This window comes from Eretmochelys imbricata, chromosome 6 (genome assembly GCF_965152235.1).
Source record: "Eretmochelys imbricata isolate rEreImb1 chromosome 6, rEreImb1.hap1, whole genome shotgun sequence".
Classification (NCBI taxonomy): Eukaryota; Metazoa; Chordata; order Testudines; family Cheloniidae; genus Eretmochelys; species Eretmochelys imbricata.
This window is the reverse complement of record NC_135577.1, coordinates 813,049-875,781: the sequence shown is the minus strand read 5'-3', so window position 1 is coordinate 875,781 and position 62,733 is coordinate 813,049. Positions and strand designations below refer to the sequence as shown.

Genomic DNA, 62,733 nt, shown 5'->3' with positions numbered 1-62,733 from the left:
GTTCAATTCCCCGGGGTGCGTCCGTCTGCCTGGGTCCGTCTCACTTACCATCTCCTCTCCGCGGGCGGGCGCAGCTGTTGGGAGGTCTGTGCTGGAGGGGAAGCTGGGCAGGCTGGGGAGTGCTCCAATCCCCCTGGGGTTATATAGAGCTCCCGGGGGGTGCCGGGGGGGGTGACGTGCCAAGGGCTAACTATAGCAGCATCTTCAAGTTTGGCTCGGAGGAGCCCAGGGCTTGAAATAGATCCCGGCCGGGACGCTCCTTTCTTGGAGAAAGGAGACAGGAGAGGTGGGATCCCTCCAGTCTGCTTGGCCCCCAGGCTGCCCCACATGAACCCCCCCACAGGGTCCCCCCCAACCCCATGTATTGCCCCAACATAGAGCCTGGCTCAGTCGATCCAGGTTCTGCCCCATTCACCTCCTCTGCTGCCCCTCGTGTGTCACCCCAATACCGGGCCCCATCTGATCCACGTCAGCCCCACTATGGGTCCCCCCTCTTTTGCATCATCTGCTGCCCCCCATGTGTCACATCTTTATGAGTCCCCCTCTCTTGTCCCATCTGCTTCTCCCCCATGTGTCACCCCAATATGGATCCCCCAAAAGATCCAGATCTCATGCTCCTGTCCCATCTCCCCCTCCCCCCTATATGGACCTCCCAGCTCTGGGCCTTCATGTGTGGCACCCCAATATGGGCCCTCCTACAAGGTTCAGATCCCCCCATTCCCCTCTGAGGGACTTCTCTGCCGCCCCCAACCCCCATGTGTGGGCCACCCCTCTGTGGGTCCCCCCTATAATATTCAGCTATTGCTCCAACTCATCACACACGCACCCTGTCTCCTCCCTCCATGTGTCTCCCCAGTAGAGGTCCCCACTGAAAGGATCAGTTCCCCCACCCTCCATGTGTCACCCCTATACAGGTCCCCCCACAAGATCCAAGTCCCCTGTTCCTGAACCCTGAGTCTCTCCCGTTGCTCTCATTTGTGTCACCCCAATAAGGGTCCCCACTATGGGGTCACCCCATCCCACCCCAATGCTTGGCCTCTGTGCCCCAGGGCAGGGACTGTGTGGGACTATCCTGTGCGTGCCGTATCCCTCTGTCTGTCCCCCTCCCCGTTCGTGGCTATCGGGGCATCCCTGAGAAAGTTTCCTTCTCAAGACAGGCGGCACCAGCTGTCTCCTCAGAGCCACCGAGAAGTTGGCAGCCTTTATGCCACTCAGTCCAGCCCTGGGGTGGCCCTCCCCACCCCCAGGGCACACCGATCCCTGGTTAGGGGCCAGCCTCATGCCCCGCACCCAACACACACTCAGATCTACCACCTGCCCCCATGTGCCAAGGGCTGGCACAGGGGAGGGGGAAATCCGAGCTGGATAAGCCACGGGGTCGATCCTGAGGACAAACCAGGCGAGATGGGTTGAGGGGCAAGTTAACGGGGAGGGGAATCTTGTGCATAAGCTCCTCCCACAACCCAGAGCTCCAAAGGACTCTGCAAACAGGCTCCAAATGATGCAATGGCCATCCTTAGGGCCCAGAGTGAACACGCATGCAGGTGAGGGCTGGGGGCGGGGGGCACAGCCCTGTGTTATGGTTATAAACAGGAACCAGCGTCAGCTTTTTCGGGCTCCCTGTCCTACCCCACTCCCCTCCCAGAGAACCCAGGAGACCTGACTCCCAGCCCTCGCGTGTGAAGGGGGGATGGGAAGAGGCTGGGGGGGGGAGGAAAAGGGGGGGGTCCTTCAGATCTTGATCCACAGAAAGGAGAGAAGTGTCCAGGGGGAGGAGGGGCCGGCCCAGCCCCCCCAGCGCAGGGTAACCCCATCCCCAGGGGCTCCTGCAGGCCCTGCTGAGCCAACCCTGCCCCCCTACTCCGCATGGGCAGCACCTGCCAGGAAAGCCTGGGACCTCACCCCTCCCCCAAGCTAGGCAGAGAACCCAGGAGTCCGGGCTCCCAGCCCACCAGCCCCCACTCCCCTCCCAGAGCTGGGGAGAGAACCCAGGCGTCCGGGCTCCCAGCCCCCACTCCCCTCCCAGAGCTGGGGAGAGAACCCAGGAGTCCTGGCCCCCCCAAACCCACCAGCCCCCACTCCCCTCCCAGAGCTGGGGAGAGAACCCAGGAGTCCTGGCCCCCCCAAACCCACCAGCCCCCACTCCCCTCCCAGAGCTGGGGAGAGAACCCAGGAGTCCTGGCTCTCCCCCCCACCCAGCTGGACACCCCTTGACCAAACTCCCAGAATCCTTTTCAACGCGGCCAACCCCCAACCCCCGTCCCATTGGCTGCTGCTGTGCCCCTCCCCGCCTCCCTGCCCATTGGCTGCCGCTTAAGCCAGCCCTCCTCTCCTATTGGCTGAGACAACCGCCAATCAACCGCCCAACTGTCACCAACGGCTCCTCCCCCTTGGCGGAGGGCGCCCCATTCTGAGCTTCCGGGAAGCTGCCCGCTCTTGCGTGTCCATTTGTCGAGGAGCCTGCCACTCCCGCCCTAAGTCCGCGCTCATTGGCCCGAGGAGTCACCGGTCCGTTTCCCGCTCCGATGTTTTATTGGCCGACAGACAAGGCTCTCGGGCCGCCCGTGAAGCTGCAGGTGTTCCCGACACTGATTGGTTGAGCTGCGACCCCTTCTTGACGCTAATTGGCTGACCTAACGCCGGTCCTCCTGGGATTGGCTGGAAGGTCGCGTTAGATCCGCCCCTTCCTCTCACAGGCCCGCCTCTCCTGTCTCTGTATTGATTGGTTTAACCCCACCTTCCGATTGGGCGGCTGGGGCGATACCTCTGCTCCGATTGGCCACATCCCCACTGGTCCCGCCCCATCGCCCTAGCCCTTCTCTCTCACCCGCCCTTCCTCTTTGATCGCCATCTCCCCGATTGGCCGGAACCCCGACCTTCCTTGCCCTGACTGGCCCAGCCCGCAGCCGCTCCCGCCCACGCGGACCCGCCCGCCAGCCACCCTCCTCCCCTCCAATTGGCTGGCCCGGTTGCCCTCCCGGCCTGGGATTGGCCGCCCTCCCACGTGGCACTGCTGGGCTGCGCGCGCAGCCTGGGGGGGGGCGCCCTGGCTTCTGGTTGTTGGATGCTCAGGCTAAGGCAGGGACCCCGCCAGGCTCCTGCCTCCGCCTCCCTCCCCTGCCACTCTAGGCCAGGCTTCGGTGGGGGCAACTAGGCCGCCCCCCCCCCAAGGGCCGGGGGGGGGAGGAGCCAGCTGTCGCCATGGAGATGGGGGCCGGCGACGCCCCGTCGCCCCCGCCCCGGTACAACGCCCCCCGCTCGGCGCTCTACGCCGCCAAGATGAGCGCCATGGCGACGCCACCCGCCCCGGCCCCCAGAGCCCCGGCCACCTCGGCCTCGGCCGGGCCCGGGGGCTGCGGGGCGGCGGCTGCGAGGGCAGCGGGCGGCCCAGCGGCGGCGGCGACTCCGGGCACCGTGGGGGCAACTGGCAGCAGGGCGGCGTCTCCGGGCAACCTGCCGGCGTCTCCGGGCAACCTGCCGGCGTCTCCGGGCAACCTGCCGGCGTCTCCGACAGCTGCCGGCTGCGGGGCGGCACCTCTAGGCAACGGGACGGCGTCGCCGGGCAGCGCGGCAGCGGCGACGAGCAGCGGGGTGGCGTGTCCGGTGCTGACGGACAGCGTCGCCGATGCGGCGACGTCTCCCGTGGCAACAGCACCCGTAGCCAGCATGGCGGCTGCCCCGGGGATGGTTTCCGTGGCAACGACGCAGCTGGCCGGGGTCGACGTGGTGGCGGGTCCCACGGAAGCCGTCACCGCGGCGGCGGCCTCTCCCACGCCGTCTCCCGCCATGGAAACTGCACCCCCGTGCACCCCGGTTAAGCCCCTCCCGGCGCCCTTCCCCTCGCCGGCCGTGATGGTGGTGGCGCCGGAGACCAGCTCCCCCACTGCGACGGAGGGGCCCACAGCCCTGGGTTCCACCGCCTCCCAGGACACGGGGTCGCAGTCCAGCCTGGGTCCCGGAATCCCACCTCCCAGGCCCCCGCCGGCTCCAGACACCCTGAGTTACCTGGATTCGGTCAGCCTCATGTCGGGCACCTTGGAGTCCCTGAGTGGCCCCGGCTTCCTGGACGACGTCAGCTCCCTGGGCTCGGACTCGGAGATCAATGGCTTGGCCTACCGGAGAACAGACAAATACGGCTTCTTGGGGGGCAACCAGTACTCGGGGATGCCGTGAGTATCCGAGCCACCCTCCCTCATGTTTGCTCTTTATAGGGGGTGCTGGCTCTGGTCTGGCGCCAGGGCAGGGGGCTGGCTGGCTCACAGGGGTGGGAAATGGGGACCCAGGACCTTTCCCCTCTAGGGGCGCCATCTCTGAGCTGGTCCCAGGGCACTGAACGGGGCTGGGGTGGGGAATGGACCCGGGGCCTTTCCCCTCTAGGGGGCACCAGCTCCCATCTGTTCTCAGTGTCGGACAGCCATTCCCCGCTGCCCCCCCCCCCCCCCGTCACTGTCCCCAGCAGGAAGCAAGTGTGGTGGGTCTTAGCCCAGATTTGTGCAGGGCCCGCAGGTGCTGCCCAGCCCAGCCCAGCCCTGGCAGCCTCAGCAGAGAGGCCGAGAGCTGTGGAGTGCCTGGAGCAGGGATCTTCCCTGCTCTCCCAACCCAGAGCCTCCCCGCCCAGCCCCATGCTGCCTCCCAGGAATATCGCCTTGGGGGAGCCATGCCTGGAGCCCGCTTAGTCCTGTTTTTTGTCCCTGGGAGCCTCTGTCCCTCCATCCCCCTCCCAGGCCGAAACAAAACTCCTAGCAAACTTGAGATCACTTCCCCGTCCGGCCCCCTGTCTCCCCTTGCCCCCCACAAACTAGCCCTGGTCGGAGTTGGGGGGCAGGGGCCGAGACCTGGCCTGCTTGTCACATGGGTGGCTTGACTGAAGCAGGTGTCTTTCCACGATGGGTGGGGTCTATCCCATCCCTGGGGCTCAGGGCCTCCCCCCGCCATGCAGCTGAGGCCCTGGGGGCTGTGTGCAGGCTCAGGGACCGGGGGCGGGGAATGCCTGAGTGGAGGAACCACGGGGTTGGAAGCTAGGCCCAGGGGCTGATCTGGAGGCAGGGGAAACTGGGTTGGGGAGACCAAGGGGAGGGGAGAAGGCAAGACCAGATTGGCTGGGCCGAGGGGCTGATCCTGATGGGGAAGGGAGCAGGGGAAGACCAGGATGAGGGGTCAGATCAGATGGGGTGGGGAGACTGGGCCTGGCAGGGAAGGATTGAGCTGGGGCTGAGGGGGAAGAGGTGGGGATATTGGGCACAGGTATGGATGTGGGGGAAGACTTGGGTGTGGTGTGGGGCTTGGGTGGGGAGGGGCTGATGCTTGTGGGAGAGGGGGAGACTGGGCCGTGGGGGGAGAGACTGGGCCGTGGGATGGCGGGGCTGTGGGGAGAGAGACTAGGCCGTGCGGGGAGAGACTAGGCTGTGGAAGGGCTGGGCCGTGGGGGGAGACAGACCCTCCAGACACAGCTCTCCAGTGTGGGGAGATGGTGTAGAAGGGGCATCTCCCAGCTTCTCCCTCCCCCCTACGCTCGTGCAAACACCCCCACTTCCCTTCCTGAGTTTCTCAATGAGGCAGCCCCAAGCCACCACTTCCTGTTTCCCCTCCCTGCTCTTCCTGTTTCTCCGCCCTCCCCCTGCCCATCCACTCCCTACCCTGGTCCTGTGGAGGCTGAGCTCAATCTGGACCCCCTCCCCCTGGCATATACCCCAAGGCCACCTCCATGGACCGTTCTGCCCTTGGCCTGTCTGCTGAGGCTGCTGGGGGCCTCATCATCACCCATGGCAGGGCGGGGAGTGGGGGGTGGGGAATGGAGAGGCTGGGGACGCATTGGCTGAGACCCAACAGACTCATCACATGGCAGGGCATCCATTTGGGATGGCTTCCCCGTTTTTGATCTAGGGGGGAAAGGCTCCGTGTCCCTTTCCCCGTCCCCTTCCCCTTCCCCCTGAGCCAGCCAGTTCCCCAGCCTGGGGCAGGGTCGGAGCTGGCGCGCCCCAGAGAGGGAAGGCCCTGTCTCCCCCTTCAGTTGGGCCTTCCCACAGCTCCGGGAAGGGGAGAGAACAGGCAGGGGGGCTGCTCGGGAATCGGCAGCGCGAGGCGTTTTGAAGTAGGAACTGAGAGCTCGTCTGCTGGTGCTGGGAGGCTGCTGCGGTGGGGCTGGAGGGATGCAAAATCATTTCAGACCCACGTGTTTCCTTCTTCCTCCTGGGGGAATGGAACCGGGCTGGTCTGTTTCACTTTGGACCTTGTTAATTTCACTTCTGGGTCAAACCCACCCATGGCATCCCTGGGATGGAGCTTTGGTAGAGCTGGGGGTGGGGGCAGGGCTGAGCTAGCAGGGGGCTGCGGGTCAGGAGTGAGGGGCACTGGCAGGGCTGGGTGGGGGGCAGGGCTGGGCTGGCAGGGGGCTGCGGGTCAGGAGTGAGGGGTACCGGCAGAGCTGAGGGGGGAGCTGAGGTCCCTATTATAATTACAAACATCCTAGATGGCTTGATAGGGCCCCAGTTCGCATTGCAGTCTGGGAGCCGACGTACCCCAGTGGGGGTGGTCTGCTTCCTGCCCCCCCATTCCCTCCTGTGCCCTCCTCTGGGTGGGGCAGCTCCCAGCGCCAGCAGCCCTGCTCCCCCCCCCCCCATGGCACTGCTGTGGGGAAGTCCTCCCCTTGCTGTACCTGGCCGGTGGGGTGTGGCTGCTCCGTGTCTCTGATTCCCTCCCTCCCCGCAGTGAGAGTGCCATCCCGGTGGACGTGGCGCGGCAGCGGGAGCTCAAATGGCTCGATATGTTTTCCCACTGGGATAAATGGCTGTCACGGCGATTCCAGAAGGTGAGTAGCTTCTGCAGCCCCGGCCGCTCCCGGCAGGGGGCGCTGTGGGGAGAGGGCGGGGCGCCGGCTGTGGGGGAGCTCCCAGCTCCTCCAACCCAGGCTGCTCCCGGCAGGGGGCGCTGTGGGGAGGGGGCGGGGCGCTGGCTGTGGGAGGAGCTCCTGGCTCCTCCAGTCCCGGCCGCTCCCAGCAGGGGGCGCTGTGGGGAGGGGGCGGGGCGCCGGCTGTGGGGGAGCTCCCAGCTACTCCAGGACTGGCTGCTCCCAGCAGGGGGCGCTGTGGGGAGGGGGCGGGGCGCTGGCTGTGGGAGGAGCTCCTGGCTCCTCCAGTCCCGGCCGCTCCCAGCAGGGGGCGCTGTGAGGGGGCGGGGCGCCGGCTGTGGGGGAGCTCCCAGCTACTCCAGGACTGGCTGCTCCCAGCAGGGGGCGCTGTGGGGAGGGGGCGGGGTGCTGGCTGTGGGGGAGCTCCCAGCTCCTCCAACCCAGGCTGCTCCCAGCAGGGGGCGCTGTGAGGGGGCGGGGCGCTGGCTGTGGGAGGAGCTCCTGGCTCCTCCAGTCCCGGCCGCTCCCAGCAGGGGGCGCTGTGCTGTGCTAACATGGCGGCTCCTGTTTGGGCAGGTGAAGCTGCGCTGTCGGAAGGGAATCCCCTCTTCTCTCCGTGCCAAAGCCTGGCAGTTGCTGTCGAACAGCAAGGAGCTCCTGGATCAGAACCCCAACAAATTTGAGGTGCGCGGCCTCCCCTTGGGGGGTGGTTCTGGGGGGCGGGGAGAGACATGAAGGTGACGGGCAGCTGGGGCAGAGTCTCACCCCCTGTCCCCGTGACTCCTAGGAGCTGGAGCGCCAGCCCGGGGACCCCAAGTGGCTGGATGTGATTGAAAAGGATCTGCACCGGCAGTTCCCCTTCCATGAGATGTTTGCCGCCAGGGGAGGCCATGGGTGAGTGACCGGGGTGGGGAGCCTCCACTGGACCAGAACCTCCTAGTCCCTTTCCTGAGCTGGATCAGAGCCGGCACCCCCTAGAGGGGACAGGCCCCGTGTCCCATTCCCCATCCCCTGAGCCAGCCAGTCCCTGCCCTGGGGCTGGAGCCGGCGCCCCCTAGAGGGCAAGGCCCCGTGTCCCATTCCCAATCCCCTGAGCCAGCCAATCCCTGTCCTGGTATTGAAGCCGGCACCCCCTAGAGGGCAAAAGCCCCGTATTTCATTCCCCATCCCCTGAGCCAGCCAAATGTCCTGGGGTTGAAACCGGCACCCCCAAGAGGGCAAGGCCCCGTGTCCCATTCCCCATCCCCTGAGTCAGCGAGTCCCCGCCCTGGGGCTGGAGCCGGCACCCCCTAGAGGGCAAGGCCCCTCCGTGTGTCTAACCCCCGTCCCTTTCCTGCCCACAGGCAGCAGGATTTATACCGCATCCTAAAAGCCTACACCATTTACCGGCCCGATGAAGGGTACTGCCAGGCCCAGGCCCCCGTGGCTGCTGTCCTGCTGATGCACATGCCCGCTGAGGTAAGAGCAGCCCGCTAGCCCCCCCAAAAGGAAGGGGGGAAGTCCCAGCGTTATGCCTCCCCCGATCTCTTGCTTCTTACATGTCTGGCTGGTTTTACCTCCGGGCACTGCTTGGATTTGGGGCTGGGAGTCAGGACTCCTGGGTTCTATCCCAGCTGTGAACAGGGAGTGGGGGCTGGTGGATTAGAGGAGGGGAGCCTGGGAGCCAGGACTCCTGGGTTCTGTCCCAGCTCTGGGGGCGAGTGGGTCTAGTGGTTAGAGCTGCGGGGCTGAGGTTCTATCCCCTTCTCTGGGCAATACCCCTCCCATCTGACATAGTGTCCATGCAGTTTGTCTGTCTGTCCAGGTCTCTTTTGCATGACTGTGTTTTATGTGTCTGTGTTTTCCGGCTCCTGTTTCTTCCTCTGTCTCTCCAGCCTGAAGCATTGCCTGTTGCTCTGTCCATCCCAGTCTGGTCAGTCTGTCCGTGGCGTGCATCATCTTTCCCTGGTTACACATGTTGGGGTTTCCCCCCCAACCTTCCCCTTCCACCGTTTCTGTGTTTTCTGACTGGCTGTGGGTGTGCCCGGGACTCTCTTAGGGTGTGTCTGCACCGCACCGCAAAAACCTCTGTGTGTGTTTTAACCCCCGGTAGCTAACTGGAGTTAAAATAGCAGTAACACCTTAGCGGCTATTCCAATCCAAGTTAGCTGATGTGGATTAGGAACATGCCTTTGTGTGTGTGTGTAGACGTATCCTAGGTGCGTGCCTGGGTCTCCTCTCTTGGGGAGTCTCTGAGACCTGGTCTACAGCTAGAACTTGAAGTGACCTATCTGTGCCACTCCGGGCTGGGAGAATCTCGCTCTGAGCACCGCAGTGAGGTCGACCTACGCCCCAGGGTAGACGTGGCTCGGTCAACAGAAGGAGCTGGATTAACCACATGGAGGGGAAGAAACCCGTTCTGTCGACGTAGCGCAGACATGCCTTGGGGTTGGATCCTTTCTCTCTAGTGTCTGTTGCGTCTCTTGGTGTCTAGGTGTCTGTCTGTCTGATGTGTCTCACTTCTCTCCATCCCCGCAGCAAGCCTTCTGGTGCCTCGTGCAGATCTGTGAGAAGTACCTGCCAGGTTATTACAGCGCCGGACTGGTGAGTAGCACCCCCCACTGGTGGAGCAGGGCAGGGCGGTCTCGGGGCTGGGGTCCCCCTCCCCCTCTCTGGGAGGGGGATTCTGCCAAGTGATCATTGGTGGAGAGGGGTGTGTTGGTTTTGGGGGATGGGGACAGGGGGGAGTGTATGGGGAAGGAGGGGGGTTGATGGCAGGAGATGGGGAGCTCTGTGGGGGAGAGCAGTGAGGAATGGGGGTGAAGGGGGAGTGTTGGGAGATTGGGGGGGGACAAAGGAGGGTGTTTGGGGATGGGATGGGGCAGGTGGGGAATGGCAGAGTTGGGGAAGGGGCTGATGTGTTCCCGTCCCCTGGCAGGAAGCCATCCAGCTGGATGGAGAGATCTTCTTTGCCCTGCTGCGCCGGGCATCCCCCATGGCCTATCGGCACCTGAAGAAATACAAGATCGACCCCATCCTCTACATGACGGAGTGGTTCATGTGCATCTTCTCCCGCACCCTGCCCTGGAGTTCTGTGCTGCGTGTCTGGGATATGTTCTTCTGCGAGGGTGAGATGTCTGCCAGTTCTGTATCTCCGTCCAGCCCTCTGAATGAGTGTCACTGTCCAACACAATCCATCAGCCCAATTTAGTCCAACCCAGCCAATCAAACCAAACAAAACTTCCAACTCAGTCCATCATCCTATCCCAATCCTCCCTCCATCCATCCATCCGACCTACCCAGCCCATTCTCCATCCATGTATCTGTCCAGCCAACCCAACCCATTCCACATCCATCCATCCGACCAACCCAACCATCCATTATCCCATCCCAACCCAGCCTTCCTTCATCCGTCTGACCAACCCAACCCATTCTCCATCCATTCGTCTGACCAACCCAACCATCCATCGTCTCATCCCAACCAGCCAGCCAGCCATCCATCCGACCAACCAACCCAACCATCCATTATCCCATCCCAACCAGTCATCCATCCAGCTAACCAACCCAACCCATTCTCCATCCATCCGTCTGACCAACCCAACCAGCCATCCATCGATCCATCCGTCTGACCAGCCCAACCCATCTCCCATCTATGCATCTGACCAACAGTACCATCCATCCATGTGACCAACCCATCCCGTGTCCATCCAGCCATCCCATCCATCTGATTAGGCCAACCGATCTCCCATCCCAGCCAACCATCCATTCCCCTGACCAGCCCAACCCATTTCCTATTCATCCAACTCTTCCCTCCAACCCACTGTCCATCCATTTGACCACCCAGCCCACTCTCATCCATACATCTGACCTATCCACCCCAACCAGCCAACCACCCATTGATCCATCTGACCCAGCCATCCCGTCCAACCAACCACTCAACCCAGTCCAAATCAACCATCCATCCCTCAACCACTCCATACAACCCAATCCAACCCAACTCAACCCTGTCCCTCCAAACCAACCATCCGTCTGATCAGCCCAACCCATATCAACCATGCGTCCAACCCAACTCACGGCATCGACCCAATCTGTTAACTCATCTTCCATCAACTCAACCATCCCATCCAATTCAACCCAGTCCAACCCAACACAGTCATCCTATCCAACCCAACCCAATCCATCAACTCAGAGGTCTCATCCAACCCAACCATCCATCCAACTGACCCACCTCTGCTCTCCTTCCTATGTGTGCATGGCTGACACCCAGCACCAGGTCCCTGAAACCCCATGACTCACACCAGTCTCTCTACCCTTTTCCCCACCCCAGGGGTGAAGATCGTCTTCCGGGTGGGCCTGGTCCTTCTCCGGAATGCTCTGGGCTCGGTGGACAAGCTGCGCAGCTGCCAGGGCATGTATGAGACCATGGAGAAGCTGCGCAACCTGCCAGCTCAGAGCATGCAAGAGGACTTCCTCATCAACGAGGTGAGCCCCATCCAGACGTGCTGAGTAAGGGCCTGGCTGGTTCAGGGTGTGGGAGGGAGACCACCATGGCTCAGCAGGGGGCGCTGTCCCCTGCAGTTGGTGTTGGCCCCAGTGTGGCACTAGGGCAGGGGTGGGCAAACTTTTTGGCCCAAGAGCCACATTGGGGAATATAAGTTGTATGGTGGGCCATGACTGCTCACTAAATTGGGGTTGGGGTGCAGGAGCGGGTGAGGGCTCCGGTTGGGGGTGCGGGCTCTGGACTGGGACTGAGGGGTTTGGAGAGCGGGAGGGGGATCAGGGCTGGGGCAGGGGTGTGGGAAGGGGTGCAGGCTCCGGCTGGGGGTGGGGCTGGGGATGAGAGGTTTGGGCTGCAGGAGGGTGCTCCGGGCTGGGATCGAGGGGTTTGGAGAGCGGGAGGGGGATCAGGGCTGGGGCAGGGGGTTGGGGCACGGGGAGAGGCTCAGGGGTGCAGGCTCCGAGCGGCGCTTACCTCAAGCGGCTCCCAGAAGCAGCGGCATGTCCCTTCTGTGGCTCCTACGTGGAGGCGCGGCCAGGCAGTTCTGCACGCTGCCCTATCCACAGGCACCGCCCCTGCAGCTCCCACTGGAGCGCCGGAGGTGGCCATTGGAGTGGATAGAAGCCGGAGCGGAGCCAGGCCGGAGCGGGGCAAGCTCCAGACCCCGCTCCCCAGAGGGAGCTTGCGGGCCAGCTTAAAACGGCGGGTGGGCCGTAGTTTGCCCACCCCTGCACTAGGGGGTGCTGTGCTACAGGGGCTGGGGTGGGTTACCCAGTAGGGGGCACTCTGGGTCGGTGCAGAGCCAGGCTAGTACTCCAGAGGGCACTGTGCCGCCGGGAGCCTGAGCGGCGTCTCCCGCCCACAGGTGGTGAACCTGCCTGTGACGGAAGCGCTGATTGAGCGTGAGAACACCACGCAGCTCAGGAAGTGGCGTGAGAACCGCGGGGAGCTGCAGTATAAACCCTCGCGCCGCCTCCATGGCTCCCGCGCCATCCACGAAGAGTGTCGCCGCATGAACCCCGCGCTGACCCCCAGCACCAGCCTGCTCAGCCTCACCGGCTTCAAACAGCGGGCGACCCGCGGCGCTAGCACGGGGGGCAACTTCTCCCCCGCCCACCCCACGGGCAGCCTGGCCGCCTCCGCTGACCCCGCTCCAGCCGCTACCCCAGGCCAGGTGGTGTCGGAAGGGCTCCACCCCGCTCTGCCCTCCCCCACGGGGAACAACGCGCCGCTGGGGGGCCCCAAGAAGGGGGGAACGAAGGAGAAGAAGAAGGAGAAGGAGCGGGAGAAGCAGGAGAAGGAGCGCGAGCGGCTGCAGAAGGAGCGGGAGAAGCAGGAGAAGAAGGAGAAGGAGAAGCTGGAGCGGAAGCAGCAGAAGGAGCGCGCCAAGGAGGAAGCCAAGCAGAAGAAAGAGAGGAAGGTCTCCATGCGCCGGAAGGAGCCCAAAGCCCCACCCCGCGCTGAGGATGGGGGGCAAGATGGGGATCCCCCGGCGGGCTCTGTGCTGCAGGACACTTACTTCTGAGCTGAAGGGGGGGGAATGACAGCGGGGGGCCCTGCTGCCTCCGACCCACCACAGATTCAGCCAAGGACCAAGGGGTGGGGAGACTCAGATGGGGGTGGGGTCGCTGACTGGGAGGAAGCTGGAATCTAAAGGACAAAAGGGTGTCGGGGTGGGCCAGAGAGTGTTGAGCTCTGAGCTACCCATCGGGGGCGCCCCACAATCTTCCTCTTGCCAGGAGGGGACCTGCTTAATGACTTTGAAAGCCAAACGACTACTGTGCTCTCCCCACCCTCCCCCTCTTTTCTGTGTCCTCCTCTCCCGTCGGTGGAACAAACAGGTACACCCCTCCCCCCAAGCGCTTTCCCAGAGGTGTGGGGCATGTCCCCCTCAAGTCTTAACAAGAATATAATTGTATTAATAATCGTCTGGCCCGTTTACTGTATATAGGAGAATCCTCTTTAAACTATTTAACCACTCCAGCCCTACGCTCCCCCTGTTCCCTTCCTCAGGAGAGGTTGGTTTTAAGAGCCACCCTCTTGCCCCCTTGCTAGCAGGAGCACTCACTCCTCTTTGTGCTGTTCACCCCCAAACGCAGTTCTTGTTGATGGACGCAGGTATCAATAAAGTTCTTCTACTTTGACAGTCACTGGCAAGATGGATGAACTTTATTGACAGCCCAATGTATGCGGACAGGGCATAAGTTCCCAACACCATATTTTGTTACTGATCAATAGCCCAGTGTTCCCCAACGGCATCAGTAAAGCTCATCCGCCTCTCAAGAAGGCATCGATAAAGTTACATGACAGGTGAGAAACTTTATCGATAGCCCAGTGCTTGCGGACAAGAGAACAAGAAAGTTCTTCCATCTCCCAGCACAGGATTTTTGTGGCAAGGAGTAAACTTTATCAGTAGCCCAGTGTTGGACGAACCGGTCTATTCTTTTGTCTGCCAACCCTGGGCTGTCAATAAAGTTCACTCCTTGTCCCCACCTAGGGCTTCATTACTTGTGTGGCACCTTGGCGGCCCACTGTTATGGTCTCCTTCTGGGAAAGATGGTGAACTTTATTGGTGGCCCACTTTGCCGACAAGGTGCCAATAAAGCTTCTTCCCTGTAAGAGTGGGGGGATGAACTTTATTGACAACCCAGTGTTCACAGCCAGAGCATGGCATTCCATGTAAGGGCAGGGATGAGCTTTATTGACGTCCCAGTGTTTGCAGACAGGGTATCAATAAAGTTTATTTCACTTGAGAGCTGCGATAAATTTTATCGAATACCCTGCGTTGCAGGACAGGGAGCCAATAAAGACCCCCCAGTGGCTGATGCTGTGGGGCTTTTTCAGGAGCAACTGTATCCAGCTAGCACCGCATAGCCCCTCCGAATTTGCCCCAGGGGGGATTAAATTGGCCCCTAGACAATAACCCCCCTCCCAGGATGCCCCCTTGGTTATCTCTTTTGTTTTTTCAATTCCCAGCCTCCCCTCCCCCGGCTTATTTGTGACTCTTCCCCCCTCCCCTCCCCATCAACACACTCCAGTCACCCTAGACCCATCAAACAACCCCCCCCAAAGAAAAAAAAAAAAGCATGAACAAACACCCTTAAAATAACTGGAATTTTCTCCCTCTCTCTGAATGTGGTACGCTGTGCGACCACTAGGGGACACCCGCTGGCCCTACGGAGGGACAGCAGGGGTCTCTGGTTGGGTCTCAGATGGGATGCTAATGCTTTCACGCTGGCTGGGAGAGGGGTGGGGCTGACCCACTGGGAACCCCCCAACTCCCGCTGTCTTGTGTAAAGCTAGCAAAGAGCACCAGGGCTTCTGGGTTCTATCCCTGACACTAGGTGGGGAGTGGGGTCTAGTGGGTTAGAGTGGGGGGTGGGCTGGGAATCAGGACTCCTGGATTCTATCCCCAGCTCTGCCACTCCCTGCCCACGTGACTTCAACAAAGTCACTTTCCCCCTTTTCTGTGCCTCAGTTTCCCCTCTTTGCAAGACATGGCTTTCATTTAACCTTGTAGAGTCACTTCTTGGAGGAGGAGACCACATTACTGCTCCTTGCCTCCAGCCAAGCCTCATTCCCACAATTCACCTCTCCCACAAACCATGTTGTTAACAGCCCCCCCAGCCAATGTAACTCCCATCTGCCACCCAGCAAGCCCCCCTTTTCTCCCTCCCACCCGTTGTATATACGTGTCTCTCTATACACATATATTATATATATGTCTCAGTATTGTAATTATGTATACAGACATTTTGGGTTTGGCCATGAGGTCTTATTTAATGGGACAGACACTGGAATATAGACATACAGCCCGCCCGCTCCAATCCCTAGCCTCTCTTTTTATGTCACCCCCATCCTGGGCCAGAAGGGCAGAAAACCGGATGTTTACGTTTTACATCTCTCCTCTTTTTCCTTCCTTCTCCGTTCCTCCCCCCGCCCCTTTCTGTTGTTCGTGCCTCTTTCTTGGAGATTTTATTTTGTCGCTTTGTTTAAAAAGGTTAACAAAAAAAACATATTGCATACTTGGTGGAAGACGCAGCGGTGTTCTTTGGGGGGTCATGGTTGTGTTGGGGGACAAGGCTCTCTGAGGATCATTTGGGTTGTAGGTCTCAGAATCGTGGGCTGTTGGGGGGGTGTCACTGGATTGGGGGGTATAGTGCTCTGAGGGCCTCTGGGTTGCGGGTGATGCATCTTTGAGAATTATTGGCTGATTGGGGGTCATGGCTCTTTGAGGGCCGTTGGGTTGTGAGTCTGGCTCTTTGAAGGCTGGGTTGGGGGTCACAGTTCTTTGAGGGTCACTGGATTCTAGGTCTTTGATAGTCATTGGGCTCTTCGAGGGTCATTGGGTTGGGGGTCATGATGGTTGTTTGAAGGTCATTGAGTTCTAAGACTTTGAGGGTCATTGGTTCTTTTAGGGTCATTTCAGAATCATTGGGGGTCATGGCTCTTTGAGTCATTGGGTTGTCAGTCTGGCTCTTTGAGGGTCATTGGATTGCAGGTCTTTGAGAATCATTACCTTGTTGGGGGTTGTGGTTCTTTGAAGGCCCTTTGTGTTTTAGATCACCGAGAATCATTGGCTGATTGGGGATCATGGCTCTTTGAAGGTCGTTGGTTTGGGGGTCTTGGAGGATCTTGGGGTCTTTGAGGGTCATAGTTCTTTGAGAGTCCTTAGACTGTGGGTCTTAGTTCCTTGAAAGTCCTTTGGGGGTGTCACAGGTGAACAGGCTTGGTGCTCTTGAACAGCCGTGAATTGGGCCCTCTCCAGGGCGCGCGCACACTAGGGTACGTCTCCTGGGCTTCACCACCTCCTTGGACCGACCTCAGATCCATCAGCACCCGTGTTCCACGCAGTGAGCTTCCCGCAGCGAGTCCACCTGAGTAGGACACCTTATGCACCCCCGCAAAGGGGCCGGGCACCCTAACTTCTGCAGTCAGCAGTGACTCCCAGCTAGGGGGGTACACCAGAAGGGTTTGTTAGTCATCTGGAACAGCGGAGAAATGTTCATCATTCGCACAGAGAGCAGGACATCACAGCAAAGTCCATCTTGGTCAGACCGAGAGCCCAGGGCTGCTTTCTGACTTCCTGAGACCCGTCCAGCAGCATGTGTCTCTGTCCCACGGCAGGCGCCCCAGCTCATGGCTTTGATTTCCAACTGGTCAGAACTGGCTGGCTTCCTGCCCAGGCCAGGCTCGTCAGTTGCCAGGAAACAAATTGTCCGTTGGCTGGGCCTAGGCAGCTAGGGACACTCACACTTTGTCCTCTACGGGTCTCTGCAAAGATCAAATGCCCGTGTCCCACCACCTGGTTAATCATGGAGCACATGAGGGAAACAGACAGTATTCGTACAAACCATGAAGAAACGCCCCCCCACTTCATCACAGCGTGTCAGTGGGTTCTGGTCCTGGGGTTGTTCTGGATCACTGGCTTGAGGGTTGCTGAGTTTTGAGTCTCAGTTCTTTTAGGGTTACGGTGTGAGGTTAGCGAGTGCCAGGACTTCTGGGTTCCATCCCCAGCTCTGGGAGGGAAGTGGGGCTTAGTGGGTTAGAGCGGGGAGGGGAGGGCTGGGAACCAGGACTCCTGGGTTCTGTGGGCGGGGAGCAAGGTCTAGTGGGTTAGAGATCTTGACTGGGTGGACGAGCAGTGGCCACAAGGGGCCGGGCTGTGAATTATGGAAGGACAACGCCGTGCAGTTCTGTGCTTGCGTAGGTTCGGAGAGGACGGTGGGGGACTGGGTCCCGTCCCCAAGGGCGGGGGCTTGGAACAGAAACGGTTGCAGCACCATTGTTGAAGGAGGTCAGAGCTAGAGTCTGGAGGGACAGATGGGGACGATCCTGCCCCAGGCGGGCATGGGCTACGTGGGCCTTGATGGAGCGTCTCCTCTGCTGATCTCCGTGGCACGAGATCTTCCTTTGGTGCGGGTGGGGATTGGCTGAAATGAACTGGGATGTTCTCAGACCTCAGAGCTGACCCTAATGCCTCGATGCCGTGCTAGGGGGCGCTGTACTGCATGGAGCAGGGTGGGGGGCTCTGCAGGGGGCGCTCTCCCCTGGCAGTCAGTGCTCCTGCTCCCCACTGCGCCCCCTGCTGGGAGAGGGCGGGGCTGGAGTAGCCGGGAGCTCCCCCCACAGCCAGCGGCCCCCCCTCCCCACAGCGCCCCCTGCTGCTGGCTGGATGTGACCAAATGGTGAATTCACACGGCTGGTACCAGGGTCTGGATATGATAATTTTATTGTAAAGGCATCTTCACAGTGTAAATATTTGGCAAATATTTTGTCCCCGTTTCCCAGTCACCCCAGACTACAAAGGCTTAATCCCGACCTGCAGCCCCTGCTAACCCGCCCCTGGGTTCCCTATAGTTTCTCCTGTATTTGATGGCAATGAATGTGGATTCCCTACCCCCTCCAGCTCGCCTCCTTTCCCCGCTCCCTCTCTCCCTACTCCAAATCAATCAGGTCCCCCTGCACCGTCTGGGCCCCTCCTGCTCTCTCCTCCCTCCACCTCACCCTCAGTTTCACAATCTCCTTCCCAAACTGCTGGTGAAGCCCCTCAAAATCCGGCAATCCCACTGCTGACACCAATGGGCTGCACTGTGCAGCCCCCTCCTCCAGTGGTGTCACCCTGAGGGCCCCGCTGTCCCGGTACTGTCCCTCCAACTCCATCAACAGGACCCGCAGGTAGTCGAAGCTGGCTGTGCTCAGAGCCCGCACCCAGCCCTCCATGGAAGTCTGGTCTTCAGCAGCCATCTTGTAGGCCCGGTGGCCCAGCGGACCCTGAGGGTAGGAGATCTGGAAGGTGAAAGGCTCCGTGGCGGATTCCTGTAGCTCCACGGTGCAGCCCTCCAGGAGGATCAGCCCCAGCGGCTCGCGGTCCCCCGGCCGCTCCCAGTAAAAGAGCAGGTTCCCTCGCAGCTCACACCAGCGGCGCTGATAGCTGCTGCTGCGTTCGCTCTTCTTGTAGAGCCGCCCTTGCCGGTCGGGGGGCGCCGCCATGCGGGAGTAGCCCAGGACGCTGCTTTCGTGCAACTTCATGTGGCCGGGGACCTGGGAAGGGGGAGACAGGGAATGGGACCCGGGGCCTTTCCCCTCAAGGGGGCACCGGCCCCAGGGCGGGCGCTGGCTGGCTCAGGAGGGCAGGGAATAGGAGATGGGGCCTTTCCCCTCCCGAGGGTGCCCGCCCCAAGGTGGAGACTTTACCTGCCTTCTCCTGTTTCTGTGATCAGCCGGATCCCCCGTTGTCCTGGAAACCTGCTGCCCCTTTGGGGCGTGGGGGCTCCCCAGTTTTCCCTTCTCTCTCTGGGTCAGAGCAGGTGTCACTTTTAAGGTCCAGCTATTTGACCTTATTTGTCCCTTCAATCCAGCTATGAGCCCTGGACTCCTGTGTCCGCCGTGGGGGGTGCACCGGTGGCTATCCAGGGGTGCAGCCCCTCTGGGCCCCCTTCTTATCCCCGCCCTAGGGCACCTTACTGGGCATGGGAACAGAATAGCTAGAACAAGGAACTATAAGGAAGTTGCCTAGGCTGGAGTTCCCCTTGGTCCTAAGGAGATCCATGTTCCTGGGGGAGTTTGGGGGGGACGGGGACAGGGAGACTGATTTGGGGGGCTGTCCCAGATTAGAGGGTGTCCCCCCCAAAAAAACTAAGACCAGCCCTGGTTAAACACAAGGGGGGGTCATACCACATCCTTAGCCCCAATTTGGGGGATCTGGCTACCTTGGGTTGGGGGCCCCCACCTAGATGAGGGAGGTGTCCCCCAGGAAGGTGTGACTGCCCCTGGAGAAATACAAGGGGGTTCCCAAAGTTTAAGCTCAGGGTAGTGGGGGATCCGGAGACCCCTTCTGGTTCCTTCCCTTGCTGGAAACGTGCCCCCCATTTCCCAGGGTCTGGGGATAAATTTGTGCGGGGGGGGGTGGGGGTTATACAGGGCCCTGCCAAATATTCCTCTGGTGTTGATCCCGGCCTCTCCCTCGGAGTTTAATCCTGATCCGTGGGGGCTGAATGGCTGCCAGGGGGACCCACAGGTGTGACCCCAGGTGGGTTGGGGTTCACCCCCCCACAGGGGCAGGGGCATCCTGGGGGGTGCCCCGGGGTGAAAACGCCACCGGCCCTTCCCAGGGGCTTGCGGGCGTCAGGCCCGCGGGCAAGGGGGCAGGCCGGTCTCCGAGCCTACGGCGGGGGCACAGGGGTTTTCGTGTGTGTGTGTGGGGGGGGGGGGCCCTGACAAAATCAGGCGCGTGGGGGGGTATGTGGGGGGAGCAGCTTGTCCCAGCGGGGGGCAGAAGGGGTGGGGGCGGGGGCGGTTGGGGTACGGGGTGGGGGGGAGTACCCCCCAGATGCCGTAATAGGGGGGCTGGGGGCTCTTGGGGACTAGGGCTGCGGGGCCCCATAGTGGGGGGATGCGGGGGGGGACGTGGCCCCGTGCTGGGGATGGGGGGGTACGGGGGGGGGCTATGGCCGGGGGATGGGCGGGGGTTAGGTCGCGGGGGGTGCATTTGGGGGGGTATTTCCCACCCCCACCCGGCGCCATGGGGGGTCACGGGTCACGCGGGGGGGGGGGGAGGGAAGAGGTCGGAGAAAACTGGGCGCTGCCCCTTTAAACGTTGCCATGACGCCGGCTCCCCATGGTAGCCAATGGGCTGAAGCCAGCGGCTGCCAGGAGATGACGTCACTTCCTCTGCCTCCCCGCAAAATAGGCTCCTGCCCCTTTAAGTCCTGCCCTCACTCCAGCCCCGCCCCCATCGCCGTCCGGGGGCGACGTCACTTCCGGCGAGGCCCTGTTGGGGGCGGGCCAAAGGTCCAGCTTCCGGGGGGCTCCGGCCCCAGCCAATGCGAGGAAACGGCGAGAAACGGGACCAACCCGGGGCGAGGGGCGGGGAGGGAAACGGCCCGTGGGTGACGTCACATCCAGGCCGGAAGGAGGGCGGGCTGACCCGGAAGCGGTTGTTGCGCGAGGCGCCCTGCGAGCTCCGGAGACGGGTGAGCGGCGCAGCCGGCGGGGTGCTGATTTGCATATGCAAATGCGGGGGCTGTGGGGTCCCCGGGTGGGGGGTGCCTGTCAGGCCCCGGGGGGGTGGGTGATCGGCGTATGCAAATGAGGGGGTGGGGCTGGGAGGGCGCAGTCCCCCCTCCCCCCCGTTCCTGTGGGGCCGCCCTCTTGCGGGGCTCCCCCCAGTCGGGGGAGAGTAGGTTATTTGCATATGCAAATTAAGGCGTTCCAGGTGTCCCCTGATTGGGCTGTTTGGGGGGGGGCTGAAATCGGGGAGAGTCATTTGCATATGCAAATTAGGAAGCTGGGATGGGGGCTGCCCCTTAGATCTCCCCCCGGGGGGCATGGGGCTGTTCTGTGGGGTCCCCCCCCCGTGTCCCTCCTGGGGGGCCGAGCAACGAACTGACCCATGCGCCGTGGGTCCCCGTCAGGAACAGGCAGTCTGGGAAAGGGGGGGGCATCTGGAGGGGAGCTCATTTGCATATGCAAATATGTATTAGCGCTAGGCCAGAGTTTACTAGCCTGGACCCCCAGACAGGGGTGCAGGTCGAAATCGCTCCTTGCCGGTACTGCTGGCGTGGGAGGGACACGTGGCCTCCCCCCAGGACCCTCCATGGGCCCCCCCGTCCCCTCCGACACCCCCGTTACCCGTCTAAAATTTTACAGCTGCACCTGTTAGACAGGGGCTTTGGGCCCCTGGTGCCCTCGAGGATCCAGAAGGCCCGGAAGGACGATCGCCCCAGTTCCCCTTAACACGTGACCTGCGCCCCCCTTGTGGCCCAACTAAGCTTCTGCCGGCTTGCCTCTATCGAAGTCGCCAGGCACGAGGAAAGCAAAGACGCGGAGCCGTCTGGGTTCGATGGGGAAGGGGCGCAGAACTGTGGGCGCCATGGACACCTTGGCAGAACTCCAGCCCAGATTGTTTTATTATTTTCCTCAGCATGACCTACAGGAGGGGCGACCAAAATCCGCCTGGCAGAACGCGCCTGAGAACTGTCTCTGGGCGGAGAAGCAGTTGATCGAAATCACATTCTCTGATCTCTTGGGGCCAAATCCTGTTCCCACTGAGATCAAAAGGAGTTTTGCTGTTGAGTTCAATGGGAACAAGCTTTCACATTTGGAGAGCAAAGAACAAAATCACTCAAGCAAGGGCTATGTTGCTTATACCACCGGTATCAAAGGCTGCTGACTCATGTGAGAAAGTCAGCGGAGATCTGATCTTTCTTCATTGCAAGGGAGAAATCAGCCATCAATGAGGCTAGAGCAGTCTCTGTACCACATCCAACTCATAAGTCCATCTGCAAAGGATCAAGGAAATATGAAGGCTCCAGAGTACCTTAAAGTCCTCAGTCCCTTGGTTAGGATGCTCCCATTACTAGATGTTCATAGTCCAGAGGCTGGAGCTGGAAAGAGGCAAAATGGAGATGTTTCCAGGCCAGGGCGTTTTAGCTTCTGCCAAGTGCCCAGTAAAGGGAAATCTGTTCTTGCTGTGAAAGATGGTGTTTGGAGTCACGTAGGCAAGTCACACGTCCATCACCCCCACCCATCTTCTAGTTAGACCGTTCACAACAAGTCCATTAAGTGTCGATAGGCGTTTTCCAGGGTCCATCGTGAGCGAAGAGTTCCTTATTGGGCCATTCAGCTGGACTTGTCCCTTCATGTGCTGGCTAAATACCTTGTGGGCGTTACCACAGGAGCAAACATGTAGTGAACAGAGCGAATATTCATACCTTCAGATACCAAGGTGAATATATGCCATTTCTGTGCATGTAATCATAAGTACCAGCTGTTTCACCTACCTGACTGTTCCCAAAAGAGATTCTGAACAGTCACACCACGTACCTGAGACCCTCTGTGCCAGCCCGTCGCTCCACTGGAGTTTTGCTATCTGTTATGTAACAACAGAGATGCAGCCAGTGACATGACTCTGTTTAGCTTAAAAGGGCAAGGTTAATTTTGAGCTGTTTGGGTGTGACTGAGCCTTTAGTCCGGGAGGGCACACTGGCTGGCCCACATTCAGGGTAACGGGCTTCGGTAGTCCCAAGTCTTTCCGGTACCCCGTACCCACTAAAAAGCTCTTGTCGGTACTGCGTACCGGAGCTTACCCCCCTACTTGCACTCCTGCCCACAGATAAGGGGCTTATCGGTGACCAGCTGGGGCGGGCGTGGCTGGGACAGCAGCCCCGGGTCATGTGGGGTCTGTTATCGTTTGGTCACCTCTGCCAGGGCCTGGTGGGTTGGCGCAGGGTCTCTTGTGAGTTGTCGGTTTGTTACGGCAGGGTCCTGTTTAGCCAGCTCCCGCTATCGTTCGTTGTGAGTGGCGGTTTGTTATTGTAGGGTCTTTCGTTTGTTACCTTAGCACTCCCTGGGCCTCGGTTTGTTATTGTAGGGTGCCGCTTTGGGATCGTCCCTTTATCGTAGGGTCTCTTCAGCGCTCCTCCCTGTCGGGCTGCGGGCGGGGCAGTGAGGCCCGTCTTGGGGCTTGGCACTGGGGGACTTCCACCTTTCTCACCCAGCTCTCCCCCACGCAGGACCGTCAGGGGCCACCATGCCCAAGCGCAAGGTGACATTCGAGGATCAGGCCGAGGGGGATGAGGAGGAGGAGGAGCTGGCCATGCCCAAGAAGAAGGTGAGTTACGGGGATGGGGTGTGGGGGGGAACCCCTGGGGGGGAGGGATCTCTGTGGGGTGGGGAGGCATGGGGGGGGAAGGGTCTCTATGGGGTAGGGGTGTAAAGAGGGTCCCTGTTGTGAGGGGGGTTCCCAGAGGGCACAGAGTCCCTGTTGGGGGGATGGGAGTGCGGAGGCATCCAGTCACTGTTGGAGGTAAGGGATCACTGGGGGAAAGGGGGGGGGCCCCTGAGAGGGTAGACTGGGGTGGGTGGGAGTTGTGTTTGGGTGCCCCCCTGGGGTGTCTTGGAGTGACTTGTGGGTGGTATCCGGGGGGTGGCTGTGTGTCGGGGTGATCTGGGGGGCTGTGTCTCAGGGTGACACGGGGATGGTATGGGTTGGGGGGTCTGGGTGATCCAAAGGGGGTGATATCCAGGGCGGCTGTGTCTCGGGGTGATTCGGGGGCGTATATAGGGGGCTGTGTGTCGGGGTGACCCGGGTGGTGGTGCTGGGGGTGGGGGTGCTGTTTCTCAGGGTGGCTGAGGGAACCTAACATCCCTTCCCACCGCAGCTGGCAGAGCCCGGCCTGGGGGCCAGCGGCCCAGGGAGCCGGTTCAAGGGTAAACACTCCCTGGACAGCGACGAGGAAGACGAGGATGAGGAGGGGGATGGCGGCCGGGCCAGTAAATACGACATCCTGGCGTCAGAGGACGTGGAGGGTGAGACCCTGGTCTGGCTGAGGGGGCAGGGATCCGGTGGGTGGGGGGAGTGTGTGATCCAGGGGAGAAGGGGGCTGGAGCGGGGGGAAAGGAGGGGAGACTGGGGGGTTGGGGGGTGATCCTGCAGAGCAGAAGGGGGGCTAATCTGGGGCTGGGCAGAGCAGGGAAGTCGAGGAGACTGTGGCGGGCCTGACGGGCAGGGGGTCTCCCCGGGCAGGGCAGGAGTCGGCCACCATCGACTACGAGGACGGGGTGCGGATCACCCCCTTCAACCTGGAGGAGGAGATGGAGGAGGGGCACTTTGACTCGGAGGGGAATTACTTTCTGCGCCGCGAGGCGCTGATCCGGGACAACTGGCTGGACAACATCGACTGGGTGAGACGGGGGGGGTCCGGGGGAGGGGAAACCGAGGAAGGGGGGGAGGAGCGGAGACGGGGCCGGGCGGGAGTGGGAGGAGAAGGGAGACGGGGTGGCTGGACCAGAACTGATCCCCGCCCACCCCCAGGTGCGGATCAAGGAGCAGCCCCCCGGGAGCCGGCAGCCCCCCGGCGGAGATCAGGAGGAGGATGGGGAGCCCCCGGGGGGGCGCCCCCTGCTGGACAAGCAGACCCTGCTGGAGGGGATGGTGGAGATGGTGCGGCCGGGGGAGACAGTGGCCCGGGCCATCCAGCGCCTGGGCAGCAAGGGCGGGGCCCGGGGCTCGCGCCCCCGCCGGGCCTGGACCCGGGCCAAGGCCGAGGCCCCCGCCCCGCCGGAGGAGGGGGAGGTGCCGGGCTCACCCCAGAGGCGGGAGCAGCTGGAGCGGCTCTCGGGATTGGCTGACCAGATGGTGGGGCGGGGCGTCTACGAGATCTACCAGGAGACCCGTGAGAAGCTGGCCCTCCGGCTGCGGGCCCTGACCCAGCCCCCGCCTGCCCAGCCCCCCCCGGCCCTCGACATGTTTGCCGAGGACATCGACGAGGCCAGGCTGAGAACCCAGGCGTCCGGTGAGACATTGGGGGGCTGCGGGTCTGGAGTGAGGGGCACCGGCGGGGCAGGGCTGGGCTAGTGGGGGGCTGTGAGTTGGGAGTGAGGGGCACTGGCAGGGCTGTGGGGGCAGGGCTGGGCTAGCAGGGGGCTGCGGGTCGGGAGTGAGGGGTGCTGGGGGCCAGGGCTGGGCTAGCAGGGGGCTGCGGGTCGGGAGTGAGGGGTGCTGGGGGCCAGGGCTGGGCTAGCAGGGGGCTGCGGGTCGGGAGTGAGGGGTGCTGGGGGCCAGGGCTAGGCTAGCAGGGGGCTGCGGGTCGGGAGTGAGGGGCTCTGGCGGGGCAGAGTTGGGGTAGCAGGGGCTGCGGGTCGGGAGTGAGGGGCTCTGGCGGGGCAGAGTTGGGGTAGCAGGGGCCGTGGGTCGGGAGTGAGGACGCTCTGACCCCTGGGTGTTGTCCAGCAGGGGGCGCTGAGGCAGGGCTGCAGTCCGAGGACGGGGAGGAGCCCCTGGCCGAGGTGATGTGGGAGTACAAATGGGAGAACACGAATGGGGCCGAGCTCTATGGGCCCTTCAGCAGCACCCAGATGCAGGTGAGACCCCAGTCCAGAGCCAGGGGTCCCCGTGTGCCCAGCTCCCTCCGCCCCCGAGGGGCCACGTCCCATCCCCGGCCGCGGGGTCCCAGTTTACCCCACCCCCGAGGGGCCGCATCCCAGCACCAGGCGAGGGGTCAATGGGTGCCCAGTCCCGGCCCCACAGGGGCCACGTCCCAGCGCCGGGCGAGGGGTCCCCGTGTGCCCAGCCCCCTCCCGCTCCAGAGGGGCTATGCCCCAGCCCTGGGCAAGGGGTTCCTGTGTACCCAGCCCCCACCTCCCCCCGCCCTGAGGGGCCGTGTCCCGGTGCCGAGCCCCGTGTAACCAGCTGCGTCTCTCCCCCGCAGGAGTGGGTGAACCAGGGCTATTTCAAGGAGGGCGTTTACTGCCGCAAGGCTGACAATTCGCAAGGCCAATTCTACAACTCGAAGCGGGTGGATTTTGACCTGTACACGTGATCCGCGACCAGCCTGCGACCCCTCGAGCCGAGGGGGCTGGACTCGAGTCTGGGGGAGCCAGGGAGGGAGGCCGGGGTGCATACGGGTTGGGGGAGGGTTAACCCCTAGCTTGTGGGGCGTGGATGTCACGTTGTCTTTATTTTTGGGGGGGATTAAAATATGTCTATGTCTTGTACTGTGCTGGTGCCGCCCCCTGCTGGCTGGTGTCTGAGTCGGCGGGCCTGGACAGCCCCTGGCAAATGGGGATTCTCCTGCCAGCCCCCGGGGTCAGGCCCATGGTGTCCTCGATATATACATAGAGCCCGTGGGCTGGGTTGTTATGGTAGGGTCTCTCGGGAGAGACAGGGCTGTTTGGGTCCGTTTGTTTTTGTAGGGTCTCCTGGCAGGGCTGATTTGTTACTGTTAGGTCTTAAGAACGCTATGAGTTGCGTGTGTCGCTTTGTTTTTGTAGGGTCTCTTAGGAGAAGCAGCGCTGTTTGGCTCAGTTTGTTTTTGTAGGGTCTCCTGGGAGAGGCAGGGCTCCGTGTGTTGCTTGGTTTTTGTAGGGTCTCTTGCGTTGGCTGGCTTGTTACTGGAGGGTCTCATGAGAGCTAGGGCTTTTGTGTGTGTTTTGTTTTGTCATTGTAGGGTCCCTTGTGAGTACTGTTTTGTTTTTGTAGGGTCTCTCATGAGCGCTTGAATACTAGGGTCTCTCTTTGTGTCATTTTGTTCTGGTAGGGTCTTACAAATGCTAGGACTGTGTGCTTCACAGAATCAGAGAAGATCAGGGTTGGAAGGGACCTCAGGTCGTCATCTAGTCCAATCCCCTGCTCAAAGCAGGACCAACCCCCAACTAAATCATCCCAGCCAAGGCTTTGTCAAGCTTTAATATTGGGGCAATAGCAAATGTGGCTTTGTTTCTGTAGGGTCTTATAAGTGGCAGGGTTGTGTGTTTTGGCTGTTGTTGTCAGGCCCTGACAAATGCTGCTTTGTTATGATAGCGTCTCTCACAAGAATAAAGCCGTGGTTGGTGCCTTTGTTGTCATACGGCTCTTCTGTGTTATTGTCCGGTCTCTAGTCTGCTGTTGCCATATCCGAGGCTGCGTGTGCCAGCTAATTACTGCTGGGTTCCCTGTGGGTGCGGGTTTGTTATCGTGGAATCTGGAGCCGTGTGCTGGTTTGTTGTTGTAGGGGCTTCTGTGTTGTTACAGGGTCACCTTGGCTGTTGTTGCAAGATCTGGGACTGTGTGCATGTCCGTCTATTATTGTGGGTTCAAAACCGTTCCCAGAGAGTCGTTATCAGTGGTTCACAGTCATGCTGGAAGGGAAATCGAATGGGGTCCCGCAGGGATCGGTTCTGGGTCCGGTTCTGGTCACGATCGTCATCAGTGATTTCGATAACGGCACAGAGAGCGCACTGATAAAGTTTGCGGACGATATCAAGCTGGGGGGTTGCAAGTGCTTTGGAGGGTAGGATGAAAATTCAAAATGCTCTGGACAAACAGGAGAAATGGTCGGAGGTAAATAGGATGAAATTCAATAAGGACAAATGCAAAGTCCCCCGCTTAGGTGGGAACAATCTTGCACACACACACAATGGGCAAGGACGGCCTAGGAAGGAGAGCTGCGGACAGGGATCTGCGGGTCAGAGTGGATCACAAGCTAAATATGAGTCACCAGGGTAACGCTGTTGCAAAAAAAGGCAACATCCTTCTGGGATGTGTTGTAAGCAGGACACCAGAAGTAATTCTTCCTCTTTACTCCGCTCTGATACGGGATCAGGTGGAGTATCGGGTCCAGTTCTGGGCACCACGTTTCAGGAAGGATGTGGACAAATTGGAGAAAGTCCGGAGCAGAGCAGCAGAAATGATTCAAGGTCTAGAAACCATGAGCTGGGAGGGAAGATTGAAAACACGGGGTTTGTTTAGTCTGGAGAAGAGAAGACGGAGAGGGGACGTGAGAACAGGTTTCCAGTAGGTAAAAGGTTGTTCCAAGGAGGCGGGAGAAGAATTGTTCTCCTTAACCTCTCAGGATAGGACAAGAAGCCATGGGCTTACATTGCTGCAAGGGCGGTTTAGGTTGGACATTCGGACAAACTTCCTGTCGGGGGGGTGAAGCCCTGGAATCAATTGCCCAGGGAGGTTGTGGAATCTCCACCATTGGGGATTTTTAAGAGCAGGTTGGACAAACCCCTGTCAGGGACGGTCTAGAGCAGCGTTTCTCAAACTGGGGTCTGCGGACCCCACTCATCAACTCCTCCCCCTCCGTCCCTCACTTAGGAGCCACTGCCAGAGGGATGTGCACCCAAACCCCCTCCCGCACCCCAAACCCCTTCCCAGAGCCTGCACCCCCTCCTGCACCCAAACTTCCTGCCCGAGCCTGGTGAAAGTGACTGAGGGAGGGGGAGAGCGAGCGATGGAGGGAGGGGGGATGGAGACCAGAACTTACCACTGTGGCTAAATGACAGAGGAAAAGAGAAGTTAGAGGCAAACCGGAGTCCTTTGGAAAGTGGAAGTGAAATCTCACGGAGGAGTATACAAAGGAAGCTGGACTCTGGTGAGTCAAGTGTAAACGGAAAACTAGGCAGGACCACAAGAGAATTTGAAGAGCAACTTGGCGAAGATATGCAAACTAACAGCAACGTTTGTTAAGTCCATCAGAAGCATCAGAAGCAGGAAGCCTGCCAAACGACCAGTGGGGCCACTGGACGGTCGAGGTGCTAAGGGAGCACTCAAGGATGATAAGGCCATTGTGGAGAAACTAAATGAATTCTTTGCATCGCTCTTCACGGCTCAGGATGTGAGGGAGATTCCCAAACCTGAGTCATTCTTAGATGACAGATCTGAGGAATGGTCCCCGATTGAGGTGTCACGAGGGGAGGTTTTTGAAGAAATTGATAAACTAAACAGTAAGAAGTCCCCGGGCCCAGCTGGTATCACCCAAGAGGGAAACCGCAGCACTGTGGTATGTAACCTGTTGTTTAAATCCGCTTCTGTCCCAGATGACTGGAGGACAGCTAGTGTGACACCAGGTTTTAAAATGGCTCCAGAAGTGATCCTCAAGGGCGGCCAGACTGGGTCAGGCCAAAGGGCCATCCAGCCCGGTGTCCTGTCTGCCGAGAGGGGCCAGATCTGCCTGCAGGATTCAAGCTGCGGGTGGACCAGGGATTTGTACAGAGGCAGTATATTTTCTCTCTTATTATCTCTCCCTTTCCTAATGGTTCCCGATGTTGGCTTCGCTTTGCGACGGCCGCTGCACAGTGCGGGGATGTTTTCAGAGAACGACCCACAGTGACTCCCCGAGGAGACCCGTGGCAGAGACGGGTGCAGAAGGCCGCCGGGCGTGGTTCCAGGAGGCGGCGGGGCCAGAGGGCGACCCTGGCAAGAGAGTGCCAGTTTCATGGAGGGCTGGCAGGCGGAAGGGGGTTCCTCCCAGGGAGCGTACTGAGCCGGGAGAGAGCTCGGGGCCTGTGAGTCCGTGGCAACGTGGTAGCAGAGGACGGCGGGCGGATGCACCCTGTAGACGGGTGGCTGCCAGCGATAAAACAAGGAGATTGAAGGGACCAGCGAGGAAGTGGGCTCTAATCAGTTCCCTAAAAGGGGCCTTGCAGCTGGTGCCGGGAGAGAGGGCTGAGCGTTGGGGGGCTCACTCGGGGAAGCAGATTGCCCGGCTGGCAGAGAATGACCAGGCCGAGGAGCAAGAGCCAGATCAACAGCAGGGCTCCCGGGATGCCCGGAGAGCCTGGGCGTAGCAGGGGGTCCACCAGACCCGGTTCCCCAGCAAGGGGGGACTTCCCAAGCTGGCTTCTCCCCAGTGGATGTGAAGAGATGGGAACGGGAGTCGCAGGAGAGGCAGGCCAAGAGGATTGGCTGTAGGGAAAGTGGGGAAAGGCCCCAAATGGCCATTCCACAGGGACCCTAGATTCCCAAGTGGGCCCGGCGCAGTGGGGTACAGCCCCGGGCGTTACCCAAGGAGGTCACCAGCCCGCTGGGAGAATCTCTCCGCACGGGGGGAAAGGGCGCGGGGCCACCTCTGCAGGGGATGGGTGTAATCGGGGGGTGGGCAGGAGTCACCCAGAGACCCCAAAGACACAGGGAATCTGCGTCCAGGAGACCCCTCGAAAGGTTCCTGTGGCAAAGGGAGGACGGCCGGGAGCCGGGCTCAGCGGAGGGCACGTACGCTGGGGACGCGAACCGTCTCTCTTTCAAACTGGATCCGGACCCTGTGGCAGTAACCGCCAAAGAGCGAAACCGAGAGATCCCGGATCTCGCTCCTCCAGACGGGGGGCCAGGAGAGGGCTCAGCCCCCAGGGGGGAGCCCGGTGCGGGGAGCTGGGAGGGAGGTCCGGGGGCCCTGGGACACGGGTGCTGAGGAGATGCAGGAACGGCCGAGGTGGGCCTGGGAGAGGCAGTGCCCAGTGCAAACCTCACCCTGAGGGGGGTGGTCAGACCCCCCCCCCCGGATTAAGGTGCATCTAAATAGGGGCCTGAGGGGGGCCCCGAAGAGGTTGGGGGGCCCAATCAGCTGCCAGCGGAGGTGCTGGTGGGAGACGGGTCGGAGAACTGGCCAGACGGTGCCCGCTTGGCCTGACCACTTCCAACCGGGGGAGAGAGTTCCCTGGGGCGGGGCTTAACCGGGCTGAGACCCAGACTTTGTCACGAGGTGGGGAAACTGAGGCACGGCCAACGAGGGCCGGGCCCCGACCCCAGCCGCTGAATTCCAGACCCAGCCACAGAAGGATCCCTCCTGGAAGAAGCCAGGGGCAAGACCCTGGGGAAGGATCGCGGGGAAGGAGCCCGGTGAGAGAAGCGACCGGGCGCCCTGCAGGAAAACAGCCTTGCGGGATCAGAGGGCGGCTGGGGGCGATGCCCCTCTCTCTAAACATCGGGGGGTCCAGCGCACCCGGCGAGGGGCTGCAGAGCGTTTACTGCCCCGGAAATTCACGGGGCACCGGAAGAGGGGTCTCGGCTCGGGGCAAAGGGCCCCCCAGGATGGGCCCTGTGAAGTCAGCAACCGGCGGAAGGAGGTGAGTGGTGCTGGGCCGCGAGGTCAGCACCATGTCGACGTGGTGGAGCTGGGGAGACGTTGGGGCGGCCGTGGGTGTGGGCAGGAGAAGGGGAAAGTGAGTCCGGTGAGACAGGAGCCGGCTCTCTGCCCCGCTAAGCCCTGCCCGCCGGCAGGCATCAGAGGGGCTGCGTTGCACCCGCAGCCGGGCGCCAGCCGGCCTGGGCCCTGCCCGTAGGGGAAGGGGGGTTTCCCCTGTTCACAGTCCCCGGGGAACGGCCCAGGGCCCGGAGAGAGCTGAGAGTCATGCTGGTGGGGCTGGCCGAGGTGTCGGACCTGGGCCCCAAGGTGGGGAGCGGCTGCCTGAAGCCAGAGCCGGCCAAGGTGCAGGGGATCAGAGACTGGCCCGTTCCCCAAACCAGGAAGCGGGCCCAGGCCTCAAAGGGGACTGGAGGTTCGTGCCCCACTTTAGCTCCCATGGCAGGGGAGCCGGACAAGGGGGTCTGGACCGAGCCGTGCAAGGGGGACGCTGGAGGAGGCTCTAACCCTGGGGCCGGTCCTGGTAAACCCAGACTTGGACACACCCTTTATGGCGTTCAGCGGACACCTCAGACGCAGGGCAGGGCTTTACCGGATGAAAGGGGCCAATGCCGAGCCCGAGGGGGGCGTCTGATCCCTCAGGATGATGACGTGGGGGTGTCCAGGTGAAGGGGAGCGCGGACATTACAGCTGATGCGTTGTCCCAGAGAGGGGGGCCTGATCTTCCCCAGGTCACTGGCTGGACTGACCCCGCTCGCTCCGTCACGAAGCGGGGAGAGATGTGATGAGGTGGTGGGGGGTTTCTTAGCGTCTTGCCTGGGTGCGGGGTGTGCCTCAGTTTCCCGGTGTGTAACGAGGTGGTGGGAGGTTTGTTGTTACAGAGGAGGAGGTGTGACCTTGACCAGCAGTTGGGACCCTGGACAACGAGCAGGAGGTGGGGGACCCTGGTGACTGAGTGGCCCCCCCAGCGTGGGGGTCAGCCGGTTCGGGCCAGTGGGAGGACAAAGGGCTGAGAAGAGAGGACTCCGGTGACCTGACCTGCTGGGTCCAGCCAGAGGGGACCAAAGGCCAGAGGAGAGAGGGCCCCAGCGACCTGTTTACCTGGGACAGGAGACAGGACAGGGGAGGAGCTGTTGGGGGGGATGAAAGCGGGTGACGGGCTGGGGAGGGAGCAGCTGGAGCCCCCCGGGACGCGGGAGAGACCGACGTATACGGTGCTGAGGGATGCCACGGCAGAGCCAGGTGGGCAGGGAAAGCTCAGAGGTGCGGTCCCAGGCGGCGGCAGGGCCTTACCCCAGCGTGAGAGAGTGTGACCTTCACGGAGGGCTGTCACGCCAAAGGGGGTCTCTCCCAGGGGCTTCATGGAGCCGAGGGGCATGAGCCCTGTCAGTCCAGGACTTCTCTTCTCATCACACAAGAACTAGGGGGTCACCCAATGAAATGAATAGGCAGCAGGTTTAAAACAAACACAAGGAAGTATTTCTTCACCCAATGCACAGTCAACCTGTGGAACTCCTCGCCGGAGGACATTGTGAAGGCCAAGACTGTAACAGGGTTCCAATAAGAACTAGATAAATTCATGGGGGATCGGTCCACCAATGGCTATTAGCCAGGATGGGTAGGGAGGGTGTCCCTAGCCTCTGTTTGCCAGGAGCTGGTTCTGGGCGACGGGATGGATCACTTGATAATTTTCTGGTCTGTTCATTCCCTGTGGGGCACCTGGCCCGGGACACTGGGCGAGAGGGACCCTTGGTCTGACCTAGTTCTTATGTTCTGGCCCCCAGCCCCCCCTCCCCCTGTTCTAACCACTAGACCTCACTCCCCGCCCAGAGCTGGGGAGAGAACCCAGGAGTCCTGGCTCCCACCCACACCCCCCCTCACTCTAACCCACTCCAGCAGAATGTTGTGGAGTTGCGAACTTCCTCCCAACAGTGCCCTATGAGTGTGTGTGTGTGTGTGGTGGGGGGGTGACTCAGAGAGAGGGGAAGGGCTCAGGAGGTGGGGGGGCTGCAGGGGGGACATGAAGGGTTAACCGTGGAGCCCGGGTGGGACTGGGGGGAAGTGACTCCAGCCAAGGGCTGGGAGCTGAGGCCAGACCACATCCGCCCCTGCAGCCGGCAGATAAAGAATCGACATGCCAGCCCCATAGTGACACCAGGGCCTGCCCCCGGCCCACAGCGCCCCCTGCTGAGCCCCCTGCCCTGCCCCATGGCACGCCCTGCCCCGCAGCACCCCCTGCTGAACCCCCTGCCCTGCCCCATGGCACGCCCTGCCCCGCAGCACCCCCTGCTGAACCCCCTGCCCTGCCCCATGGCACACCCTGCCCCGCAGTGCCACCCTTGAGCCCCCGCCCTGCCCCATGGCACGCCCTGCCCCGCAGCACCCCCTGCTGAACCCCCTGCCCTGCCCCATGGCACGCCCTGCCCCGCAGTGCCACCCTTGAGCCCCCGCCCTGCTCCCTGCCCCACGGCGGCCCCGCTGCGCCCCCTGGAGGCAGCATCTGCACTGAAAGCTCGGCATGTCCCCTGGGCTGCCCCAGTGAGCCATGGCCCCATGCCGGTGAGGGGCGGTGATGCGGCGGGGGAAGGAAATGAGTCTACAAGACATGACCCACCCCGGACACGGGACCGAGAGAAGTGATGGCGCCGGACCCCGAACTGCGACCGCTGCTCCTGGCTCTGCTCACGCTAAACCTCCTGCGAGGTGCTCAGGGCTGGGGGGGCAGGGGCTGTGGGTCGGGAGTGGGGGGCACCGGCAGGGCTGGGGGGGCAGGGGGCTGCGGGTCGGGAGTGAGGGGCACCGGCAGAGCTGGGGGGGCCCAGGGCTGGGCTGGCATGGGGCTGCGGGTTGGGAGTGGGGGGCACCGGCAGGGCTGGGGGGGCAGGGGCTGTGGGTCGGGAGTGGGGGGCACCAGCAGGGCTGGGGGGGCAGGGGGCTGCGGGTCGGGAGTGAGGGGCACCGGCAGAGCTGGGGGGGCCCAGGGCTGGGCTGGCATGGGGCTGCGGGTTGGGAGTGGGGGGCACCGGCAGAGCTGGGGGGGCAGGGGGCTGCGGGTCGGGAGTGGGGGGCACCGGCAGAGCTGGGAGGGCAGGGGGCTGCGGGTCGGGAGTGGGGGGCACCGGCAGGGCTGGGAGGGCAGGGGGCTGCGGGTCGGGAGTGGGGGGCACCGGCGGAGCTGGGGGGGACAGGGGGCTGCGGGTCGGGAGTGGGGGGCACCGGCAGAGCGGGGGGGGGGGGCAGGGGGCTGCGGGTCAGGAGTGGGGGGCACCGGCAGGGCTGGGAGGGCAGGGGGCTGCGGGTCGGGAGTGGGGGGCACCGGCAGGGCTGGGAGGGCAGGGGGCTGCGGGTCGGGAGTGGGGGGCACCGGCAGGGCTGGGAGGGCAGGGGGCTGCGGGTCGGGAGTGGGGGGCACCGGCAGGGCTGGGAGGGCAGGGGGCTGCGGGTCGGGAGTGGGGGGCACCGGCAGGGCTGGGAGGGCAGGGGGCTGCGGGTCGGGAGTGGGGGGCACCGGCAGGGCTGGGGGGGGCAGGCCCCTGAGCGATTGCTCTCACCCCTGGTCCCTGTTTCCTGTTTTTGTTCCCGCTTCTCATTGTGACCCTCGAGGGCTTTTTTCCTGGTGTTTTTTGGGCTTTCTGTGTAAATCCCGCCCCCAGGGACTCCACGTGCTCCCATTTCCCTTCCCCCCCCACACCGGGGGTGCTGGGCCCCCCTTCTTATTTCTCTTCTGCCCGGGGGGTCAGGCAGGTGGGCCGCAGCCTGGCGGTGTGGTGGGGGGGTTGTGAGCTCTGGGGTAGGAAGCCAGGGGATCCCCCCCCCACAGCTCCATCCATCTGCGCCTCCCCCCACATCTCTCCCCTCTGCCTGTCCACCCCCCGACAGCTGCCTGCCTGTCTGGTCTCCCCCCCCTCCGCCCCCTGCAGTACCCTAGCGCTGCGAGCTTCCCCCAGCAGTGCCCTGCCATTCTGCCCCCCCAGGGCCGGCCCCCTCCCAGGCCTTCAGCATCGAGACCCAGAACCCCACCGTCTTCGAGGGCGACGCTGACGCACAGTTCGGCTACCGGGTCGTCCAGATGCGTTCGAACGGCAGCTCCTGGTGAGAGCCCCCGGCTCTGGGAGGGGAGTGGGGTCTAGTGGTTGGGTGGGGGGCTGGGAGCCAGGACTCCTGGGTTCTCTCCCCAGCTCTGGGAGGGGAGTGGAGTCTAGTGGTTAGAGCGGGGGCGGGGGGGCTGGGAGCCAGGACTCCTGGGTTCTCTCCCCGGCTCTTGGAGGGGAGTGGGATCAAAGTACCCCCCCTATCCTGTCTGTACCCATCTCTCCCCAGGCTGGTGGTGAGCGCCCCCCTGGCAGGGAATGGGACGGGGGCCCTGTATCGCTGCTCCTATCATGGGGGGGCCTGTGAGCCCATCCCCCTCCCCGGTAAGTGACGGGCACATGGTGGGGTCACTGCCCCCCAATATAGCTCATGAGTGGTGGGGGTGGGACAGGGGGTTATGTGGGATATTGGGGGTGCCTGGGGGGGGGAATCTCTCTCTCACGCTCTCTCTGTCCCCCCCAGACATCCCCCCGGTCTCCCTGGGGCTGGCGCTCGCCTCCGACGAGATCTCCAGGTCCCAGATCGTTGTGAGTCACCCCGGGACCCCGATATAGGGCAGGGCGGTCCTGGGGGCGGGGTTAAGGAGGGGAGGGGCTGTGGGGTGGAAGAGAAGAGGCAGGCAACTGGGGGTGGTGGATCCACCATGAGGGGCAAAGAGAGATGGGGGTGGGGCTGTGGAGGGAGGGGCCAAGGGAGGTGGGGGAGGGGTGCAGGTGGGTTCAGGAGATGGGATGTTGTAGGGGTGTGGGGGGAGGGAGTTGTGGGGGGAGGGGTGCAGGAGTGGGGTCCCCCCCGGTGACCCCCCTTTCCCTCCCCCAGGCCTGCGGCCCCCGGCTCCAGCAGCGCTGCGAGGAGAACGTGTATCTGCAGGGGCTCTGCTACGTGTGGGGGGGCTGGGAGCGCCCCCCCCGGGCCCTGCACCCGGCCGGCCAAGGTGGGGGGCGGGGCTGGGGGGGGCAGCTGGTGGGGGTGGGGGGCTGAGCTGGGTGAGTTGGACGGCTTGATCTATTGCCGGGGCTGAGCTGGGGTGGGGGGTGGCTCCAGCCATTGCGGTCGGGGGGCTGAGTTGGGGAACTGGGGAGGGGTGGGGGGGCTGATCTGTTGTGGGGGGGGGGTTGATGCTGGCCAGCGGGGCGGGTCTGTGGGAGGGTGATGCTGGCCTGGGGGGGGCTGATCTCTCTTCCCTCCCCACCCCCCCCAGAGTGCATTTCGGGGGTGGACGTGGCTATTTTATATGACGACTCGCAGAGCATCCAGCCCGACGACTTCAGGCTCATGAAACAATTCATCCGGGAGCTGCTGCGGGCCCTGGCGGGGCCCCGCATCCAGGTGGGGGCCCGCCCGTCCGCCCGCCCCTGCGCGGTGTGTCCGGCCGGCCGGCCCGGCACCCCCCGCTGGAGGGGCCGAGCCCTGCCGTGTGTCCGTCCGTCTGTGGACATGTTAGGGGCCGGGCAGCCGGTGACAATCGGCTCTTTTGAATAATCTCCCCCCTTGCTGCCCCCCCCCCCAGATCGCCGTGGTCCAGTTCTCCTCCGAGATCCACCACGTTTTCACCTTTGCCGACTACGCCGCCAAGGGCCCGATGGCCGTGGAGCAGGACCTGGAGGCCTTCTCCCATCTGAAGGGCAACACCCGCACCCCCTCGGCCATCCTCTTCGTGGTGTGAGTACCCCACCGGGGGCGGGAGGGGCGCAGCTGGGCTCCCCCCCCCCCCCGACGCTGACCCTGCCCGCTCTCCCCGCAGAGGCCAGACCTTCACCCCCGAGAACGGCGCCCGGCCCCACGCCAAGAAGCTGCTGGTCGTCCTGACCGACGGGGAGTCCACCGACGACGGCGCCCTCTTCCCCAAGGCCATCCGGGCGGCCGACAGCAAGGGGCTGGTCCGCTACGCCATCGGGGTAGGGCGGGGACAGGGGAGCCGGACAGGGGGCTGGAGAGTCCCCGCCGTGCGCGGGGCTTCGAAAAACTCCCGGGGTTCCTCCAGCCTTCTGGGTTCTGGGGGCTCCTGGAAGGGTCGGGGTTCCCAGCGCTCCTGGGGAGACCTTAAAGGTTTTGGGGTTTTAAGTGGTTCTGGAGGGTCCTTAACGGTTTGGGGAACCGAGAGGTTCTTTAAAGGTTCTCGGGTCTGAGAGGTTCTGGGAGGATTTTAGGAGGTTCCCAAGTGGGTCTGGAGGTTCCTGGGAGGTTCTCGGAGGCTCCCGAGAGGTGCTGGATGGTTTTTAGGAGGTTCCTGAGAGGTTCAGTGAGGTTCTGATTGGTTCCCAAGAGGTTCTGCGAGGTTTATGGAGGTTCTGATCGGTTACCGAGAGTTTCTGGAGGTTCATGAGAGGTTTCAGAGGTTCCTGGGAGGTTCTGGATGTTTTTTAGGAGGTTCCTGAGAGGTTCTGGGAGGCTCCTGAGAGGTTCTGGATGGTTTTCAGGAGGTTCCTGGGAGGTTCTGGATGGTTTTTGGGAAGTTCTAGAGGTTCCGTGCGGTTGTGATTGGTTCCCGAGAGGTTCTGGAGTTTCCTGAGAGGTTCCATGAGGTTCTGGGAGGCTCCTGAGAGGTTCTAGAGGTTCTGTGAGGTTCTGATTGGTTCCCGAGAGGTTCTGGAGGTCTCTGATTGGTTCTGGGAGGTTCTTGAGAGGTTCTGGAGGATGCTAATGAGCTATGGGAATTCGCTGAAGGGTTTGGGTCCTCTGATGTTCTGGAGGGCACTTAATATGCCTGTTGTCTGTGGATATTTTGAAAGTGCTGGCTTCCCAAAGGTTCTGGAGGCTCTTTGACGGTTTTGGGTTCCAGAAGGATCTGGCATGTGCTAAGTGGTGCTGCAGGTTCCCTAAAGGTTCTGGAGGGTGCTAAGATGTCCTGGAGAATGAGTCGGTGTTTTTAGGTTGCAAGCGGTTCCTCAAAAGTTTTTGGGTTCCTGCAGGATCTAGGGGTTCCTTAAAGGTTCTGGACTAGAAATGAGGAGCTCAGGAGATTCCCAAAGAGACCCGGGAGGGATGTATGGGATTCTGGATTGGGGTTTGGATAGGCCGAGGTAGGGGTGGGGGTGGGGGGCTGGAAGGGTTCTGGAGGGTTCTGATGGATGGGGAGGTTCAGGGAGGCGGTGTAGATGGATCTGGAAGGGTTTGTTGGTATCTGAGGGGTTCTGGGGATTTGTGGGAGGTTCTGGGTGTTGGTGATGGGTCTGTGGGGTTCTGTGGGTCCTAGGAGGTTCCAGTTGGTTCTGGAGTATGGTGGGGAGCTCTGGAGAATGCTAGGGGCTGTCTGCATGTCTGTGAGGCGTCCCTGGGGGTTCTAGTTGGTTCTAGAGCATGGTGGAGGGTTCTGGAGGACCATGGGGGGTTCCGTGTTCGTGTGAAGGGCCTGTGGGTTTCCAGGGGGTCTGGAGCCCATTCCTGGAGGTCTCTCTCCTCCCTGCCCCCCGGTTCCAGGTGGGCGAGGCGTTCTCCAAGGCCGAGGCACGCCAGGAGCTGCACACCATCGCCTCGCGGGCTGAGAACGTCTTCCAGGTCGGGAGCTTCTCCGCCCTCAGCACCATCCAGGAGCAGCTTCGCGAGAAGATCTTCGCTATCGAAGGTGCGGGGCCCACAGATCCTCCTCCAGCCCGGACGCCTGGGTCCCATTCCCTGTCCCAGTGTCTGGGAGTGCTGGGGTGGGGAGCACCACTACCCGGACGCCTGGGTCCCATTCCACGTCCCGCTGTCTGGGAGTGCTGGGTTGGGAAGCACCCCTACCCGGATGCCTGGGTCCTGTTCCCCACCCTGGCCTCTGGGAGTGCTGGGGTGGAGAGCACCCCTACCCGGACGCTTGGGTCCCATTCCCCGCCCGGGTCTCACCGCCTTTTTTCCTCCCCCCAGGGACGGCCCAGGTTTCCAACGCCAGCTCGTTCCAGCTGGAGCTGTCGCAAGGTGGATTCAGCGCCCTGCTCACCCCGGTGGGTAGAAACCCTCCCCCCCTCCCGTGCACCCTGGGGGGGGCCAGCCCGGTCCATGGGCTCGAGCTCCAGCTGGGGGGGCAGGGGCAGAGAGCCCCCCAGGGCTGTAGTCGGACCAAGTGTAATACACGGTCCCACCACAAAGTGGAGCCAGCCACCCTGCTATGAACATGCCAATTATTGCTGGGCTCGTTACCATTAATCACAGGTTTCAGAGTAACAGCCGTGTTAGTCTGTATTCGCAAAAAGAAAAGGAGGACTTGTGGCACCTTAGAGACTAACCAGTCATTTAATCCTTCCTCTGCTAACCTTCCTATTTCTAACCATATTAATTGGCTATAATGATTCTTAATTCAGTATGTACTTTAATGAAGCATCATCCATGTGATAATTGTCCTAACCGATGGCAACATTTCATACCGTCATCGACCGTCCTCGCTCACTGGGAAGGGGAACGCAGGGATGGGGAGATTCGTGTCCCGACGCCAGGGTGAGGGTTCCCACGGGTAGACTGGGGTTTCTCCTGCCTAGCAAGAGTTTCCTCGTTTGCTCGTGGATACAGTCCTCGCTAGCCTGCGGTGCGCCGACCTCTCGTTCACAGGAACAACCTCTCAGGGATGTTAATAGCTTGATATTAAGGAGGAGAAACATTAATATAAAGTGGTATATTACTGCCAAGAGACTTCCTAATATCCAGGGGAATTATTATGAATAAGAACTTTGAATATTAATAAGGATAACAGTAACATTATCCTATCTATCTATCTATCCCCATACACCCTATCTATCTATTTATCTATCTATCCCCATACACCCCTCTCATCTATCTATCTATCTATCCATCTATCCCCATACACCCCCTCATCTATCTATCTCCTCGCTGCTTTTAATAATATTCGCATATTAATATATACCCATTTATCTAGCTGGCTTTCCCATTGATATGAAGTTTGCTAAATACTTTGTCTCACTGAGGCAGGTTTTCATTCATGTTCATGTTTCCTCATTTACATGATCCTTTTTGCATTAATATTCATATTTATGGTTATTGGTTATTAATATTCATGTCCATGAGACAACGACGCTCCGTGAGACGACAGTCACATGACTGAAAAGCTATGTCAGGGGGAGCACGGATTTAGCAAACTGCCGGGGTCAGCGGCCGTATATTGCTCTCGATGATGTTATCGTTCTCATTAATATTAACAGCTGTTTAATGAGCTTTGCTTATTGTTACTGACGAGTGTCTCATGCGATTACTATAGCCCCGTCTCTAAAATCGGTTTCCTCGTTACATTGACGCTAATATCTTCTCATTTGTTATTCATTGGTTTTCATGACTGTGCATCATTTTCTAATTCATGGTCGACTTTTCTCATTGATCATGTTAGTTATGGGTCAATGTTAAATATGCACCTTCTGGTTTCTTCCCACTTCCCTCTTCGGGGTGGGTGACTTCTGTAGCTTTCTTCCAAAGCTCACGGCTGTACGCCCTGTCGTGCCAATCGGTCTCTCTGGGGTCCCGCAATGTCCAGTCCACGTGCCGAGTCTTTGGCCTTACGCTCGGTCCTCTTCCATCCGTGATCATTGCGAGGGCCCATGTGTCTCTCCAGTGTCCGCTGGCCACGTCCGTACCGACCTCCCCCCCTTGGCTCGTCTTGCATTGGGGGGGCCCCCCGTTCGCCACCTCATTTTGCTCCCTGTCACGGAGCGTCCAACCGTTTGACCATCTGGAGAACGTCCTCACCGTGGCGGAGAGCAGATGCCTGAGTGTCTTTCCCTGTTGCGAGCAATAGCTCAGGGAGACTTTTCCTGGTGGAGAGGCGCTCTCCATTCCTCTTCGCTCATGGCCATTAATATACTTTTCTTCCTCCTCCTCCTCCTCCTCCATCTCCATCACTGGCAGCTTGCACCCCGGTCGCCCATTCTGCACCATCCCCTGCTCATCTCTTTGTGGACGACCCGCCCTTGAGATCCACCCAAGGGAACCACCGCGTCCAGCCATGAGCTTTTCCCACCCCATGTTCTTCTGCCGTCGACTTCCCCTCCAGCGCCCAGAAATCTGCATCTCCTGGCCAACCCCCCGACAGCAAATCGGTTTTGCCCTGCGAATCGAACCTCCCTTTTCCTCAAGGGTCTCCGACAAACGTCTGCTGAGTGCCCGTCATCTCCAATGTGATAGCTTCTGATTCTGAACTGCCATGTCTCCTCGGGTGCCCGGCTTTGCTCATGGCTCGACGTCCTGCTCCCGTTACCCCACGTTTCTCCCCGTTCCCCACGCCTCTCGGGGGGGGGTTCAGAGGTCGTTCGCATCCCGGGTCTTTGCACATGAGTTTGCAGCGATGGCCCAGGCATCAGAGGGCCGGGTGGGGGTTAGCGTGGTGAGGATTAGGTAATATAGAATAGTCAAAGAGTCATAGAAGATTAGGGCTGGAAGAGACCTCAGGAGGGAATCTAGTCCAACCCCCTGCTCAAAAAAGGACCAACCCCAACTAAATCATCCCAGCCAGGGCTTTGTCAAGCCCGACCTTAAAAACTTCTAAGGAAGGAGAGTCCACCACCTCCCTAGGGAACCCATTCCAGTGCTTCACCACCCTCCTAGTGAAATAGTGTTTCCTAACATCCAACCTAGACCTCCCCCACTGCAACTTGAGACCATTGCTCCTTGTTCTGTCATCTGCCAGCACTGAAAACAGCCGAGCCCCATCCTCTCTGGAACCCCCTTTCAGGTAGTTGAAAGCAGCTATCAAATCCCCCCTCATTCTTCTCTTCCACAGGCTAAACAATCCCAGCTCCCTCAGCCTCTCCTCATCAGTCATGTGTTCCAGACCCCTAATCATTTTTGTTGCCCTTCGCTGGCCTCTCCAATTTTTCCACATCCTTCTTGTAGTGTGGGGCCCAAAACTGGACACAGTACTCCAGATGAGGCCTCACCAATGTCGAATAGAGGGGAACGATCACGTCCCTCGATCTGCTCGCTATGCCCCTACTTATACAGCCCAAAATGCCATTGGCCTTCTTGGCAACAAGGGCACACTGCTGACTCACATCCAGCTTCTCGTCCACTGTCACCCCTAGGTCCTTTTCCGCAGAACTGCTGCCGAGCCATTCGGTCCCTAGTCTGTAGCTGTGCATTGGATTCTTCCGTCCTAAGGGCAGGACTCTGCACTTGTGTGACAAAGTGGGACTGTTCTTAATGTTTCCTCTGAATAGTGTGGGGGTGCCTCAGTTTCCCCTAGGCAGTTCTTAAGTCTCTAGGTGGTGGGGTAAGGGTGTATGATCGTTGCAGAGCCCTAGAGGGCAGGTGTGTACAGGGGTCTGGACACAGAGAATGGCCGACACCCTGTTTCCTGGCCACTGATGGCCTGGGCCCTTCCCCCCTGCAAGGTGAGAGCTAAAGGGTTGGAGAACAAAGGGATCGGGTGCCCTCCTGGCCGGGGACAGGGACAAAGCCCAGAGGAGGAGGGGCTGGGGGGAGTTTCAGTTTGGGGCTGGCTGGGACATGGAGTGAAGGGCAGACGGGGTTGTCTGGCTCACTGCCCCCCCAAAATGGATCCGGCTGAGGGGTCCTGTTCTCTGCACCTACAAGCTCTGTGTTAGACCCTGTCCCTGTCGTCTAATAAACCTTCAGTGTTACTGGCTGGCTGAGAGTCCCGTCTGACTGCGGAGTTGGGGGGCAGGACCCTCTGGCTCCCCCAGGACCCCGCCAGGGCGGACTTGCTGTGGGAAGCGCCCGGAGGGGCAGAGGAGGCTGAATGCTCCGAGGTCAGACCCAGGAAGGTGGAGCCGGGGGAGCTGTGTGTCCTGCAGACAGGCTGCTCCCCGAGAGGAGACTCCCCCAGAGTCCTGCCTGGCTTCGTAGGGAGCAGGTCCTGAGCATCGCCCGGGGACCCCGGGACAACTGGTCCTTGTTGAACCTCATCCGATTTCTTTTGGCCCAATCCTCCAATTTGTCTCGGTCCCTCTGGGTCCTGTCCCCACCCTCCCGCGTATCTACCTCTCCCCCCAGCTTGGGGTCACCTGTGAACTTGCTGAGGGTGCAATCCAGTCATGAATCATTATTGTGGCTCATTAATCGTCTGAATATTTCCCCTTATTAATATTCATTTGGCTCATTAATATCCTGTTTCCCATCATTAATCATTCTTTTAGCTTATTAATATGCGGAAGGCTTCACCTCATTCATAGTCATGTGGGCTCATGAATGTTTGTGGGTCGTTCGTTAGCGCTGGGCTGATGGGGGGGAACTGGTGGGTTACGGGCTGTTGGAGGGCAGGGCCCTGCGTGGCAGTGGGGGTGGGGGACGGGCTAGGACGCCTGGGTCCCTCACAGCCCTCTCTTTGTCTCTCTTCTTCCGCCCCCTAGGAGGCTGTTGTGGTGGGGGCGGTGGGGGCCTACGACTGGGCGGGGGGGCTGGAGGAGTGGTCGGGAGACCCCCTCCTCGCCAACTTCATCAATGAGTCCTCACTGGGGCAGGAGGCCAAGGACTCGTACCTGGGTGAGTGAACCCCCATCCCTCTACACCCCTCCCTCACTTACCCCCTTCCCCCCAGCCCCCCCATGCTAACTCTCCCCCCCCCACCGCAGGCTATGCCGTGGCCCTGGCCCGCCAGGGGGGCCGTGTCCTGTACGTGGCTGGAGCCCCCCGGTTTGGGCACGTCGGGCGTGTGGGAGTCTTCCAGCGCAGCGGGGGGCGGGTCGGAGACAGTGTCCTGGGGGAGCAGGTGAGAATCGCCCCCCCCGTCCGTCTGTCTCTCCTCCACCCCGACACCCATCCGGCTGCCCCCCGCTCCCCTGTCCGTCCCTCTCCTCACACCCCTGTCCGTCTGTCCATCCATAACCCTTCCCCCACCCGTCTGTCCAGGCCCCCAGTGCCTCCCGCCCCATTCCTCCCTCCGGCTGTGCCCCCAGCCCCTCATCCATCCGTCTGTCCAGCCCCTCCACACCCTGCATCCGTCCGTCCGTCTGTCTCTCTCCCCCGCCCCAGGTGGGCTCCTCCTTCGGGGCCGAGCTCTGCACCCTGGACCTGGACGGGGACGGCGAGACAGACCTGGTTCTGATCGGGGCCCCCGGCCACCAGAACCGCAGCTGGGGTGGCCTGGTCCAGGTCTGCGCCCTGCGGGACGGGGTGAGCCCGGGGGGGAGATGGGGGGCTGCGGGGTGGGGCAGGGGGGACCAGGTTGGGGGAAGGTGGGGGTGGCGCTTGGGGGGGAGGGGAGGGATTGGGAGGGGGATGGGTAGAGAGGGTGGGGGTGGGGCTGGGGGGAGATGGGGAGCTGGGGGTGGGGCTTGGGGGGGAGGGGAAGGAAAGGGAGGGGGATAGGGAGAGGGAGATGGGCGGAGGGCAGGGCTGGGGGTGGGGCGGGGGGACCGGGCTGGGGGGAGACAGGGCTGGGCTCTGATCTGGTCTCTCTCTGCCCTAGGGCTCCCTGAGATGCACCCAGAGGCTGTGGGGGTCCCCGGGGGACGGGCTGGGCCGGTTCGGGGCGGCGCTGGGGCCCCTGGGGGATGTGAACGGGGATGGCGTGAGAGACGTGGCCATCGGGGCCCCCATGGAGGATGAGGGCCAGGGGGCCCTTTACATCTTCCTGGGGGAGCCGGGGAGACTGGCCCTGAGAGACCCCCACAGCCAGGTGAGAACCCTGGGGGCTGTGGGTCGGGAGTGAGGGGCACCGGCGGGGCTGGGGGGGCAGGGCTGGGCTGGCAGGGGGCTGCGGGTCGGGAGTGAGGGGCACCGGCGGGGCTGGGGGGGCAGGGCTGGGCTAGCAGGGGGCTGTGGGTCGGGAGTGAGGGGCACCGGCGGGGCTGGGGGGGCAGGGCTGGGCTAGCGGGGGGCTGTGGGTCGGGAGTGAGGGGCACTGGCGGGGCTGGGGGGCAGGGCTGGGCTGGCAGGGGCTGCGGGTCGGGAGTGAGGGGCACCGGCAGAGCTGGGGGGCAGGGCTGGGCTGGCAGGGGGCTGTGGGTCGGGAGTGAGGGGCCCTGGCAGGGCTGGGGGGGCAGGGCTGGGCTGGCAGGGGGCTGTGGGTCGGGAGTGAGGGGCATTGGCGGGGCTGGGGGGTAGAGCTGGGCTAGCAGGGGGCTGCGGGTCGGGAGTGAGGGGCCCTGGCAGGGTTGGGGGGCAGGGCTGGGCTGGCAGGGGGCTGTGGGTCGGGAGTGAGGGGCCCTGGCAGGGCTGGGGGGCAGGGCTGGGCTGGCAGGGGGCTGTGGGTCGGGAGTGAGGGGCCCTGGCAGGGTTGGGGGGCAGGGCTGGGCTGGCGGGGGGCTGCGGGTCGGGAGTGAGGGGCACCGTCCCATCTCTCTCTCTCCCCCCTCCCCCGCAGCGCGTCTCCGCCCGGTCTCTTTCTCCCGCCCTCCGGTTTTTCGGGCAGTCCGTCCAGGGCCGGCTGGATCTCAGCGGGGACGGACTCACGGACGTGGCTGTTGGGGCCCTGGGCCGGGCCGTGCTGCTCAGGTAGGGGAGAGGCCAGCGGAGGGCACTGCTGCGGGGAAGCTCGCAATGCTGGGGAAGGGGGGCGGGAATTGGGGCTGCTGCTGCAGGGGCGGGGGGGGCGCGTCCGTCTGTCCCGCTCTCACTGTCGGCGCGTCTGTCTCCCGGCAGGTCCCGTCCGGTGATCGGCGTCTCCTGCTCCCTGGCGCTGAATCCGGCCCGGATCCCCCTGGACGATGCCGGCTGCACAGGGGGGTTAGGTGCGGGGGCCAGGGGGGTCGCCCTGACCCTGTGCTTCAACCTCAGCCAGATCAGCCTGGGGGGGCCAGGTGAGACCCCTCCTCCCTCCGGCGCGTCCCCTCGCCCGGTCCCCCTCCACTCGTTCATTCGTCCCTTCCTCCGTTCCCTCGCTCTCCCGCAGCCCCGCTTCGCGCCCGCGTCTCCTTCGCGCTCCAGGTGGATGCTGGGAAATCCAACCCGCGCCTGGCGCTGCACGACGGGACCTCGCAGCTCTTGGAGACCCTGCGGGTCGGCACCAGGCCAGCCTGCAGCACCAAAGCCCTGCACGTCCTGGTAGGACCCCGCTCCCAGCCCCCAGGGCACTGCTGGGTGGGAAGCTCACAGCGCCGGCCGCAGGAGTCCCTAGATGGAGACACTGCTGTGGGGAAGCTTGCAGCACTGAGCAGGGGCAGTCCCTGGCTGGGAGTACAGCTGTGAGGAAGCTCATAGTGTCAGGAGGGGGAGTCCCTGGCTGGGGGCAGGCACTGCTGTGAGGAAGCTCGCAACCCTGGGTGGGGGGAGTCCCTGGCTGGGGGCACTGCTGTGGGGAAGCTCACCGCACCAGGAGGGGGAGTCCCTGGCTGGGGGCACTGCTGTGGGGAAGCTCACCGCACTGGGCAGGGGCAGTCCCTAGTTGGGGGCACTGCTGTGGGGGAAGCTCACCGCACTTACCCCTCTCCCCAGCCCTGCCTGGAGGATTTCCTGGTGCCGGTGGAGCTGCAGGTGAATTTCTCGGTCCAAGGGGAGCCGGTCCCGGGCACGCGGGGTCTGACGCCCCTGCTCCTCCCCAGCACCAACACCACCACCCACATACAGGTACCCCCCTCCCGCAGCCTGCCGCCCGGACGCCTGGGTCCCGTCCCCTCGCCCGGCCTGCCGCCCGGACGCCTGGGTCCCGTCCCCTCGCCCGGCCTGCCGCCCCGACGCCTGGGTCCCTCCCCCTCCCCCGGCCTGCCGCCCGGACGCCTGGGTCCCTCCCCCTCCCCCGGCCTGCCGCCCGGACGCCTGGGTCCCTCCCCCTCCCCCGGCCTGCCGCCCCGACGCCTGGGTCCCATCCCCTCGCCCGGCCTGCCGCCCCGACGCCTGGGTCCCTCCCCCTCCCCCGGCCTGCCGCCCGGACGCCTGGGTCCCTCCCCCTCCCCCGGCCTGCCGCCCGGACGCCTGGGTCCCTCCCCCTCCCCCGGCCTGCCGCCCCGACCCCTGGGTCCCTCCCCCTCCCCCGGCCTGCCGCCCCGACCCCTGGGTCCCTCCCCTTCCCCCGGCCTGCCGCCCGGACGCCTGGGTCCCATCCCCTCGCCCGGCCTGCCGCCCGGATGCCTGGGTCCCTCCCCTTCCCCCGGCCTGCCGCCCGGACGCCTGGGTCCCATCCCCTCGCCCGGCCTGCCGCCCCGACGCCTGGGTCCCTCCCCTTCCCCCGGCCTGCCGCCCGGACGCCTGGGTCCCTCCCCCTCCCCCGGCCTGCCGCCCCGACCCCTGGGTCCCTCCCCCTCCCCCGGCCTGCCGCCCCAACCCCTGGGTCCCTCCCCTTCCCCCGGCCTGCCACCCCGACCCCTGGGTCCCTTCCCCCCTGTGCACTGAGCCGGACTCCTGAGTCCCAGTCCCAGCGGTGAGTGACCCGGACGCCTGGGTCCCCTCCGGCTACTCTGGGATCTCTTGGCCTTGCAGGTTCCCTTTGAGAAGAACTGCGGGGCAGACGAGGTCTGTGTGGCTGACCTGCGCGTCTCCTTCAACTTCTCGGGGTGAGTGAGACCCGCCCTGGCCAGCGCCCCGCTCCCCATGGCGCCCCCCGCTGGGCAGGCCCGGGCTGGACGCAGTTTGTGCTTTCCAGGTCCCCAGGACTCAGACTGAGCCCCCATTTCCCACTCAACCTGACGGTGCAGCTGGAGAACGTGGGCGAAATCGCTTATGGGCCGGTGCTGACGATCCAGTACCCCCCAGGGCTCTCCTTCCGGGGGGGCTCTGTCCTGCAGGTATCGGGGGGCTGCGGGTCGGGAGTGAGGGGCACCGGCAGGGCTGGGGGGCTGGGCTGGGCTGACGGGGGCTGCAGGTCGGGAGTGAGGAGCGCTGTCACTAACGAGCCCTTGTTCTCCCATGTCCCCAGTCCCACTGGCCGGTCTCTCTGGTTTGCGACGTGCCCGGGGCTCCCGGCCGTCTGTCTGTCCTCAACAGTTCCTGCCAGCTCAGCCCCCCGGCCCTGCGGGAGAGAACGAAGGTAAGGGGGGGGTGTCCGTGCACCGAGCACGCCCGGTCTCAGCACCCCGTGTCTGTGCCCTGCGCCGAGTCTCACTCCTCTCTGGTCTCCTCCCCCAGGTTTTCCTCCGTCTCTCTTTCCACGTCTCCTCTGACACCACCTGGGGGGACGGCCCAGCCTCCTTCACTGTCCGAGCTGACTGGTGCGTTCCTGGCTTTGCGGGGGGTGGGAGCAAGGGAAGGGGCCCCACAGTGTGTGTGGGGGGGATGGGAAAGCAAAGGCGAAGGGTTGTCCCCACACGCACCATTCCACCCTCCATCAGTCCATCCATCTGTCCGTCCACCCACCCATCCATCTCCCCTGCCATCCATCCCCCCATCCATCTCCCCTGCCATCCATCCGTCCATCTCACCTGCCATCCATCCGTCCACCCACCCGTCCATCTCCCCTGCCATTCACCCACCCGTCCATCTCCCCTGCCATTCACCCACCCGTCCATCTCCCCATCCATCCATCTCCCCTGCCATCCATCTATCCATCCATCTCCCCTGCCATCCATCCGTCCATCTCACCTGCCATCCATCCGTCCACCCACCCGTCCATCTCCCCTGCCATCCATCCATCCATCTCCCCTGCCATCCATCCCCCCATCCATCTCCCCTGCCATCCATCCCCCCATCCATCTCCCCTGCCATCCATCTATCCATCCATCTCCCCTGCCATCCCCCCATCCATCTCCCCTGCCATCCATCCATCCATCCATCTCCCCTGCCATCCATCCATCCATCCATCTCCCCTGCCATCCATCCATCCATCCATCTCCCTTGCCATCCATCCATCCATCCATCTCCCCTGCCATCCATCTCCCCTGCCATCCATCCGTCCACCCACCCGTCCATCTTCCCCGCCATTCGCCCACCCGTCCATCTCCCCTGCCATCCCCCCATCCATCTCCCCTGCCATCCATCCGTCCACCCACCCATCCATCTCCCCTGCCATCCACCCACCCGTCCATCTCCCCTGCCATCCATCTCCCCTGCCATCCATCCATCCATCCATCTCCCCTGCCATCCATCTCCCCTGCCATCTACCCACCCGTCCATCTCCCCTGCCATCCATCTCCCCTGCCATCCACCCACCCGTCCATCTCCCCTGCCATCCACCCACCCGTCCATCTCCCCTGCCATCCATCTCCCCTGCCATCCATCCATCCATCCATCCATCCATCCATCCATCCATCCATCCATCTTCCCTGCCATCCATCCATCCATCCATCCATCTCCCCTGCCATCCATCCATCTCCCCTGCCATCCATCTCCCCTGCCATCCATCCATCCGTCCATCTCTCCTGCCATCCACCCACCCGTCCATCTCCCCTGCCATCCATCCATCCATCCATCCATCTCCCCTGCCATCCATCCATCCATCCATCCATCCATCCATCCATCTCCCCTGCCATCCATCCATCCATCCATCCATCCATCCATCTCCCCTGCCATCCATCCATCCATCCATCCATCCATCCATCCATCCATCTCCCCTGCCATCCATCCATCCATCCATCCATCCATCTCCCCTGCCATCCATCCATCCATCCATCCATCCATCTCCCCTGCCATCCATCCATCCATCCATCCATCCATCTCCCCTGCCATCCATCCATCCATCCATCCATCCATCCATCTCCCCTGCCATCCATCCATCCATCCATCCATCCATCCATCTCCCCTGCCATCCATCCATCCATCCATCCATCCATCCATCCATCCATCTCCCCTGCCATCCATCCATCCATCCATCCATCCATCTCCCCTGCCATCCATCCATCCATCCATCCATCCATCCATCTCCCCTGCCATCCATCCATCCATCCATCCATCCATCCATCCATCCATCCATCCACCCATCTCCCCTGCCATCCATCCATCCACCCATCCGTCCATCTCCCCTGCCATCCATCTGTCCACTCACCCGTCCATCTCCCCTGCCATCCATCTCCCCTGCCATCCATCCGTCCACCCACCCGTCCATCTCCCCTGCCATCCATCCATCCGTCCATCTCCCCTGCCATCCACCCACCCGTCCATCTCCCCTGCCATCTATCTCCCCGCCATCCATCTCCCCTGCCATCCACCCATCCATCCATCTCCTCTGCCATCCATCCACCCATCCATCTCCTCTGCCATCCATCCACCCATCCATCTCCTCTGCCATCCATCCACCCATCCATCTCCCCTGCCATCTACCCATCCATCTCCCCTGCCATCCATCTCTCCTGCCATCTACCCATCCATCTCCCCTGCCATCCATCTCTCCTGCCATCCACCCATCCATCTCCCCTGCCATCCATCTCCCCTGCTATCCACCCATCCCCAACACACGTCCGTCCATCCATCCCGTGTGTCCAGGGAGCCTGGGGCAGCCCACGCTGGACATGCACAGGGCAGGCTGCAGAAGGGGGAGCAGATCCTCCCAGCGACTGGTGGGTAACACTGACGTTCAACTCCCCAACCCGTCACACATGGAGCTCCTGATCCCCCACCCTGGTTATCGAGAAGCTGAAAAAAGCAGCCACCCAGCCCCCTTTCCTGCCGTCCCGTTCTCTGGTCCCAACCAGCACCGAGCTCCAGTCCAGGGAGAAGTTATCTAAAAACTCTGCTCATGCTACCAAATGTTCTTCTGACCCCGGGGCCAGCCACGTTGCCAGGTCAATATAGGTTTGGATCTTTCCCAAAATACCAACCTGCCGGCCAGTCCTTTCCTCTGTAAACCTAAAGGTTTAGTAGAAAAGAGAGACCGGGAAGAGCGACGTGAGATGGTAGAGCCCTCAGAGACGCACGGAGATTTCCCAGGCCGTAGATCAGGTTCGTAGCCGTGCCGGTGAGGCTGCTGCCTTGAGAATCCCCCTGGAGTCACCCGCCGCTGGGATGGGTCAGTCAGTCCCTTGCTCAGAGCTTCGGTCTGTGGAGAAGGGAGTCCAGAGGCGGGAAGCAGGACTGGAGACAAAATGGAGAAGATGCAGCTGCCTGTTCTGTCCTTTGCCATGTGGTTTGTGCTTCCTCTGTCCCCAACACAAGCTCGGGGCACGGAGAAGCCCCGCAGCCCCCTGTGCACAGGCCTGTCCCTACATAGAATCATAGAATCATAGAATATCAGGGTTGGAAGGGACCCCTGAAGGTCATCTAGTCCAACCCCCTGCTCGAAGCAGGACCAATCCCCAACTAAATCATCCCAGCCAGGGCTTTGTCAAGCCTGACCTTAAAAACCTCTAAGGAAGGAGATTCCACCATCTCCCTAGGTAACGCATTCCAGTGTTTCACCACCCTCCTAGTGAAAAAGTTTTTCCTAATATCCAACCTGAACCTCCCCCACTGCAACTTGAGACCATTACTCCTCGTTCTGTCATCTGCTACCATTGAGAACAGTCTAGATCCATCCTCTTTGGAACCCCCTTTCAGGTAGTTGAAAGCAGTTATCAAATCCCCCCTCATTCTTCTCTTCTGCAGGCTAAACAATCCCAGTTCCCTCAGCCTCTCCTCATAAGTCATGTGTTCCAGACCCCTAATCATTTTTGTTGCCCTTCGCTGGACTCTTTCCAATTTATCCACATCCTTCTTGTAGTGTGGGGCCCAAAACTGGACACAGTACTCCAGATGAGGCCTCACCAATGTCGAATAGAGGGGAACGATCACGTCCCTCCATCTGCTCGCTATGCCCCTACTTATACATCCCAAAATGCCATTGGCCTTCTTGGCAACAAGGGCACACTGCTGACTCATATCCAGCTTCTCCTCCACTGTCACCCCTAGGTCCTTTTCCGCAGAACTGCTGCCGAGCCATTCGGTCCCTAGTCTGTAGCTGTGCATGGGATTCTTCCGTCCTAAGGGCAGGACTCTGCACTTGTCCTTGTTGAACCTGTCCTTATTGAACTTATCCTTATTGAACATGTCCTGCTGGCTCCTAGCTGCATCCCTCGGCCTCTCTCCAGGCCTCCGTGGTACAGCTGACGCCCCTGGATGGGCCATGGGGCAGGCCAGGCAGGGCTCGTGCCAATCTGTCCGGGGGCTTGCCAGCTGTGTGGGGAGGGGTCCCGGGGCCAGAGGGGGCCGGGGGGGGGCAGGTCCCGACCCGGGGCTGATCCGAACCACTTTTCCCTCTTTCCCCTGCAGTCAGAATGAGAACGGGACCCTGGCGGACAACGCAGCCACGCGGGAGCTGCCGGTTCTGCGCCCGGTCGGGGTCGTCGTGACCGGGTACCCCCCCCCCCCCGATTTCCCCTCTCCCCCCCGCTCCTTGTGCCCCGGCAGGCCCCTTTCCATGGGGGGCTGGGGTCCGCACAGGCACTGACCCCCCCGCGTCTCCCCCAGGTTGGACTCGAGCACCTACGTCAGCGTCCCGTCGGAGCTGCCGGCGTGCCAAGCCATCGCCCACCGCTTCCAGGTGACCGGCCGGCTGAGACCGGGCCCGCTCGGCGCAGCGATATCTGCATACGCCGAGCTCCCGCCTGTCTTCTCCGCCTTTAACGCCGTCCCTCTTCCCCCCGCCCCCCCAGGTGCAGAATTTGGGGCCCCCCACTGTGCCCGTCACTGTGACCTTTGAACTCCCCATCCGGGCCGAACTCGGCTTCATCTGGGACGTATCTGTGAACCTCAGCGGTGGGGTGAGTGGGACGGAGGAGAGTGGGGTCTAGGGGTTACAGCCGGGGGGGGGCTGGGAGCCAGGACTCCTGGGTTCTCTCCTGGAATAACCTTCTCCATTGCCTGGTAGGAACATGGGTTCACATGCACCCGGCCTCTGACGCTCCGAATGGGGGCTGCCGCCCAGACCCCAAAGGAACCAGTGACAGTAAGATCAGAGCTGAGATGCAGCCACTTCTGGGGCTGGGCACACGGGGACCCCTCGCCCGGCGCTGGGACGCGGCCCCTCTGGGTGGGGGGGGGGGGGCTGAGCACACGGGGACCCTTCGCCCGGCCTGGGACGCAGCCCCTCTGGGTGTGGGGGGGGCTGGGCACACGGGGACCCCTCGCCCGGTGCTGGGACGCGGCCCCTTTGGGTGGGGGGGGCTGGGCACACGGGGACCCCTCGCCTGGTGCTGGGACGCGGCCCCTCTGTGGTGGGTGGGCTGGGCACACGGGGACCCCTCGCCTGGTGCTGGGACGCGGCCCCTCTGAGGTGGGGGGGCTGGGCACACGGGGACCCCTCGCCTGGTGCTGGGATGCGGCCCCTCTGGGTGGGGGGGGCTGGGCACACGGGGACCCCTCGCCTGGTGCTGGGACGTGGCCCCTCTGGGTGGGGGGGGCTGGGCACACGGGGACCCCTCGCCTGGTGCTGGGACGTGGCCCCTCTGAGGTGGGGGGGCTGGGCACACGGGGACCCCTCGCCTGGTGCTGGGACGTGGCCCCTCTGAGGTGGGGGGGCTGGGCACACGGGGACCCCTCGCCCGGTGCTGGGACGCGGCCCCTCTGGGTGGGGGGGGCTGGGCACACGGGGACCCCTCGCCCGGTGCTGGGACGCGGCCCCTCTGGGGGGGTGGGGGCTGGGCACACGGGGACCCCTCGCCGGTGCTGGGACGTGGCCCCTCTGGGGGGGGGGGGGCTGGGCACACGGGGACCCCTCGCCCGGCCTGGGACGCGGCCCCTCTGGGTGGGGGGACTGGGCGCACGGGGACCCCTCGCCCGGCCTGGGACGCGGCCCCTCTGGGTGGGGGGGCTGGGCACACGGGGACCCCTCGCCCGGCCTGGGATGCGGCCCCTCTGGGTGGGGGGGCTGGGCACACGGGGACCCCTCGCCCGGCCTGGGACGCGGCCCCTCTGGGTGGGGGGGCTGGGCACACGGGGACCCCTCGCCCGGTCTGGGACGCGGCCCCTCTGGGTGGGGGGGCTGGGCACACGGGGACCCCTCGCCCGGCCTGGGACGCGGCCCCTCTGGGGAGGAGCGGCTGTTTCCCGGCGCTTTGGGACAGGCGGTGGAGTCTGACTCTGGTTCCCTCTGCTCCCAGCGCGGGTGTCTAGGGGCGTCTGTCTGCACCCGGGTCCGGTGTCAGGTGGCCTCCCTGGCCGGTGGAGAATCCCGCAGCTTTAACTTCTCCGGGGAGCTGCATAGGCCGGAGGACGGAGCTCAGGTACGCCCGGCGGGGGCGCCCGCTGCGGGCGCGATGGGGCCACGCTGCCCCCCGCTGTCCCCACAGCTTACCCCCCTCTCTGTCCGTCTGTCCTCAAGCTGGAAGCCCGCAAAGTCTGGCTCCGCAGCGAAGCAGCTGTCAGCATCGATGAGACCAAATACTTCCAGATCCAGCCAGAGGAATTCCAGTACAGCCAGGTACGGGGAGCCAGGACGCCTGGGTTCTCTCCCGGCTCTGGAAGGGAAGTGGGGTCTAGTGGTTAGAGCGGGGAGCTGGGAGCCAGGACTCCTGGGGCCCCTCCCTGCTCTGGGAGGGGAGTGGGGTCTGGTGGGTTATGGCTGGGAGCCAGGACTCCTGGGTTCTCTCCTGGCTCTGGGAGGGAAGTGTGGTCTAGTTGTTAGAACAAGGGGGGGCTGGGAGCCAGGACTCCTGGGTTCTCTGCCCTAACCATGTCTCTCCTCAGATCACCACGGAGGTGGAGATAATTTCCCATTTCAATCCGGTCCCGGTGATTATCGGCAGCTCCATTGGGGGCGTCCTGCTTCTCGCCGTAATGGTCGGGCTCCTGTATAAGGTGCGTGCCCCCTCCCCAGCTCCTTGGCTGGCCTGACACCGGCCTGTCTGTCTGTCCATCCGTCCATCAGCCGCCCTCCCTCTAACACCCCTCCCCCCACTCTTCTCTCTCCCCCAGTTCGGCTTCTTCAAGCGGAATCGGCCCATGGCCCCGGAGGAGACCCCAGGAGGGGAGACTGTGTCTGGGGGTCCGCAGGAAAACAACGCCCTGCCGGAGCCCCCCGCCACGCAGGGATCCACTGACCCCGAGGGGGTGTCGTGACACTGCAGCAGGGGGGGCTGGGAGCCAGGACTCCTGGGTTCTCTCCCCAGCTCTGGGAAGGGAGTGGGGTCTGGTGGGTAGAGCAGTGGGGGTTGGGAGCCAGGACTCCTGGGTTCTATCCCCGGCTCTGGGAAGGGAGTGGGGTCTAGTGGTTAGAGCTGGGGGACGGACAGACTGGGAGCCAGGATTCCTGGGTTCTCTCCCCAGCCGTGGGAGGGGAATGTTCTCATTTCTGAAAGTGTCTTTTGTCTGATTATTTTGTTCCAGTTTCTGCTCTGTGGTTTTCTTTGTTTCTAAACCGGAGACAAAACTGCTTTGGTCACTAATTTCTACCATGAACTCCTGTTTCTATCACACTCTCGGCTTCGTTGGCGCATGACGGGACCAGGGGGCAATTACTGCGACCTCCCTTCGGCGCTGAGCGTTTGCCCAAAGGAGCTGCCAGGCCTGCCACCGGCCGCCGGGTTGGTTGTTATTTTATTGCGTCGCGTAGGAGCTCGAAAGCATGAAAGGCCCCAGCAGATCCAGGCTGCGGGCTCTGCCCTGCCCCTCTCACGGCGAGGAGAGTGGGGTTCAGCTCCCCCAGAGCCAGCTCACGTCTACCTGCGGCCCATTTAAGGTCGTCCCCCAAATTCTGCAGCAAGGTCCCATCTCAAACGGCTCTAAAATCCACACGCCGTGTCAGATCGACCTGACCATTGCTGTGCTGGGAGGAGACGCCAGGTGGAATATGGGGTGCAAATTTGGGGTTGATTAGTCCAGGGGTTCAGGAGATACAGTCCCTCCCCCAAAATTGGTCTGCTCTGGATAGACTTTCGGGGGCAAATATGGGGCTGTAGTCTAGGGGGTTCAGATTGTTGCCCCACAAAAAGCCTTGGCCAGTAATAGGCACTGGATAGCATTTGGGGTGCTAAGTTGGGGTTCAGTAATTCAGGGGTTCTGTAGATCCTGCCCCCCCGAAACTGCCAGGCTGGTAGTAGGCACTGGATAGCATTTGGGGTGCAAATGTCAAGTTAGCGAATCCAGGGGGTCAGGAGATACAGCCCCTCCCCTGGCAAACGCCCCGTCTTTAAAATATTCGGGTTCCCTGTGTGTTTTCTCGGGACCATCCACCGGCAACGGGTCTCCCACGATTCGCCCGGGCCTGAGCCAGCGACTCTCCGCCAGAGCCGGCCCCGGGAGCCCGGCGTTGGGAAGCCGCTGGGCTTTCTCCCTGCCGTCCCCGCGGGCCGGGCGCCGCGATTACGTCAGAGCCGCGGGGTGGCTGTGGGCAGCCGCGGAGCCGCGAACGTGGCAGAGCCCGACCGTCGCCCCCCCCACCCCGAAATGGCAAGATCATGAACCAGGCGCTGGCCAGCGGGTCCCGGGATCTGGCGGGGCCGCGGGTTGCCCGGTGTCGTGCCAGCCGGGGTCGAAGACGGGGTGGCCGGGGGCGCTGTGGAAGGGGAGCAGGCGGATCGGGGGCGTTGGGATGACCAGCTCCTCGGGCTGGAGCGGACGGTCTTCGTGAAACTCCCGCGTTTCACCTGCTTCCTGTCCGGCGAGATCTCCAGCAGGGGATGGGCCGTGGCTGGGTCCAGGGTTAGACCCTCCTCTGCCGGGAAAGGCAGAGCGGGGGGCTGGAGGGGCCACGCTGGGTTTATGGGGCTGTTCCCCACCCTTGGCAGGGGCCACACGAATCCCGCCTTGGAGCCTGTCTCCCAGCAGAGCTCGCCCAGCAGGGTCCGGCTGGGATTGTGCTTGGAGGGGAGACCCCCCAGGGTGCTGCAGGGACTAGCGTGAGGGCAGGACCCCCCCCCCCCCGGCAGTCAGGGCTCGCCCCAGTGTCCCAGCTGTGCAGCTGTTCCCCAGCTGCCCTGCCCCAGAGGTGGCTGCATCTCGGCGCCAGGTGAGCTGTCCCCATTTGATGTTATATGCAGCTGTTCCCCAGCTGCCTCACCCCAGAGGTGGCTGCATCTCAGCGCCGGGTGAGCTGTCCCCATGTGGTGTTATACGCAGCTGTTCCCCAGCTGCCTCACCCCAGAGGTGGCTGCATCTCAGCGCCGGGTGAGCTGTCCCCATGTGATGTTATACGCAGCTGTTCCCCAGCTGCCTCACCCCAGAGGTGGCTGCATCTCAGCGCCGGGTGAGCTGTCCCCATGTGGTGTTATACGCAGCTGTTCCCCAGCTGCTATGTCCCAGAGGTGGCTGCATCTCAGCACCAGGTGAGCTGTCCCCATGTGATGTTATACGCAGCTGTTCCCCAGCTGCCCCACCCCAGAGGTGGCTGCATCTCAGCGCCAGGTGAGCTGTCCCCATGTGATGTTATACGCAGCTGTTCCCCAGCTGCCCCACCCCAGAGGTGGCTGCATCTCAGCGCCAGGTGAGCTGTCCCCATGTGATGTTATACGCAGCTGTTCCCCAGCTGCCCCACCCCAGAGGTGGCTGCATCTCAGCGCCAGGTGAGCTGTCCCCATGTGATGTTATACGCAGCTGTTCCCCAGCTGCCCCACCCCAGAGGTGGCTGCATCGCAGCGACTTTGCTCCCCAAGTCCCCGCTTTGTGTCTCCCTGTTTGCAGTGGGTAGGAAGGGGACTAACCCCGGGGGGGCGTCTGTTTGGGATGAAGCCAGCAGCGGGCTGGGAGCAGTAGCACCCCCTGCTGCAGGGGAGAGGCCGTGTGATGCGGAAATGTGCCCAGTGAACCACCCTGCCGCGAAGGAGCAGGAGTCCTGGCCTGGTCCCCTGACTCCTGCTGCGATCGGTTACCCCGACGGGTCATTCAGCGGCACGGGGGCGGAGGGCAGCTATATTGGGGAAGTCTGGTTTACCCGGGGAGAGCTTTTTATTCCAACTGGCACCGGAGACTTCGCGGTGGGCAGGGGAGCTTTGATCCAGCCGGCTGGGAGCTGACCGACGCAGCGGAGCGAGGAAGGGGCCTGCCCCGGAGGCTGGTCCCCGGGTGATGCTGTGGCCCAAGTCACCTGGCAGAAGAGGGCGCGGGCGGGGCAGGGACGCGGCAGGGCTGGGTTTGCGATCGTGTCTTTGCAAGCCGTGGGTGCGTTTGCTCCTGACGTCCGTGACACGTTGATTCTGGGGGGCAGATTCCAGGGAACTGGGCCCAGATGCTTCCTTGGCTGGGGGCCAATAAGAGCTGAGAAATTATTCCCTCTACTGTGACGAAGTGGGACTTCTCGGTCGTATTTCTCTGATGCCGCTGCACGCCTCAGTTTCCCTCCGGACTTTGCACGGCTGGCCGGTGGTCGCAACGAGAGTTAAAAAGCTGAGGCAGGAGCCGCGAGGGGGGCGTGGAGTAGCCGAAACCGGCCCAAAGCGAGGGAGGAACCGGAGAACCCAAAGGGAGCCCAGCGGCTGAGCGGGTGGTACCTCCCCGTGGGACGTGCCGGCAGGGCCGAGCGTGTGATCCCAGCGTGGGTCGGCAGGAAGGGGAGAGGGGCTGGCTTCTGAGAGACCTAGCCGCTGTTACCCTGGGGGCTGGGGACAGGCTGGGACACGACGGATGTCGCCTCCGGGGGGAAGCAGGCCTGAAAGGCTCCGAAATCAGGTCTTGCTCTGGGTGGGGGCAAGGGGGGGTGGAGATGAAAGGAGGGGTCGAGGGAGGAGACAGCGATAACAGGGGGAGGTGAATGGGAGCAGCGGTAATGAACGTGCAAGTGAATAATGAACCCCAAAGCACTAAATGGATCCCGGCTGAGATCAGGGCCCTTATTGTGCAGTGATTTGGACAGAACCCAGGAGTCCTGGTTCCCAGGCCCCCCTGCTCTAACCACTAGACCCCACTCCCCTTCCAGAGCGGGCAAGAGAACCCAGGAGTCCTGGCTCCCAGCCCCCCCTCCTCTAACCCACCAGCCCCCGCTCCCCTCCCAGAGCTGGGATAGAACCCAGGAGTCCTGGCTCCCAGCCCCCCTGCTCTAACCCACCAGCCCCCACTCCCCTCCCAGAGCTGAGATAGAACCCAGGAGTCCTGGCTCCCAGCCCCCCTCCTCTAACCCACCAGCCCCTGCTCCCCTCCCAGAGCTGGGATAGAACCCAGGAGTCCTGGTTCCCAGCCCCCCTGCTCTAACCCACCAGCCCCCGCTCCCCTCCCAGAGCTGGGATAGAACCCAGGAGTCCTGGCTCCCAGCCCCCCTGCTCTAACCCACCAGCCCCCACTCCCCTCCCAGAGCCAGGATAGAACCCAGGAGTCCTGGCTCCCAGCCCCCCCCAGCTCTAACCCACTGACTCTGGCCTCAGCAGCATGCAGTGGCAGGGAGTTCCCCAGGACACGCTCATGCGGCGCAGGGGAGGCTTCCTCCAGTGCCCCCTCGTTCAGGTGTCCCAGGAGAGGGAGAACAGCAGCTCCCCCCCCATCTGTCTTTTCTATTCCATCCATTTGTGGAGAATGCTGGGGCGGGGAAACTATCGTTTTAGGAACACTAGGCGTGACTCAGTTTCCCCACCCACTGTGTACGGCTACCCACGAGGCTACGTTCTTCTCTGGGGCCAGGGCTCGGTGCTGGAAGCCTGGACGCAGGCGCAGCTGGTTACGAATGATCGATCAGAGCTCCCCAACACGTGAGTGACGATTACGGGAGACTCGGGGCCACGGACATCAGGAAACCCTCGGCCACTGGGGCAGCTGCTTCCGCCTCTGTCGCCGGCCCTGGGCGTTCCCGAGTCACAGCCCTGCGGAGCAGGAGACGACTCAGTGTCCTGCATGGCCACAGCCCCCACGGCGGATCGTCCGGCACCCCCACGATTTCCCACAGGCCGGCAGCAAGCCGGTTTCCACAGGGCGATCGCCATTGGTGTCTCCACTGTGCGGTCCGCTCTCGCGCCGGCGGTGGGGGGATGCTTATGGGGCGATCATTACAGCAAACGGGGAAAGTCTACCCCCTTTGGTGGCCATCGTGGATTTCAACACTGAGCAACGGCATCTAGGTTTATGCTCGTACAATCAATCCACCTTTCATGTGGACTGCTGGCAGCTGGTGGCCCTCAGGGCCCCCACAGAATATTTTGAGGCCACAGCTGCTCCCTCAATTTCATACAGACATGACGAAAAGGGAACACGGCAGAGTGGGCCCATCCCGGAACGGGCCGCTCCCATACTCCGGGCAAGGGAGATGCTCTCCTGGTGGGCAGTGACCTCCGTGAAACGGTGGATCGCACTCCCTCAGATGGGACCCGCCGTCAGATAGAGGTACTAGGGGCTGAGCATATCACATGCCCTGAGGAAGCTGCTCCAGACAGACAGAAGGGGCTTCTGTGGCAGATTTCTGTTACCAATCTGCCTGGGGTGTCAGGTGATCAGGCTGAGGCCGCAGGATCCTTAAGGGAGGAGATGACGGAACACGCCAAGCGTCGAAAGTTTTAAAGCTTTATTAATAAAATAATAAAATAACAGCGGAGGGTGATGGGTGATCTCCACGTCACTCAAAGGAAGAAGGAAAAGCGTTAATGCCCCAAGCCCTAACCCACTTTCATACTCACACACGCACTCCCCGAGGCTGGCCGAGCCTGGGTGTAACGTAAGAAGAAGAGGGGGCGAAGGGTGGATGGGAGTTCTTGTTCTGGGCCCAGGTCATCCAGGGTTGGCTGTAAATCTCCGATTTGCCTCAGCTCCCAGGAGGGTTTTTAAGTCCTGGGGTCTCTTGGAGGGAGGGTCTCCTTCAGGGACCTTTGTTCCCCATGCTCTGTGTACCAGTTCAAACTGGCCTTCCGTGGCTTCCTCAGTTTTCCCCAAACCACATTGGCTTCAGGGCCGTGTGACGGTTATTTTTCCCTGAGGGCCACCAGCTGCCAACCTGTCACATGCAACGTGGGTTGATTGTAGGAGAAAAAAGAGTTACGTACCTTTTGTAACTGTTGTTCTTCGAGATGTGTTGCTCGGATCTATCCCAGTTAGGTGTGTGCACGCCGCGTGCACGGCTGTCGGAAACTTTTCCCGTCGGGCCGGCTGCGGAGCCCCCTGGAGTGGCTCTATATACGACCCTGCCGGCCTGACCCCCCGTCAGTTCCTTCTTGCCGGCTACTCCGACAGAGGGGAAGGGGGGCGGGTTTGGAATGGGCATGACCCACACATCTCAAAGAACAACAGTTACAAAGGTGAGTAACCATTTTTTCTTCTTCTTTGAGGGCTTGCTTATATCGGTTCCAGTTAGGTGACTCCCAAGCCTTACCTAGGCGATGGGGTCCGAGTCAAGGCATGGCAGACTGAAGTGCCGCTCTGCCGAAGGCCGCATCATCCCTGGATGGACGGACGATGGCGTCGCGCGACGTGAAAGGCTGTTGACGAGGCCTGCGCCCTCGTGGAGTGAGCCGTAACGGCAGGCGGAGGAACCTTCACCAAGTCGTAACAAGCACGAATTCATCCGCTCTGCTAAGGCAACGAGCGGCTGGGTTGTCTTGCGGAACGGCTTCGTGCGGTCGATATAGAAGGCGAGCGCCCTCCTAACATCCAGCGAGTGTAGCTGTTGTTCTTGAGGGCCATTGTGAGGCTTTGGACAGAAAACTGACGGGAAGATGTCCGGGCTGATAGGGAAATGGGACACCACCTTGGGAAGGAAAGCTGGTTGAGGTCTAAGTTGTACCTTGTCCTTATGAAAAATAGTGTACGGAGGCTCCGAGGTGAGGGCCCGCAGTTCAGAGACACGTCGTGCAGGGGTGATAGCCACCAGAAAAGCAACCTTCCAAGAGAGGTAGAGGAGTGAACAAGAAGATAACAAGAAGGGAGGGCCCATGCGGCGGGAGAAGACTAGATTAAGGTCCCAGGCTGGGATAGGGGGCTTCAATGGGGGATGTATCTTCTCCAGTCCTTTTAGGAAATGACCCACGATGGGGTGAGCGAACACCGAACGCCCAGAATCACCTGGGTGAAAAGCCGGGATGGCCGCGAGGTGGACCTTGAGAGAACCAAATGCCAGACGCTGGTCTTTCAGGTACAGAAGATATTCCAGGGTACAAGGGATGGGAGCCTGGAGCGGGAGCACCTGCCTTTGGATGCACCAGCTGGAGAACCTGTTCCATTTTGCCCTGTACGTGGCCCTAGTAGAGGGCTTGCAGCTTTCCAGAAGTATTTGTCTCACCGGCTCCGAACAGGCGAGTCCTGTCTGATTCAGCCATGGATTCTCCAGGCCGTGAGGTGGAGAGACTGAAGGTCTGGGTGAAGGAGGCGACCGTGGTCCTGTGTAATGAGTTGGGATTGAGAGGTAGCCGTATCGGTGACTGGACCGACAAGTTCATGAGGGTGGGGTACCAGTACTGGCGAGACCAAGCTGGGGCCACCAAAATGACGTCCGCCTTGTCCCTGTGGACTTTGAGAGGCACCTTGTGGATGAGCGGGAATGGCGGGAAGGCCATGGGATCATGAACGCATCTGCGACCGAGCCTGGGCTGTGACTCCGGAAGGAACAAAAGGTTGGGCACTTCCTGTGGGCCCGTGTGACAACCTGGTCGATTTGGGGAAACCCCCAACTGCGGAAGACGGAGTGGATGATGTCCGGGCGAATCGACCACTCGTGCACGAGGAAACGGCTGCTCAGACCGTCCGCCAGCACGTTCTGAATGCCCGGCAGGTATGAGGCCTGGAGGAGTGGGCTAGACAAAATCCCCACAGCAGGAGGGCTTCCTGACAGAGACGAGCCGGCTCCACCTTGCCTGTTTATATAGAGCATGGCCGTGGTGTTGTCCGTCAGTACCGCTATGCAGTGGCCCTGCAAGCCAGGCAGAAAAGCTTGGCGGGCGAGGCGGATCGCCCTGAGTTCTTTGACCTTGATATGCAGAGCTCAGTTCCACAGGCCCTGAGCTGTCAGGCGCTTCCCAGATGTGCTCCCCAGCTCAACACGGACGCGTCTGTTACCAAAGTCAAGGTGGGTTGGGGTGTGTGAAAAGGAAACCCGGTGCCTACCGTGCGGGGATTCAGCCACCGCCGGGGGGGAATCGAGGGTGTGCCGGGGGATGGTCAGCACCATGTCCAGACTGTCGCGGCCTGGGGGGTACACGGACATGAGCCATGCTGGCAAGGGTCTGAGTCGCAGCCTGGCGTGTTGGACCACGTATGTGCAGGCCGCCATATGGCCTAACGGCCGGAGACACTGCCTCGCCGTGGTGCTGGGGAAGCTGCAAAGGGTGCCGATTATCTGCGAGAGGGCCAGGTGACGCGTCTCTGGCAGGAACGCTCTCGCTTGAGACACATCCAGAACGGCCCCGATGAAC

At 62.2% G+C, this 62,733-nt stretch overlaps 4 protein-coding genes across 9 annotated transcripts; 3 read left to right on the top strand and 1 right to left on the bottom strand.

Annotated features, from left to right (window-relative positions):
• The first annotated feature begins 3,086 nt into the window (after positions 1–3,086).
• TBC1D10B (TBC1 domain family member 10B) lies at positions 3,087–15,359 on the top strand. Its single transcript, XM_077820447.1, has 9 exons — positions 3,087–4,169; positions 6,709–6,808; positions 7,424–7,531; positions 7,635–7,741; positions 8,191–8,305; positions 9,365–9,430; positions 9,765–9,954; positions 11,154–11,308; positions 12,190–15,359. Exons 1-9 carry the CDS (start codon positions 3,202–3,204, stop codon positions 12,847–12,849), a joined length of 2,469 nt encoding a protein of 822 aa, XP_077676573.1. The 5' UTR covers positions 3,087–3,201; the 3' UTR covers positions 12,850–15,359.
• LOC144266894 (sesquipedalian-1-like) lies at positions 15,299–22,427 on the bottom strand. 3 transcript variants are annotated; one of them, XM_077820453.1, is made up of 2 exons: positions 20,982–22,427; positions 15,299–18,368 (listed from the first exon to the last, which is right to left on the bottom strand). In XM_077820453.1, exon 2 carries the CDS (start codon positions 18,354–18,356, stop codon positions 17,763–17,765), a length of 594 nt encoding a protein of 197 aa, XP_077676579.1. In that variant the 5' UTR covers positions 18,357–18,368; positions 20,982–22,427; the 3' UTR covers positions 15,299–17,762. The 3 variants fall into 3 exon arrangements, with proteins under 3 accessions (XP_077676579.1, XP_077676580.1, XP_077676581.1); XM_077820454.1 differs by having other exon boundaries at positions 21,113–22,427; XM_077820455.1 differs by lacking the exon at positions 20,982–22,427 and adding an exon at positions 18,522–19,512.
• CD2BP2 (CD2 cytoplasmic tail binding protein 2) lies at positions 20,174–26,672 on the top strand. Of its 4 annotated transcripts, none has more exons than XM_077820449.1 (7): positions 20,174–20,299; positions 22,841–22,938; positions 23,489–23,636; positions 23,854–24,011; positions 24,142–24,622; positions 25,060–25,190; positions 25,538–26,672. In XM_077820449.1, the coding sequence occupies exons 2-7, from the start codon at positions 22,858–22,860 to the stop codon at positions 25,646–25,648; spliced, it is 1,110 nt and encodes a 369-aa protein (XP_077676575.1). In that variant the 5' UTR covers positions 20,174–20,299; positions 22,841–22,857; the 3' UTR covers positions 25,649–26,672. The 4 variants fall into 4 exon arrangements, with proteins under 4 accessions (XP_077676575.1, XP_077676574.1, XP_077676577.1 ...); XM_077820448.1 differs by lacking the exon at positions 20,174–20,299 and adding an exon at positions 22,484–22,622; XM_077820451.1 differs by lacking the exon at positions 20,174–20,299 and adding an exon at positions 22,485–22,622 and having other exon boundaries at positions 25,063–25,190.
• A 6,378-nt stretch (positions 26,673–33,050) lies between these two features.
• LOC144266890 (integrin alpha-X-like) lies at positions 33,051–54,864 on the top strand. The gene is made up of 30 exons (XM_077820446.1): positions 33,051–33,373; positions 34,645–34,762; positions 34,991–35,085; positions 35,225–35,289; positions 35,582–35,696; positions 35,964–36,091; positions 36,273–36,424; positions 36,507–36,660; positions 38,183–38,327; positions 38,609–38,685; positions 43,051–43,183; positions 43,273–43,409; positions 43,673–43,813; positions 44,109–44,318; positions 45,006–45,136; positions 45,284–45,441; positions 45,534–45,685; positions 46,076–46,207; positions 47,057–47,130; positions 47,220–47,361; positions 47,493–47,603; positions 47,702–47,784; positions 51,752–51,835; positions 51,950–52,022; positions 52,135–52,242; positions 52,350–52,427; positions 53,581–53,703; positions 53,802–53,900; positions 54,167–54,277; positions 54,395–54,864. Exons 1-30 carry the CDS (start codon positions 33,310–33,312, stop codon positions 54,536–54,538), a joined length of 3,537 nt encoding a protein of 1,178 aa, XP_077676572.1. The 5' UTR covers positions 33,051–33,309; the 3' UTR covers positions 54,539–54,864.
• The last annotated feature ends 7,869 nt before the right edge of the window (positions 54,865–62,733 follow it).

Excerpts from the sequence above, each read along its gene's own strand:
- LOC144266890 (XM_077820446.1), top strand. The coding sequence starts at position 33,310 with ATGGCGCCGGACCCCGAACTGCGACCGCTGCTCCTGGCTCTGCTCACG. Across the intron at positions 47,785-51,751 it reads TTCACTGTCCGAGCTGACTG|TCAGAATGAGAACGGGACCC; the intron begins GTGCGTTCCTGG and ends TTTCCCCTGCAG. Across the intron at positions 51,836-51,949 it reads GTCGGGGTCGTCGTGACCGG|GTTGGACTCGAGCACCTACG; the intron begins GTACCCCCCCCC and ends CGTCTCCCCCAG.
- LOC144266894 (XM_077820453.1), bottom strand. The coding sequence starts at position 18,356 with ATGAAGTTGCACGAAAGCAGCGTCCTGGGCTACTCCCGCATGGCGGCG.
- CD2BP2 (XM_077820449.1), top strand. The coding sequence starts at position 22,858 with ATGCCCAAGCGCAAGGTGACATTCGAGGATCAGGCCGAGGGGGATGAG. Across the intron at positions 24,012-24,141 it reads GGCTGGACAACATCGACTGG|GTGCGGATCAAGGAGCAGCC; the intron begins GTGAGACGGGGG and ends GCCCACCCCCAG. Across the intron at positions 25,191-25,537 it reads TCAGCAGCACCCAGATGCAG|GAGTGGGTGAACCAGGGCTA; the intron begins GTGAGACCCCAG and ends TCTCCCCCGCAG.
- TBC1D10B (XM_077820447.1), top strand. The coding sequence starts at position 3,202 with ATGGAGATGGGGGCCGGCGACGCCCCGTCGCCCCCGCCCCGGTACAAC. Across the intron at positions 6,809-7,423 it reads TGTCACGGCGATTCCAGAAG|GTGAAGCTGCGCTGTCGGAA; the intron begins GTGAGTAGCTTC and ends CTGTTTGGGCAG. Across the intron at positions 9,431-9,764 it reads GTTATTACAGCGCCGGACTG|GAAGCCATCCAGCTGGATGG; the intron begins GTGAGTAGCACC and ends GTCCCCTGGCAG.